The sequence below is a fragment of the Apus apus genome, chromosome 22, assembly GCF_020740795.1.
Source record: "Apus apus isolate bApuApu2 chromosome 22, bApuApu2.pri.cur, whole genome shotgun sequence".
Classification (NCBI taxonomy): Eukaryota; Metazoa; Chordata; class Aves; order Apodiformes; family Apodidae; genus Apus; species Apus apus.
The window spans coordinates 4,302,953-4,372,451 of record NC_067303.1 but is presented as its reverse complement, the minus strand read 5'-3'; the positions used below and the strand labels follow the sequence as shown (position 1 = coordinate 4,372,451).

The 69,499-nt window shown below is 52.6% G+C and overlaps 2 protein-coding genes across 5 annotated transcripts in view; both read left to right on the top strand.

The window, feature by feature from the left end:
* Positions 1 to 1,123, top strand: part of SC5D (sterol-C5-desaturase) — a 3,874-nt gene extending 2,751 nt beyond the window's left edge. For all 3 annotated transcript variants that reach the window (XM_051638671.1, XM_051638670.1, XM_051638672.1), the window contains exon 5: positions 1 to 1,123. This exon is cut by the window's left edge and continues 196 nt beyond it. In XM_051638671.1, the coding sequence (XP_051494631.1) occupies positions 1 to 230 (230 nt within the window). In that variant the 3' untranslated portion in view covers positions 231 to 1,123.
* An 8,436-nt stretch (positions 1,124 to 9,559) lies between these two features.
* SORL1 (sortilin related receptor 1) lies at positions 9,560 to 62,852 on the top strand. Of its 2 annotated transcripts, none has more exons than XM_051638640.1 (48): positions 9,560 to 9,675; positions 19,411 to 19,527; positions 19,839 to 19,964; positions 20,432 to 20,593; positions 21,914 to 21,981; positions 22,074 to 22,254; positions 24,358 to 24,459; positions 25,266 to 25,435; positions 25,613 to 25,805; positions 26,323 to 26,440; positions 26,965 to 27,038; positions 28,986 to 29,074; positions 29,160 to 29,338; positions 30,885 to 31,071; positions 32,149 to 32,277; positions 32,522 to 32,607; positions 34,007 to 34,179; positions 34,939 to 35,070; positions 35,592 to 35,683; positions 36,403 to 36,649; positions 36,835 to 36,973; positions 37,621 to 37,794; positions 37,963 to 38,076; positions 39,178 to 39,300; positions 39,995 to 40,114; positions 42,688 to 42,810; positions 43,083 to 43,190; positions 43,648 to 43,779; positions 44,032 to 44,163; positions 44,842 to 44,976; positions 45,376 to 45,531; positions 46,063 to 46,212; positions 46,555 to 46,683; positions 47,870 to 47,996; positions 48,658 to 48,827; positions 49,161 to 49,273; positions 49,625 to 49,729; positions 50,706 to 50,778; positions 51,967 to 52,049; positions 52,340 to 52,436; positions 53,011 to 53,195; positions 53,889 to 54,008; positions 54,269 to 54,433; positions 54,967 to 55,141; positions 55,664 to 55,770; positions 56,433 to 56,625; positions 57,293 to 57,505; positions 57,826 to 62,852. In XM_051638640.1, exons 2-48 carry the CDS (start codon positions 19,438 to 19,440, stop codon positions 57,891 to 57,893), a joined length of 6,327 nt encoding a protein of 2,108 aa, XP_051494600.1. In that variant the 5' UTR covers positions 9,560 to 9,675; positions 19,411 to 19,437; the 3' UTR covers positions 57,894 to 62,852. The 2 variants fall into 2 exon arrangements, with proteins under 2 accessions (XP_051494600.1, XP_051494601.1); XM_051638641.1 differs by having other exon boundaries at positions 9,590 to 9,675; positions 42,685 to 42,810.
* The last annotated feature ends 6,647 nt before the right edge of the window (positions 62,853 to 69,499 follow it).

Sequence of the window (69,499 nt, the reverse complement as noted above, 5' to 3'; positions counted from 1 at the left end):
GCGTCCCCCGCCTCCTGCGACACGTCATCAACGGATCAGCCCACCACACCGACCACCACTTGTACTTCGACTACAACTACGGGCAGTACTTCACCCTCTGGGACAAGATCGGTGGCTCCTACAAGAACCCCACGGCCTTTGAGGGCAAAGGCCCCCACGACTACTTGCGCAAGCTCCGAGAGAAAGGTCCAGAGGCATCTGATGGCCACCCAGACACCAAGACTGAGTAGGGTTCTCCCTGGCCTGGCCCCTCTCCTGGATGAGATTCCCTGGTTTCGTCCTGTTCCTCCCCAGCCTCCCGAGACTATTTCCCCACGGACAAAGAGCCCCCATCCCCTGATGGCACAACTGGCATGGAGTGATTCTTGGTGACACCTCTGGCCTGCCCCTGCTCCCAAACCAGTGGTGCCCAGCCTTGCTGCTGAGTTGTCACCTTGCTCTGTGCCGCAGACCTAGCCTGGTCCCCCTGTTGTTCCCCCTTCCCAGCTGCCTTTGGATCTCTGCTAAGGTCCCTGCTCCACTTGAGTACCGTGCTGTTGCTTTACAAAAAGAACAATAACATGGCACAACTACAAAAAGAACGTGGCTCGTGGCAGGGTCTCCCTCTGTCCATGCCATGTGCTGTCATCCTGGACTCGCTGTCGCAGAATCCATTGGGATGAGTCAAGTGGAATCGAGTCAAGAGGCTGATGAGGTTACTTTTTTTCTGGAAACAAAAGCTGCACCCACCTGCCTTTCAGAGATGGCACAGGTCCTTCTGACGGCTCCCTGGCGTGGCAAAGGCTTGGCCTTGAGATGCAGCGAGGCTCCTTGGTGCTCCACGTGCTCTCCTCCTTCCTCTCACCTGGAGATGCCCCGTGGGCCCTGAAGGGACATGTCCCAGAAACAGCATGACTGTAGGACAAAGATGTGCTTTGAGTCCCACGGGTCCCTCAAGCTCCCTGAGAACACTGAGGGTGGGAGGAGGAGGAACAGGCACCAGGAGGCACGGGGCAGGAGCTTCTCCTTGCTCAAGGATTCATGGCCAGCTTTCCCCCTTAACATCTGGCGTGTGTCCTGCTGAAACCTGGTCACCCTGCCTTGGGGTCTGACCTGCACTCAATAAATCTCATTTGCCAACTTGGTTGCTGTTTGGTCCCTTCTCCCTCTCTCCCGATGCCATGCAAAGCCCAGTGGCATTCCCTCTTTCACAGAATGGTTTGGGTTGGAAGGGACCTTCAAGATCATCTAGATCCAACCCCCCTGCATGGGCAGGGACACCTCCCACCAGCCCAGGTTGCTCAGAGCTCCATCTCTTTCACCCCTGTGCCACTGTCTGACCCAAACCCAGAGAACAGAATTACTCCCCTTCACCCTCCCACAGGCAAATTAAAGGGGATGAGAGATTTAAAGATTTGGAGGTAAAACTCAAACAAGTTCAACAGAACAGGGAAGGGAGAGTAACAGATGGGTTGATGTAAAGATACAGAAATGTATAAAAAACTTGATTTCAGTGGTTGCTGCCCCTGGATCCCTCAGGGACATAAGCAACCCCCTCTCTCTCCCTAGGGCTTCATATTGATACCATCAAATTACCCTGTGTCCCCTTCAAACCATAACACCTTGATTCCACACCATTTTGGCCCATCCACATTACAAACTGTCTTTTATACAATAACCTGTTAAGCCCAGCTCGCAGATCTTCATCCATCGTGCCAGTCCCTCTGGGTTTCTCATGACACAAAAACCCCCTGGAGTGCAGGATTTTGCTGCTCAGGACCCTGACAGAGCTGGTCATTGGGGCCTGCATGTCCCATCTGATTCCTGTCCCTTTTCACTGCTCCCTGGATCAGGTTGGATTGGTACCTTCCCCCAAAGTGCTGGCTGGTGCCAGCTCTTCCCCTTCCCCTGAGGGATGGGGGTGGGATCTCCTGTGCTGACTGCCCTGGGGGTCCCATTCTGCCACCACAGCCCCCTGCCCTGGGTCATGCTCTGCTTTTGCCTCCCCTTGGCAACTTCTGCCCCACGTGCACAGGAGCCCTGACCTGTGTTTGCAGATTAACTTGGAGCCCAGGGAACTGCCAAGGGTCAAGGTAAGGACAAGATCAAACACAGATGACAACGTCGCTGACCAGGGAGACAGTTCCCTGACATTAGTGCACGGTGATGGCTTGGCCTTGCTGACACCAAACCCCACAAAACCATCGGGACTAAAAGCCAGGGAGCTGGTCTGTATCCAGCTCAGGGCAGAGGGTCCCTGGGGAGACAATTGGAGAGTCAGAGGAAGCTGGAGAACCGGGAGATCAAGGACGTCCTGGTCACTCATGTGCCAAAGCCATTGGCGCGGGATGAGTCCTCCCGTGCAGCAGACACGGTTCTTCATCTGGAACCCTGGTGCTGGTGTTACCACAAGATGGAGGTGTTGCTCACAGCTCACCAGCGGCAGGAGCTGCACTCGGGAGGATCCGCCTCCCTTCTCCTCCTCCTCCTCCCTCCTCCTCCTCCTCGCCCTAAAAGCTGGCACTCAAGACAAAACTTCTCAGCCACCTGCCGGCTTTGTCCTAGACCCAGCTTCACCCCTGAAAGAATGGCCCCATCACCGGAGTGGGGAGCCAGGAGGAAATTCTGGAGTGTGAGGATGGGGAGACCCTGGCCCAGGCTGCCCAGGGAAGCTGTGGCTGCCCCATCCCTGGCAGTGTTGAAGGGCAGGTTGGATGGGGCTTGGAGCAACCTGGGCTGGTGGGAGGTGTCCCTGCCCGTGCAGGGGGTTGGATCTGGATGATCTTTCAGGTCCCTTCCAACCCAAACCATTCTCCTTATTACACAACTGCACCCTCCTGTATGGGAGAGGTGGGTGCAGGACAGCTGGCTACCTGTCCCATAGGAATCTTGCTCCTCCAGTGAAGCCTGAAAGCCATAACCCCTGAGATGGCCTCTACTCACGCAGCTTTTGTCACAAATGCCACTGTTTCTACCATCAAGCCAGGATGTCCATACCTGGCCCTTCACACAACAGCTCAGCACAGCCAAGAACACACAAGATGCTCATCGGGAGAGAGACAGTGACGAAGAGATGCTGCCCACCCCTTCCTGCTGGGTCACTTTTGTGACCCTGTGCCTGCCTGGGAACGGGGGGCAAAGCCACCTCTCTCCTTTCCCAGAAGCTACAGCAGAGATGTTGGCCACCCCACCCACCCCATGTCACCACACTGAGCCCTGAGCCTGGCAGCTGGGCTGGTTTGGAAGCGTGCTGCTGCATGATGATCTCCAGAGGCCCCTTCCAAGCCCTAACATCCTGTGACGATGCTCTACTGGCCTTTCATAACTCATCCCAGGCAGGCTCCTGACACAGAGATTTTATAGCCTGTTAGTGCTGAGCATGCCCAAAACGCCTCTGGGTGTTTGTCAAGCCAGACAGTCGGGGGCAGGCACAGGAAAAAACAAAAATGCAGTCAAGCAAGTTAATTACTTTTGCAAAAGAGCTCCCTGCAAACGCAGCTCCTTGTGCTCAGGCCTCCAGCACCGTTAGACCCGTTGGACAGCAGTGCTGGAGGCCCCTACATCACAATAATTCCCAGGCCTGAGGAGAAAACTTATCAACAGGATTCATAATTGTCAGTCTGACTGTGGGGCAGCCACACAAATACCCCAGGGGTGCTGGGGAGCAACTGATTTAACTAATTCCCTTCTTCCTGCAGCCTCCTCCCTACGTACAGCCACAGCTTCCACTTCGTGAGGATTAGGGTGCACATTTGGAGAAGTCCTTAGTCCCCAGAGAAGAGCCCACAGCACTTTGCAGTGGCCTCTCCCAGCCAGAAATGCCCACTGCAGCAGCACAGGGCTCCCCAGGTTCCCCCAGTATCACCCCATCATCTGCTCATCAGACTCTTCCTGTATTCACAGTGAGCACTGGCCTGGCACATGTGCCTAGAAATACACTTGAAATATCTATATATATTTAAATATATATTTAAAAGTTATCTATATATTAAACATATAATGTACACGTGTGTACATATGGTTCATGGATGAGGTTCTGCTGACTCCAGGTGGAGGAAGGTGCCATTTGAGGGCTCTGTGTTCTCCAAAGGACAGTGTGACTGGAGCCTGGAGGGACACATACTTCATCCAACACATAGGAAACCAATGATACTTAAACTCATCCATGCTGGCACGAAATGCAGATGCAGTATGGATTCTGTAACTGCTCCACTAGATGTATTGCTAATAAAAGGGGCTGCAGACACAGGAGAGGGATGTGGCTGCTGCATTAGGTGTGCCTGGCCCTGCAAAGCCTGTGGGTCCTGGAGGTACCTGGGCACCTCCCTGTCTGCTTCCACACCCTCCAGAAGTACCTTCTGCTATAGTTGGCAGGCCTCCTGCCCTTCAGAGTCACAGCAGCCTTGGGGCTAACCTTCCCACACGGTGCTACCTTCCTCTCCAGATAGCCACGCCTGATGTTTTGGGAGATTTGATTTATTTTGGGAACTGCCAAGAGGCCAATCTGCCTGGCCAACAGCTCCCCTGGAAAGGAGAACATGTTTCCAAGCCTCCGTCTCAAGCACGTGGCTTTTACCTCAGGCTGTGCACAGATTAATTAAAATCTCCATCCTCCTGCTCATCATCCCTGGGACCTGCATGGAAACCTCCTTGCTACACAAGGGGAATTTGAGCCCTGGTTTTTGACTCCAGCCCGTTTGCTTGGCATTTGAGCAGATCATCAGGGACGCAAACGTGCGGGGAGCCCGGCAGCAACCCCGGCTGTTGTGGTGCTGAGAAGCAAGAGCCACACGTTGGGGCTTTCCTCTCCTGCCACCAGGGTGATGCCACTCCAAAATCCCCCCCCCCAGCCTTGATCTTGGCCATGCTGCTTGCCAGGCAGGTGCTGGACACAGACCAGAGGGATGTATTGTGGCTTCTTGAGCACAAATACGTGGCACAATGTGACCTTGCCAGGCTCACGCTGCCGGGCTGTATTTTGCCCTAGTTTACATGGGCTTTCTTCCCAGTTTGTCTGTCATTTACCAGTCTGGGAGCACTGACAGACAGGGCAAAGCCATGAGCAGCAGGGGGTGACACAGTGCAGCAGGGCAGAGAGGTGTGGGGACCCTCTTTGGGTCCCTGGGGGCTGGTACCTGCATCTCTGTGTTACCCTGACTCCAGAATCCAGATTGCTCATTTTCACTGCTCTGGTTATTAAACCTGAGACACAGCCCTTCCCACTCACACCCCCCTAACACCCCTCAATCCAGCTAATAAGCCCTGTCCCAAAGGTGAGCGTCATCACCAAAGAACTTCACAGCCGTGACATGGGGCACAGCTTTCCCTGCCAAACTTCAGCCCTTCCTAGACATGGGTAGAGAGGGGGGGAAAAACCTGAGCCTGAGTGAGTCCTGCTAAGCCCAAAGCACCATCATGCCACAGGCTGCTGCTGGCCAGCAGTGCCAGGTAACAACAGGCAAGGATTTTGTCCCATCCAATCCCTTGCCCCACTTAGCCAGAGGTTCCATCCCTGCCCACATTCCCCACCCATTTAGCCTGTCCCCATTCTCTTCTTGGCTGTCCCAGGGGACCACTCACCTTTGCAGCACTGAGGGGCTTTGCTAGAGCTCTGTGACCAGCAAGATCTGAGAGCTGTAGGAAATGAATACTGCTCTGGATTTCAAGCCAGACATTCCTGGTTTGAGAGTGCAGAGAGGGGGAAGGAAAGGATTTGTGACCTGCGGACCTTGGTTTATGCCCCATTTAGAGATTGGGCTACTCTGGGAAAAAGGCTGCCAGTTGTTTCTATCAGAGCTAGAGGACCCACAGATCAACCACTTAGTGACTGCTCAGAATGGTAGGAGCTCCCCACCCATGCTGGACAGGATTGCTCCTCAGTGGAGCAGATGCTGGGTACTAAAAACATAATCCACGATGGTCCCCAGTGGGGTGGGAGGGCCAGGAGTTCCCATTCCCTGAGACCTGTGATTCAAAGGCAGGTTCTGCTGAAACCAAGATGCTTTCCTCTTTGAAAGCTCCCTGCATCCTACAACCCTGCCACTTTCCCAGGAGAGATGTGCTCTCTGGCTTCCCAGGTGAGCCAGAACAAAGGCAAACTGCCAGCCCTGCTCACAGACCTGCCAGCTCAACACACACCTAGAGAGGGACAGACACGTGGCCCTTCTTCTTGCAGCAGCAGCCTCTCATTCCTGGCACCCCCTTGCACCAAGCTCTGCCACAGAAGGGCTGAGATCAGGCTCTGATGGGGGAATGAGCTGTTTTACTCCCGGACTCAACTCCAGCAACATGCAATGCTTCCTTTAAACAACTCTACCCACTCTCCTGCTGAGGCTCTCAGAGGGTCAGCTGCTCTGACCCTGTGGTCCCTGAAGCCCTCTGGAATCTCTAGGACTGCAGCAGGGAAAAGCAAGGGGGAGTGGGGAAGGAAAACCAGGGGGCCAGGGGCTCCTCACTCTCAAGAGTTCATGGCGTTTGCTGCTGATGAAATCCAGATGTACCTTAAAACAAAACAAACCCTCTGCTCTTTTCCCCCTCCCCTTTACACCAGGAGACCGGTTCTTTTTTTTTCAAGAAACGGCAACAACAAGAACTACCTGGGCAAAGGAAACGTCTATTTCCCTCGGCAGAGAAAGAGCTGTCCATCCGTCAGCGTTTCCCAGCGCGGGGCTCCCCCCAGAGGTCCTCGGTTCCTCACCCCCATCGCAGCGACCTGGTGGGAAGGAGTCCCTCGAGGGTGACAAGGACCCTGCTCAGCCCCATGACAGTCACGTCCCTCAGGCCCCCTGCGAGGAGCACAAACCAGGGGCCAGGGGGAGGACGCCCAATGCTCAGTGCATCCATTTCCTCTATTTAGAAACTGCTACAAAGCTGCTTCCTCTTTTTTATTATTTTTTTTAATTATTATTATTTTTTAAATTCTATTCTCCCCCTATCCCTTATTTTCAGACAGATTTCCTAGGGCAGAGCAGGTCACGTTGTGGGCAATTGGGATGGACCCTGGGAGGTGGCAGTGCTTTTGGGAGACGTGGCTGCAGCCTTTTTGGGTCCCTGTGCCAGACAGTGACCAGCTCTAGGGATTCCTGCACAATAATAACACTCCCTGATTGACTCTGCCCTAACCCACGGTGACCTCTGGTCCTCTGGAGGGACATCACACTCAGTCAAGACCGCAAAAAGCTTCATTAGGAGGGCTTCTAATTGTATTGACTCGATAATTGAAATACACTAACTAGGTTTCTAGGTGAAAGCTCCTCAGGGAGAGCTCTGGACAACGTTTCTGCTATTAAAGCAAGCAAAGTAAGGGGGAGATGAGAGTCCCTCAGGGCTGTCCATGGGATTATCATCTCCCCTTCCTTCACGTCACATTTATTTTCCTTGAAGATTTCCTGACAGTGTTAGAAACGCTGGGTCAGTGCACGGGACACAAGGCTTACACAGACAGGTTGGTGCCATGCAATGGGCAGGGCTCGACTCTCCCATGGTCTCCCACAGTTGCTCCTCTTCCCCATCCCTCTTGGCATCCCCCCCGACATCCCCCCGTGGGTCCCCCCTACCCGTGGCTGTGCTGGGCAGAGGAATAGACAGGCCACCTACTCAGATGGGCTTGCCTGGTTAGACATGACAGCAAAAGGGGACTGTGCCAGTGGAAGGGGAAGAACAGGAGAGAGAAAGGGGTCATCCAGCATTTGTAAGTGAGACTCTTCTTTTCCTCACACTATCCAAGACTCCCAAGGCACGATCTCCATTGGACAAGTCACATAACACAGCTCTGCCCAGGCATGGGCTGCAGCTTCCTGGTGTGAGTGGAGCTGGGAGCAGGTGAACTCCTTGGATGTCAAGACCACATATCCACATTGACCCCCGGGAGCCTGGGCAGAGCTGGCTCTAGTCCTTCCCTGCCCCCCAGGCACAAACTTCCTGCTCTCCTTCTGCCTCAAACCCCTGCTGCCCCTTCCCACCTCTGCCCCATAACACCCGGGACACAGCACTGTCCACCCCCCCAAAAAGCCTGAGTGTTCCAAAGGCTGGACTAGGGGCAAGTCACTCATGGAGAGCTCTGAGAGCTACCAGAACCATTGTGGGGGGACAGGGTGTCAGCACAACAGGTGAAAACAGTCGCATCTTTTCTTCTCTCCTCTCAAATACCCATCCACACCTTCATCTTCCTGCCCAGAGGTGGCATTACCTCCTCAGCACACCCAACCCACCTTCTCGCTGCCTGCAGACCCACCCCCCACTGCTGAGCCCCTCACAAGCCTCTTCTTTTCACTCCCTGAGGAGTTTCCCTCCAATTGCAAGGAAAACTTCTTACCCCAAAACAGCCCCCCCAGCACCGTATCAGTGCTTGACAAAAACTAGACACGAAGCAGCACTGTTGGCCCACAGGATCATCTCCCCAGTGCACATAAGACTGCTCAGACCTTATAAATCTTTGGTTACAGGAAACCAAAGTTTTTAGCAGCTGCTCTTCTTTCCCATAAAACGTAAGACACAGCAAGGAGCCCCAAACCAATGCTCAGGAACACATCCCTGCAGAAGACTGGTGGGTGTTTAAGACTAATGGGGGCTTCCTGGGGATGGCCCCGTGCCAGTAACTGCCAGAGACACTGACTGGAAATTGACTCGGAGAAAGGAAAGGGACCAGGCACAGGACCCCAGGGAGTGGGCACCAGTGGCAGAGAGCATCCACAAGGCTGGAAAAGCTTGCAAACCAACACCCCATGCCCTGGTCCACCTTCCTGATGCTCAACCATGTCACCAACTGCCAGAGCTACCAGAGGCACCGGTTAGAAATCGACTTGGAAAAAGAAAAGGGAAAGGGGTGGGGGGGACCCCCGAGCACCCCAGGAGGGGAGCGAGGGTGGGATGCGGGGGGAGGGATGCGGAGCTGGGGGGGGTGCGGGGCTGGGGAGGGGTGCGGAGCTGGGGGAGGGGGTACGGAGCTGGGGAGGGATGCGGAGCTGCGGGGGGGATGCGGAGCTGGGGGGGAATGGGGGGCTGGGATGGGTGCGGAGCTGGGGGGGGGATTCGGGGCTGGGATGGGTGCGGAGCTGGGGGGGGATGCGGAGCTGGGGAGGGTGCGGAGCTGGGGACGGTGCGGAACTGGGGGAGGGGGTGCGGAACTGGGGGAGGGGTTGAGGAGCTGGGGGGGGTGCGGAGCTGGGGGAGGGGTGCGGGGCTGGGGAGGGGTGAGGAGCTGGGGGGGGGTGCGGAGCTGGGGGAGGGGTGCGGGGCTGGGGAGGGGTGAGGAGCTGGGGGGGGGTGCGGAGCGGCGCGGCTGGCCATTGCACATTCTCTCCGGGCGGCGGCGCGGCGATCCGCCCTGCCCGGCCCCGCTCCGCTCCGCCCGGCCCCGCACGCCTCGGCCCGGCCCCGCACGCCTCGGCCCGGCCCCGCACGCCTCGGCCCGGCCCCGGCCGCACGAAGATGGCGACGCCGAAGAGCGGCGGGGTTCGCCGGGCCGCCCCGCTCCCCCGTCGCCGCCTCCTCTTGCCCCTCCTGCCGCTGCTGCTGCTGCTGCTGCTGCTGGCGGCGGGGAGCCGGGGGGCTGCGGGGAGCCGGGGGGCTGCGGGGAGCCGGGGGGCTGCGGGCGGCCGCTCCGCGCTGCTCCTCCGCGCCCCTCCGCCCGCTGAGCCCCCCCGGAGCCTCCGCGCTGCGCCGCGCCCGCCGGAGCCCATCCAGGTGTACGGACAGGTGAGCCGAGGTTGCGGGGGGGGGGGGGTGGGCAGGGGGTGTCCGCTGTGGCCTCGGCACATCATCATCATCATCATCCCCCCCCCCAAAATACCGCGTTACATCACCCCGCGGAGCGCTCCCCTCCCCCCCGAGACCGGCAGTTGCGGCGAGCGCTTTGTGGGACACGCACACACACACACGCACACAGGGAAGGGGGTCCCGGGGGACGGCAGCGCTGCCCCCAGCCCCGCTCACAGCCGCTCATCCCCGGTGCTGGTGCCACGCGTGGGCCTCGGCGACAGCGCGACACGCTGCAGCCCCCGCGGGTCTGCTGCGATAGTGGGGGGGGGGGGGGGGTAGGGGTGGAATGGGGAGAAGAGGGGGGTCGTGGTGGTGGGGAGGGGGGGATGCTGCACACACTTGCTGCTCGGAAAAGAACTTCCGCGCCTGCTGGGGTTCGAGCGGCTCGGGTGGGCGCATCATCCCCGGGGCACCCGCATCATCCCCGGGGCACCCGCATCATCCCCTGGGCACTCGCATCATCCCCTGGGCACCCGCATCATCCCCTGGGCACCCGCATCATCCCCGGGGCACTCGCATCATCCCCTGGGCACTCGCATCATCCCCTGGGCACCCGCATCATCCCCTGGGCACTCGCATCATCCCCGGGGCACCCGCATCATCCCCTGGGCACTCGCATCATCCCCTGGGCACTCGCAGCGCCCGGCGGGAAAGGGTCGGTGGCGGCGGAGGGGGGTGCAAAAAACCAGGCGGTTTGGGGCAGGATGCAGGGGGGCTGGCTGGCCGAGCAGCCCCCCGCGACATCCAAAGATGTCTCGTTGGCTGCCGGCGACTTGCCCCGTTCCGAGCAGCAGGCGTCTCGCTGTGCGGTGCTGCTGGCCTCTGCCTGCAGCCCTTGCCTCCTCCCCCCCCGGTTCACCCCGAGCCATCTCGAGCGAGTGGCACCCTCGGGTTTGCGCTGGGTACTCGCGGGTTCCTTTCCAGCAGGAGGAGCGGCGGGGTGGCCGAGGACGTGCACTTAGTGAGCTGAGCCAGGTTGTCCTCTCCGCTGGTTCCCCAGCTCAGGCAGCAGCTCCATCACCTAGAGATGCCCGTGTGGAACGTTTCTGTGCTCGTGATGAACATTTCTAGGCTCAGCAGCGAGGCAGAGGAAGGTGACCCCTGGTACAAGGGATTGCCAGTTGTCCCCTTCTCCCAGAGAAAAGCTCATCTCTGCATTTCTGATCCAGCCCCCACTGCTCCTTGAAAGGAGTGGGAAGAGGAGTTCATCATTACAAAAAAAAACATAGAAGCTGCTGTTTCTGAAAGTATCCCTGCTTGGGCTCGACTGGCTGGCAAAACTTGCAGCCAGGACCAACAAGGCTCCCTCTCACCTCCCCTTCTTCAGACAACCATCACTTCAAGGGCTGGTGAGGAAATGCAGCCTGGGTGCCTGCTATGGAAAGCTTCAGCCTTCAGGAGTCTACTTCGTATTTTAACTATCCACAGGCTAGAATGCACCAAGTTGCTCACTTGACCCTCTTTGCTTATGCTGCCCGTGTCCCATCAGCTGCCCAAAGGGCCACTGGAGGAGTGAGGGAGGACCAGCCCACGGAGAGACAAGGCTCGAGGGGAGGCACCAAGGCTTCAGCAACATCTGCATTCAGAGCTGTGCCTTCTCAGTGCCCTGTTGTGTCCCCTTTTTGCCACTTGTAGGATGAGAAAGATGGAGCCACGAGGCAGAACTGCTGCTAGAGGGGCAGACGAGGGGCTGGTGCTGCTCCTAAACCCCAGCTCTCCTTCCTCCATTTAGAGGACAGGAAAAGCTGTTCCTACTCCCCTTGAAAATCTGCTTCGCCTCTACCTCCTCACCATTTGGCTGTTTTTAGCATAACGCAGCTACCCCATTTTAGAAAAAAAGAGAAAAGAAAAAAACACAACACACTTGTCTCTCATCTACAGGCAGACATTTGCAGCACTTTCCCTTTTGTCTCCCCATGGCTTTTATCTCAGCCACCTGCCCGGGTCAGGTAGAGCTGCTTTGGCAGGAGCAGCCTCTGTTGCCTGGACGTGCAGTGGCACATCTAAGAGGGTGTGGTAACCCTAGTGTGATCTGGAAGGGGAAGGAAGCAGGGCAAGTTCAACAATGTTTGCCACTGTTGGGTCTTTCCTCATTGCCTTCAGCTCTGCCAGGGGAATGGAGCCACTCTTGCTGGTGGATAGTTTCAGGCTAGGGTACAAAACCTGACCCTTCTGCTGCTTTGTGTCAGGACACACAAATTCTAAAGGCCAGGTTCTTCTTGTCACCACAGAATCAATCACAGAATGGTAGGGGTTGGAAAGGATCTCTGGAGATCATCGAGTCCAACCCCCCTGCCAGAGCACACGAGGAGGGTTTATTGACAGTAAATAGCAGTTCTGAGTTCTCCCAAGCACTCACTACTGTGCTTTAAATCAGGATCTGCCTTAATAAAAGGGATGAGAGGGAGCCCAGGTGTCCTCGGCTCCGTTACAGATACTGCACAGATTTATGAAGCCAGCAAGCTGTGTAACACGGTGCTTGTCACAAGCACCTAATCATCCCCATGTGTCCCCCTTCCCTGGGTCTCTGGTGCTCCTCCAATCCCAACAGAAAACAGTAGAGTGCAAAAAGCGACTCTCTCTCTCTCAGGGCCATCATCATAAGGGACTGCTTGGACCGAGCAGCCTAGTGCCATGTGGCTGCTGTCCCTTATCTGGGACACATCCTGCTCCCATGCCTTTGGCAGGTCACTCAGCCATATGCCACACACTGGCTGAGGCCCTGAAACTCCCTGCTTTTTCCCTGGCTTCCCAACACAGCCCTGTGGGACAGCAGAGAGCCCAGGCTCAGCTCAGAGGGGAAGGAAAGCGTGGCACAGGAGGTGGGTGCTGTCGCTGCCACAGGTGACGTGCCAGGGGACTGGAGCGAGAGGGAGGGATGTGTCATCCTGGCTGGAAGTGAGGAGGGAATAAAGTCCAAACCCCTTGTGGCTCCTTGGGAGCCAAACCCAGCTTAGTCGGCGCCATCACCAACAGGCTCAGAGCCCTCTTGCCACAGACACCAAAGACAGAAGCACAAAACATGGCTTGGGCTCCTCACCCGGATCCTCCCCACCTTGCACGTGTGGCTACAGCGAAACTTTTTAGGAACCTCAACAAAAAAAACACCATTAGCCTAAACCCCTGTGCTGTCATGGCTCTTTCCTGGCTTTTCTGGCTCCGAAGCACCAGCAACCTTGCAAGAGACCAAATGCATGACTGTGGAGACTGTCAGCTCCGAGACAGGGTGGGTTTTGTTCCCTTGCTTGGTTCCTCACCTCTCTGAGACTCCTGGTGAGCATGACAATGGGCAGACCATTCCCAAGCAGGCACTGACACGTGACAGGTCTTTTCTAGGACACCAGTGACGCAGAAAAGCATCCCCAGGGCAAGACAACTGCTGCCTGCACCCCCCGCCCCCGGGCTGGCAGCACTGCCTGAGCCCCTTCTGGCCATCACATCACTGCACCCTGCCCTCCTCTTCCAGCCTGAGCCCCTGGCTACCAAGGTGCTGGCTCATCTGCAGGTCACCCTCCTGTCCCTCGGCATCTCCCTGCTCTTCCCTACACATCCCTACTCAGACCTGGATGCAGGTGCTCAGCTCCAGGGTTCTACATTTCCAGAGGGCATCAGCACCATCCTACACAAATCCTGACCCCTCGTGGGGGAAAACCAGCCACAAACCACATCTCTTGCAAGGACTTTGCTTAGCACAATGAACAAGGAAAAGAAAAGGAGCCATTTTGGCCTCCTACCTGCTTGCTGGGACATAGTGTCTTCTGTCCCACGAGTGTCATGTTGTAGCTGTGGCAGACGGTGAGGAGAATCACAGAATTTTTCTGGTTGGAAGGGACCTTATAGGTTATCAAGTTCCAACTCCCCTGCATGGTCAGGGACACCTCCCACTGGAACAGGCTGCTGTTCTGGAGCAGGAGGCCGGGCTCTGCTGTCCTGAGAGGCAAGAGAGAGGGTCACAGTTATGGACAGCATTTACACTGCTGGGCTGCCAGCACTCACAGCCAGGTCTAACAGTTATCTGCGGGCATCCCTTTCCCTTCTTTGGAAAGGGCTTATCCAAAACCTCCCCCAGAAGCACACAACTCAGAAGAAACCTTTGCCTTAAGCCAAGACATCTTATCTACCCCGCTGGCAGCTCCCGTTTTCAAGACAGCCAAGAAGATTTTATCTCCCATTAACATAACACCACTGTGATGACTTTGTGCAGGAGGTGTTACCACCTCTATCTCTGGGGCACAGTGCACTTGCAGAGTACCAAGCAAGCAAAGCATTCCCTGACAGAAGAGCCCCCTCCCCTCACTAGAGTGGTGGCCACTGATGAACACCACCCTAAACCACTGCTAGTGCACGGTCAGTGTAGTGCCTGAGCTGAAGAGCTGAAGCCTTTCTTCTGCTGAAGCCATTAGCACATCCTGGGTAGGGAGCCCACCTTAGCTCCCTGCCCTCACAACCTGCAAACTGGCAAAGGGCCTTTCTTCCTTCAGAGAAGACAGGGAAGTGCTTCTCAGGGGAAATGCCATCCAGCCACACGAGCAGACACCTCAACCACGCTGTGTGGAATTGAACTGTACTTAATTTTGACCTAGTTTGCCAGCCTAGCAGAGACCTTCCCAGATTAGACTTCAGCCTTCTGGAGGTGCCCTGGGTGGTGGCAGCACATCCCAGCAGAGGGCTGGCTGTGGGATCCAGGAATCCTCATCCTTTTCTTCCTTCCTTGTGTTGGCAGATACCCCTCCTCGTCGCTGTGGCTGCCAGGGGATGGGTACCGTGCCCCTTTCCTGGCCTGAGGTGGTTCCCTGCTCCTGGGCACTTCCTTTTGCACCAGAGCTTGCCAGTCCCTGGAAGCCACACAGTTCCTGGCACCACAGTGGCTGGGAAGGGTATTTGTGTTTATATTTCTTGTTTCCCCTTCGGCACATTCCTCACAGGTCCTGCTGTTGGACTAAGCAAGCGTGGTGGTGTCCCAGGGGCATCCCTGGAGCTTTCTGTAGCTGTCATGGGATGCTTCACAGGCACTGCTTCACCAGCAGCACTTCAGACCTTCCCTGCAGCCCTCTCCATGCCTCACTTACAGGGGAGGTTCAGACTGGATATAAGGAAAAATTTCTTCACTGGAAGAGTGATGAGGCCTTGGAACAGGCTGCCCAGGGAGGTGGTGGAGGCAGCGTCCCTGGATGTGTTGAAAAAGTGTGTAGATGTGGTGTTTTGGGAGATGGTTTAGTGGTCACGGGGGTGTAGGGTTGATGGTTGGACTTGATGATCTTGAAGGTCTTTTCCAACCTTAATGATTCCATGATTGTCATCAGTGCTCATCCCAACTGGCCAGGGCAACGTCCATTCCCCATCAACCCTGTTCCCCTTCCATCAATTCAGAGACACCCTCACCAGGACCTTCTCGCTGAGACCCACTTATTTCTGGGGCAAACAGGGCTCTGTCTCAACCCTGGTCTTCCCCTTCCTCACCCTTTTCCTTTCTTCTAGAAACAACAGTCTAACAGAGAGCTCTGTTGGTGGTAGCAGAGAGCAAACAGCTCTGCAAGCAGATGATTTCAGCATTAACAGAATTAACACGGGCACGGCACTCTCTGAAATGAGTCACCCGTGTTTCATATCAATGATTTCAGACCCCAGCATTTTCAGTCCAAGCCACAAGCAGCGCTACAGCAGGCACAGGCTGTGTTTCAAAATATCATGGCAGGGCTACAAACAGATGCTGGGGAGCAGAGCAGAAGGTGCAGTAATGAAGCTTTAGTGGGAGAGCAGAGGGAACGCAGCGTGCCGGGAACGCAGTGGCTGCCCATGACACTCAGCCATGATGCTGGGCTCTTGCGTAAGCCTTGCCAGGGGGAGGCAGAGGAAATGCAGACAAGAGCCCAGCACTTGTCCACTGCAGCTTCCAGCAAGCTGGAAGGACGAGGAGAGCAGTGAGAGCACCTTTGCCTTAAGGCCCTGTGCTGACCGAGCATCAGCGTTGCTTCTGAACCCTTTTAGCTATAGCTCTCTTTAACCCCACTCCCATTCCCCCTGACTCACAGGTACAAAACATTTAGCCACTTCCTCTTCTGCAAACATCTGACAGCCTTCCAGCCAAGATCTGAGCTGCCAGCAAACCTCTGAGGGGTTTAGCAACCACTCAAAGCTGCACAGGCCTGTTTGCTCCCCAATACCCTCATTGATCGAGCCATGGTAATAACATGTTAACTGCTCAGAGATGTCTACATTTGTTTGGAGGCATCCCATCTTCAGTTCCCTAACCAGAGTGGGGAACACAAATGATCCCTACGAGCCTTTTTTTTCAGCACAGCCCCAGTTTGCCAGTGCTGAGCCTCAGCCCCCGAGCAGCTGCACCACATTGTCTCCTGGTCAGAGCTGAGGTCTGAGTCCTAGAGCCAGAGCATCGTGATTCCTGCCTGAGCAACCTCACCGATGCACACAGCTTGTTCCTAAGCTCCCTCAGCACCAAAATAGCCCCTAGAGCTGTCCCAACAGTTGCCACTGTGTGTGGGTGTTGTGCACTCTTGCAGCTCAGCAGGCACACAGGGTTTCTGCCTGCAGTTCCTCACCATGCGTGGTGTGATTTCTGCACGAGGAACTTACCCTTCCTATGCAGAGCAGCTCAGCCTCCCTGCTGGCTCAGCTGCTGGGATTTAGAGTCCTTCAGTGAGGAAAGGCCTGGGATAGGGCTGGCCAGCCTGCCTGCAGCCATATGAGGTGCCCACACCAGAGTCCCCCCATCTCCTGGCAAGCCTGCACCATTTTGGAGCCCAGGGCTTTTGCTGACGCTGCAGTTTGTCTCCTGTGCGGGCTGAGCTACCTCTGCTGAGCTTGGCAACCACAGCCCTGCCCCAGCCTCTCAGTTCTGGGCACAAGCAACCAAGAAGGATGTGATTGGAAAGTAGAGCTAGCACTTTGGTGTTGTGGGTGCTGAGGAATACAGGACCAGGGCCTTTTCCCCAGCCCCGGGAGCTGGAGGACCTCAGCACTGCACCTCGCACAGTGGGGTCTGCTCATCCCCACCCATCCTCACCTTGGGATGGGACACTTCACTCAGCACAGCACCATGCATCCCAACAACATTCCCCCCACCCAGGCTTCAGCTGCTCCCCTTGAGCCAGGTGGGAGCTCCTACCTTCTCTGGGACATTCTCCCACAGGACAGCAGCTCCCAGGGCTGTCTTCTTGCTCTGTTTCTGCAAGGGATTTGTTCCTTGGAAAGCCCTGTTAGCAAAAAAGAATATATAGTGTGAGCAAAGCTAGCAGCATTAACTACATCAACTAGAGCTACAAGCAGCCTCCACTATGTCTTGGCTCCAGTTCTCCCCTCCTGGACTTCATTTGGCACCTCGCATATTAGGAGGACAAATTAGAATTTCATGCATATTTCATATACACTTAATCACTTGGCAAAGACCAAAACACTTCCCCATTAAGTGGAATTTAAACTAAGTGCTGTTTCCATTAGGCACCAGGCATTGCCTGTTTAGATGTTAAACCTGGGGAAGGTTTCCCCTGTTGGGGGAGGTGGGAGATGCTGTGAAATCCTGCCAAAGGAGCCTTGTCCCAGCAAGCAGGAAAGGGTTACTTGTGTCAGGGATAATAAACAACCTTATTGCAAATCTATTTCATGGAAACATCCCAGTCCATGAGGTGCTGTTCACCTGGGGTCTATCTGGACAGCAAAGACTCAGAGTCCTGTTTGTTCCTCCCCTGAGCCATCCGGGTCCCACAAAACTCAGAGGGGCTGGAGCAGGGCTGCTCAGACACAGGTTGTGCCCTCCCACACCTGGAACTGGCAGGGACAAACCTGTGGGGCTCCTGAAGCTGAGATGCTGCTGCAGGAGGAGCCAGGCTCAGCTGGCTCCCCCAAACCCAGCCATGGTGCCCCTAGTCTTCGGGCATCACTCCTTGTCCCCAGGCCTCCCTACCCTGAGGAGGGTCTCTTTGGGGCTCACAGTCACTTTTGGCCCACGGGAGAAAAAGCTGTAGTAGAGCCCTCTTGGCTGAGGGAACCTGGGGAGGAGGGTGCACAGGGCAGGTCTGGCCCAGCTAGACTTCAGCTTTCCTTGGGGGGAGCAGGCAGATCTCCCTCTGGAAGAGCCTTTCCAGGGAAGGGAGGCAGAGCCTTCTGGCTCTGCATGCACAGCTCCAGCCTGCCTCTCACTGTCCCCCTCCCCTCCAAACAGCAGCAGAACCCCAGCCAGGCTGATAAACCCGACCCTTTGAAACCAGCCACCTCAGCCCGGCACAGCTGGCAGCCCCAGAAACCTGCACTCAAAACAACTAGTATAGATGCAGGAGACTTAGATGGGGTTATTCTGATTTTAAAGGAAGGGAGGGCAGAGCTGCTCTGGATTTCAGACCTGAGGCTGTCTGGGGACTGTCTCAGCGGGCATCAGCAATTCCTCCTTCTCCGCCCTGTTTCCCTGCATCCTCAAACAGCGCCGCTTCCTTTTTTTTTTCCCAGCGGGTTCACAAGGCTGCTCCTGCCTTGCTCTGTAGCTGCTGCCTGACCTAAATCTCTGCTGTCTTTGCTCTCTGGGTGCTCCAGCATGGTCTGCTTGGCTTGGAGGGGGGTCTCTGGCCAGGCAGGCAGGGTTGCAGCTGGAGATACTGGCCCCAGGGGCTTGTTCACTAACCTCCCCTCCACCCCCGGCAGGTTTTCAATGTATTTTTTTTACTCCTTGCATGAGCCTATTGCATAAGAGGGATTTGAGGGCTTCTGTTTCACTTGCCCTCCCCCTTTCCAGAGTAAAGACCTTGTTTTTCCTAGCATTTCATTTGGCAGTCACGGGTGGAGGCTAAACCAGCCCCCTAACCCCAGGTAATGCTCCTCACTGATCCTGGGGAGCTCCAGCACTGCCAGGTACAGCACACACCCAGGGGATAGTGGCATTGCCTACAACTGCATTTAATTTGGAAAGCAGAGCATCTTTTTGGGCACAGAACAAACTGTTTGTAGACAGGTGACTCCTTCCCTCTAGCCCTTTGCCTGGTCAGCCTGGATTTGAAATCACTTCTCAGTCCTTGGTTTTACTTTTCGTTCTCACCATCCCCCGAATCCTGTTTCTCCGAGGAGGAATAAAAGGAACACTAACCCCTTCAGGCACAGACAATTTGTCAACATGTTCAGGAGAGATGCTGCCTTGTGTGGGGTCATGCTTGAACATCACCCCCCAGGGAAGCCTTGTCTTTAACTGTTTGGTGGCTTGCAGAGAGGGATCGAATTCCTCGCCGTGGTGGCCTCAGTACACGGTGGCACTGACTGCGTAACCCGTCATGCTGAGCAGGCACTGGTTTCTTGGCTGTGCTTTAAATGGGGAGGGGGCTTTAAATGAGACTGCAGGAGAGGTGGGAGCTGGATGAAGGCACAGGAACCTTGGAAAATGCTGGTGGGAAGATGAAAGCCCTCAGCACACCCAAGAACTGTGGGCTGCCCCGCTGCATTTTAGCACTCTGAGCTGGAGCTGAGCTTGCTCCAAGCACGCCCACCAGCCCCCTCGGAGGGCTCAAGACCCTGAGACACAGTGGCCCTCTGCTCTTTGCCTTCTGGGCTGCTTACCTTCTGCCCCTGGTTTGGATGAGTTTCCTCACACTGGAGGGGTGGAAGGAGTGGGTGTTTGCTCCCTGACTGTCCCGGCGGCGAGGCTGTGGCTCAGGGTCTTCCTTGGCATTGCAGGTCAGCCTCAACGATTCCCACAATCAGATGGTTGTTCACTGGGCAGGAGAGAAGAGCAACGTGATCGTGGCCTTGGCCAGAGACAGCCTGTCTTTGCTGGGTCCCAAGAGCAGTGATGTAAGTACTGCAGACTGGCGTTGTCCTGGGGTGCCTTTGGTGGCCAGCGAGGTGGTGGTGGCTGCTGAGCTACAGCCTGTCTTGCTCTCCTGGGCTGGGAAGATGAAAGAAAAGCCCATGAGTCTTGAGAACAAAGGCACAAAACCCAGTATTTGCTACTCCCTGTGCTGTCCCACAGCTTCCAGCCCTGGGAAGGCTGCATTGGGCAATCTGCAAGGCTTTCCCCCCTGCAGTTTTCTGAGTTGTGACTAAATCTGTCAGAAGGGAAAGCAGAGCTTTGTGCTCCTCACACTGAGGCTTCTCCTTTGCAGGTGTACGTTTCATATGACTATGGGAAGAGTTTTAAGAAGATTTCAGAGAAGTTCAGCTTTGGTGCAGGGAACAGCAGTGAGGTGGCCATTGCCCAGTTCTACCACAGCCCGGCTGACAACAAGAGGGTGAGGATGGAGCAACCAGCCCCAGCAGGGCTCCTGTGTGGACCTGGGGACCTGGACAGGGGACCTGGGTGTGTGGCCACCCCAGCCCACATCTGTGGGCCACACTGAGTACCTGCCTTTGCACAGGGCAAGCTCTCATATGGGAGATGCTGCTGCAGCAGGAAGGGACAGGGCAGTTTTTGCCCAGACCTCTCTCTTCCTGGCAGAGCCCCTTGGACCATCCTGGGGGTCCCTGGGCAGAGGTGGGACATGAGGACATGCTGCACTTAACTCCTGTACAGCTCTGCAGTGCTCGGGAGCATCAGTGTAGCAGGAGAGGAGGCAGCTGGGACAAGAAAAGTCCTCTTCTCCAGAGTTTGCCCTCCCAAAGGCTCCCCTGAGATGTGCGCCCTACTTACTGCCAGCCTGAGACTCCTGGGCTCTGACTGCCTGCTTTTCTTCTTCCTTCTTGGTCCCTGTCTTCCCAGTATATCTTTGTGGATGCCTTCGTCCCATACCTCTGGATCACCACCGACTTCTGCAACAGTATCCAGGGCTTCTCAATTCCCTTCAGAGCAGCAGATCTCCTCCTGCACAGCAGGAACCCCAACCTCCTCTTGGGTTTCGACAGGTCACATCCTAAAAAACAGGTGAGTGCTTCTGCTTAGACAGAAGGACCAGATTCCTGTCTCCAGATTCCTGCCTCTCCCCTGCTGTGGCATTTCCCTGGTGGTGTTAGGTGCCCCACAGCCCTCCCAGCATGTCCAGAGCCACCCTGCCTCCTTCCATCACCACATGGGCTTGTGCTTGGACCAGCCAGGGTGTCTGCTCTCAGATTGCTGCATGTCGAACTGTCCTAAAGTGCCCAGGACACCCCTTTCCCTACAGGTCCATCTGGTTTCTGACCTCTGGGGTGGTGAGGATATAGTACCTGAAGGATGACCACCTTAAATACCTTTTCCTTTTCCTTCATTTATACTGGTCCTTCATCCCTGCTGCTCCTGGATCGTATCGATCTCCCCGGCGGTTGCGGTCGTAACTGGCCGCAGAGCTCTGGCAGGACTGACCTCTGCAGCATTTCATGCAGGCTTGTGGTTTGGCTTTGGGTCTTGAATAATAAATTGCTTCTGGAAAACAAATTATTGTCTATTTCTGACCCCTCCCCCCTCCCTTGGAGCTACTGGGTGAAGATTGTAAATACTTACAGCACCTTCAGGTAGGGTGGTACCTTCCCCGGGAGGGCTGCTGTGTCTGTGTAGCTGCAAAGAAAAGAATCACAGAATGTTTTGGGTTGGAAAGGATCTTAAAGATCATCTAGATCCAACCCCCCTGCATGGGCAGGGACACCTCCCACGAGACCAGGGTGCTCCAAGCCCCATCCAACCTGCCCTTTTATTTTTCCAAGCATTATGGTGGCACCTGAGCTGTGTGTTTTGCCTCTTGAAGAGGGGAGATTGAGGTGAGACATGAGGAGGAAATTCTGGAGTGTGAGGGTGGTGAGAGCCTGGCCCAGGTTGCCCAGGGAAGCTGTGGCTGCCCCATCCCTGGCAGTGTTGAAGGGCAGGTTGGATGGGGCTTGGAGCAGCCTGGGCTGGTGGGAGGTGTCCCTGCCCATGCAGGGGGGTTGGATCTAGGTGATCTTTCAGGTCCCTTCCAACCCAAACCATTCTCTGATTCTATTATTCTGATTATGATAATTCTGAGTTAGCATAAAAGCAGGTGGATCAACAGACAGTGGAAAATCCTTCTGGTAGGAGACTAAAGGACAAGTTTTTTCCTGTTTGGGTTATTCTCCTGCAGCTGGGAAGGTTGCTGCTGCTGCTCCAGGCAGCTGCCAGAAGAAGAGAAATCATCAAAACACTTCACAGCTTTGTCTGTCCTGCCTTTGCTGCCTGAGTTTGGGCATCTTGTAGGACTGGGTCTGTGTGGTTGCCCAGTTCCACTGGCAGCTCTTCCCTTTCTCGTTGCAGCTCTGGAAATCAGATGATTTCGGCCAGACCTGGATAATGATTCAGGAACACGTGAAGTCCTTTTCTTGGTACGTATCACACCTGGGTGTTGTGCTGCCTTCTGCCTTGCCCTGCGAGTGCAGAGATAACACCATCACCTCCTCTTTTCTGTCCTTCCCAGGGGAGTTGAGCCCTATGACAAACCAGACACCGTGTACATCGAGCGGCACGAGCCTTCGGGGGCTTCCACTGTCATTCGCAGCACCGACTTCTTTCAGAGCAGAGAAAACAAAGAAATAATCCTGGAAGACGTTGAAGACTTCCAGCTGAGGGACAAATACATGTTTGCAACCAAGTCGGTGGTGAGTATCACAGGAGCTGTGCACCACTGGGCTGCGCAGAAGTAGGTCAGTCAGCCTGGGAAGTGCTGGGACTCGGGGGGGAAAAAACCACAGGATGGCTGGGAAGGCTGGCGGGGTGGGGGTGGCAGGGGAAGGGGGATGTGGCTCAGCAGCTCGCTGGTTAGGAGGCTGCTTGTCAGAGAGGATTACCATCAACCATGGACTAGGTCCAAGTAGCCTAATGGGCTCCAGCCTGGAAAGAAAACTGGGCTTTCTGTTTGCCTCCCTGAGAAAAGAGGGAGCGGTGAGTGAAAAGCAGCTTGTTGGTCCCTCTGCACCTGTACTTCTGGCAGCTCTTGGCTAGTTTCAGACAAACCTGAGAGGAGGCTGGAAAGCATCTGTGCTTCCTCTGAGGACAAGTCCTTTCCTAACAATCAGAGACACACCACCAGAGCGGTCGCGTCCTGTTCCTTCCAGGATTTAAGGAGCAATTTTCTTTTTAGAAGATGCTTTCCTCCCCCGCCACTGCTGCCATCAAGTCTGTTTCATCAAGCAACCTTTGCCATTTAGGGGTGACTCCGTGCAAAGCCTTGCAGGGCTTCCTAAGAAGCAAGTGGTGAGCATGTCCCCTCCGGCCACCCAAGTGGCTGCAGTGGTGTCCGGTGCTGGCAGGGGACATGTTTGCAGAGCACTTTCAGTTTCTCAGAAGTCTTCTTTCGCAGGTAGCACAGCTTGGAAGTCTTAGGGCCCATCCCCTTGGCACTAGGCCTGATCTGAAGCCAGCTGTGGTTCGCAGGAGATTTTATCTAGGCTTGTCTGTTGGTGTTGGGTGAAACACAAGGGGGGGATCTGTGTCCCTGCTGAGCAGCCACCAGGCTTGGGGGGCAGATTCCTGAAAGCATGAGGCGGGGTTGAGTCGGGATCTTTCCGAGCGTGACCTTAAGCTGGGGGTTCTTCCGAGTTGTTTCTTCTTCTGGAGGGCTTAGAGGTCACAGGAGCCACCACCACCCCTTCTCCTGCAGCTCTACTGGCTGCTGTTACACCAAACAGCATTAAAATCACCTCAGTTCCACACTGAGGCAAAGACCAATGGGAAACACACAGACTGGGAAAGCGACTGGCCTGGCTGCAAACCCCTGATTTGGGAATTATATCCCCAGCTCTGGATTGGGGCACTTCCATCAAACCTTGGCCACAACAGGAGCAGCACTAGGAGGGGACAGGTTGGGTGGCAGAGGCAGCCAGGACTCCAGCTCGGTTCTGGGGGAGGAATGGTTGCTTAGTGATACAGAGCCTTGGGAAAAACCAGGACGCTTATTTTTGGAGCCTAAATCTGGGTTTAGGTTCTTCCCGTTGGCATCCCAGATGGAATAGGTTGCCCCCAGCTTTTCTGGGCTTTATTTTGCTATTTTGGCTTCGTGCTAGTGGCTTTCATTTTGTACAAATTGTCAAAAATAGGAAGGAAAGGACAGACTGCTGCGGAAAGAGGAATTAAAACCAGCCTTCTTGCCCCTACCTTCCAGTCTGTGTCCGTTTCCTCTTGTCCTATCCCAGGGCACCACTGAAAAGAGACTGGGTCACTTTTCTTGACACCCATCCTTCCACGTCTCTCAGCCTTTCCTCATCAGAGAGGTGTTCCAGTCCCTTACTCATCCCTGTAGCCCACCATTGGGCTTTCTCTAGTATATCTCAGTCACTCTTGAACTGGGGAACCCAGAACTGGTCACAGTACTCTAGATGTGGTCTCACCAGGGCAGAGGAGAGGAGATGATGACCTCCCTCGACCTGCTGGACACATTCTTCTTATTACACTCCAGGATACCACTGTCCTTCTTGGCCAAAAGGGCACATTGTCGTCCCAAGGATGACTTGTTGTCCGTCAGGACTCCAAGGTCCTTCTTCACAGAGCTCCTTTCAGGCAGGTCAACCCCTAATCTGTGCTGGGGAATGGATGTACACCAGTCCTGGGCAGCTTCCACGCTTTGCCTGCACACAGGGAGGCTCAAGTCCCAGGCACATGGTTCCTGGTCTTGCCCCAGTCTGCCTTTCTGCCACAGCTGGAGATGAAGGTGATTCTGGGGGTGAGAGCTGCTCCTCACTCTGTGTCCCTCTGCTCTGCCGCAGCGTTTGCAAGGCAGCTCTGAGCCACCTTCAGCCCAGCTCTGGGTGTCCTTCAACCGCAAGCCGATGCGCGTGGCACAGTTCGTCACCAAGCATCCAATTAAGGTAAGTGGTGCTTTCTGACAAGACCTCCTCTCTCTCCCTGCTTTGCCAAGGACGCCTTCAGATGTCAACAGCAGTTCCCTCTGTTCCACCAGACACTGTGGGAGTTGGAGCTGGGAAGGGACCTCGTATGACCCTGCTCGGGGGGATTTGGCTGAGGAAAAGTTCACATTAGGATGATCTCGTGGTTTCCACTTTGTTCTGCTGATTCTTGCCTCTGGAATCATAGAGTCATAAAATCATTAAGATTCGAAGGGACCTTAAAGATCATCTAGTTCCAACCCCCCTGCCATGAGCGGGGAACCCTCCCACTAAACCAGGAGCCCTGTGCAGGCCAGCAGGGTCCTGAGGACAAGGCTGTCTGGAAAGAGACAGTCACTGACTTCCTCCAGCACAGGTGATGGAGCCTGGCAGCAGAGCCCAGACACCCAGAGAGGGGCTGATCTCAGTGCTCACTGCTTTGCCTCTGCTTTTGGGGACCTTACCCCTTCTCGTGGCATGGGGTGCTTGGTTGCTGATCACTTGCTGGGTCCACCAGCATGGCCTGGAGCATCCATCTTCTCTGCAGGCAGAGGAGGTCCAGGGGGACAGGCAGGGTTGGCACAGGGTGGAGGGGAGTGATTGCTGGAGGAGAAACACAAAAGAGAAAAAGCGATGGGAAGATACTTGCCAAGTGGAAAAAATACAAACAGGTGGAGGGAAGAATGAGCTTCAGCTAGGTCAGGGAAACCATGACACCAGCCTGTCCATAAACCCTGCCTGTATGTCCACGTTGTGAAGCCAGCTCTCCTGTCACTTACATCCCAAAGGAATATTATGTTGCCGATGCCTCGGAGGACCAGGTGTTTGTGTGTGTCAGCCACGATAACAACCGCACCAACCTCTACATCTCAGAGGCAGAAGGCCTCAAGTTCTCCCTCTCTTTAGAAAACGTGCTCTACTACAGTCCGGGCGGAGCTGGAAGTGACACCTTAGTCAGGTAATATGGGATGTGCCCTTATTCTGGGCTGCAGAACGTGAGAACATCAGCCAAACTGCTGGAGTCTTTGGCTGTGTGAGATCAAAGCGTTGCTCCCATCCCCTGACTTGCCTGTCCCCCCAGCCCCAGGGAGGCGGTGACTGACTGATCCCCCTGCATTTCCAACTTTCCCCCCAGGTATTTTGCCAACGAGCCCTTTGCTGACTTCCACCGGGTGGAGGGCGTGCGGGGGGTCTACATCGCCACGCTGATCAACGGCTCCTTCAGCGAGGAGAACATGCGCTCGGTCATCACCTTCGACAAGGGGGGCACCTGGGAGCTGCTGCAGCCCCCGGCCCAGACACGCTACGGGGAGCAGATCGACTGCCAGGTAGGATGGGCTGGGAAGGGGCAGGGGGAAGCCCCCCTGTGAAAGAGGCTGATGTGGCACAGGCGAGCACAGGATGCAGCTCTGGAGGCAGGCTGGGAGAGTTGGGGTGTTCAGCCTGGAGAAGAGAAGGCTCCAGGGAGACCTTAGAGCACCTTCCAGTGCCTGAAGGGGCTCCAGGAAAGCTGGGGAGGGACTTGGGACAAGGGCAGGGAGGGAGAAGACAAGGGGGAAGGGATGAAAACTGGAAGAGGGAGCTTGAGGTGAGACATGAGGAGGGAATTCTGGAGTGTGAGGGTGGTGAGAGCCTGGCCCAGGTTGCCCAGGGAAGCTGTGGCTGCCCCATCCCTGGCAGTGTTGAAGGGCAGGTTGGATGGGGCTTGGAGCAACCTGGGCTGGTGGGAGGTGTCCCTGCCCATGCAGGGGGGTCAGAACCTGATAATCTTGAAGGTCCCTTCCAACCTTAACCATTCTGTGATTGTAGGATGGAGGGTTAATGCTGCTCTGGTTGCTCTTCCAGCTCTCCCAGGGCTGCTCTCTCCACCTGGCCCAGCGCCTGAGCCAGCTGCTCAACTTCCAGCTGCGCAGGATGCCCATCCTCTCCAAGGAGTCGGCGCCGGGACTGATCATCGCCACCGGTACCCACCTTCCTTCTCACAGATGGTTGTTGTCAGGACAGGAGGAACTTGGCAGCCTCTAGTTTGCACGTGCAGGTTACAAAGATGCAACTCACTGGTGCATTTTGCTGTCCTTTCTCTGCTGCCGTCCCCCCGCAGCAATTCCCACGTGTGCCTTTCGCTGCAGCACAGGGATGTGAGAAACCTTCACCTGCTTCATTCTCTTCCTCTTTCCTGCCACTGTCCTCGTGGAGGGTGTCTTGAACATGCAGAAATTCCTGTTTGCCTTGGTCTTTTACTGAAGACAACACTTTACACGTGTTGTTTGATCATGTTTGTAGCCATAGGTTTGTTTTTTTTTTCCCCCCAGCTGCTTTCAAAACTTGTAATAGTCTTTAAAATATTTGCTTCTGAAGGGATTGGTGAAAAATCAACTCCTCAGTCATCATTTTGTTCACAGGCAAAAATAGTTTAGAGGTGTCTGGCTTAATTTTAAGCAGTTGCTTTGCATTCCTCAAGAAAAATGGTGACTCCTGTTCTCCTAGGGTCTGTTGGCAAGAACATGGCAAGGAAAACCAACGTCTATGTCTCGAGCAGTGCTGGAGCAAGGTGGAGAGAGGTGAGGCTGCTCTTCTGCTTGCTGGCTTGGCCGGGGTGGTTGGTGGTGCAGCAGGTAGAACGTTGGCAGGGATACAGATAAGCAGTGTGCAGGTCCTAGGAATTAAAGGTGAGCTCCACATGCACCAGAGCTGTTGGAAGGTGCTGAATGTCACTTGAGACCAGGGCAAAAAGGTCTTTAGGTGAAGGACCAGGTGTGGTTTGGCACGGAGGTGAACCTCTCAGTCCTCTTGGTGCAGGTGGTGGCTTCAAACAGAGGAGACGTCCCTCCTCTATTTCTTCTTTTCACCTGGCAGGAGTTGCTCTCAGCACAGGTCATCTGGCCCCTTTTAGCTGGGAATGCCAACCAGGGCTGTGCATGTGAGTGTCTGGAGAAGCTCTGGCATCTTCCAGAAAAAAAAAACGGGATGTTGCCTTGGGTTTATGGGGAGTTTGATGGTGTTTACTAAGTGGGTGATCTGGTCTGCGGCAGCATTTGTGGTCTGCCTGTGCATTCTGCAGCCAGTGTAATATGGGATTCCAACATCTGCAAGTGATTTAATCCTGGGAATTAAGCAGCCTCCTTTTCCTCCCACAAGTGCTGCGCGGTCTGGGCTGATGCCTGGGCAGCTGCAGTGGGGCTGCAGCACGGGGCTGGTTGCCACCACAACCAGCCATGGTTGGGAGGGCATGCAAAAGCCAAGGCTCTCAGGTGCCATCCTCCTCTGGCTGGCAGGTGGGTTTGCCTTGAGGTGCAATTGAAACATGCCTGAGCCATGGCTAATGGGGGGCCTGGAGGAAAGCTTGGGACGGACTTTGGACAAGGGCAGGGAGGGAGAGGACAAGGGGGGATGGATGAAAACTGGAGGAGGGAGATTGAGGTGAGACATGAGGAGGGAATTCTGGAGTGTGAGGGTGGGGAGAGCCTGGCCCAGGTTGCCCAGGGAAGCTGTGGCTGCCCCATCCCTGGCAGTGTTGAAGGGCAGGTTGGATGGGGCTTGGAGCAGCCTGGGCTGGTGGGAGGTGTCCCTGCCCATGCAGGGAGGTCAGAACCTGATAATCTTGAAGGTCCCTTCCAACCTTAACCATTCTGTGATTCTATGACTCTAACAACACCCAGTCCTGCATCACTTGGACCCTTTGTGTCAGGAGCAGAGGTGCAGAATGACCCAGCACTGCAGCTCCTCAGCTGAGAACAGGAGCACAACTCCTTCTTCTTGGCTTTGGCCAACCAGCAGGCTGGAAGGCTTGTCGCTCTCCAAATCACTGGTACAGTCTGACAGTGCAGAAAATAAAGAAACAATACATTCAGTGCCCTGTGCTGGAACGTCCCTGAGCACGTTGGCACGCCCTGTGAGCAGAGTCAGGCATGGGCACACTCTGTGTTTTCATCCTGAGCTGTGCTGAGCTCCCCAGATAGGGAAGCAAAGGCGCTTTTGTGCTGGTGGTCTCTAAATAGAGCTGGACGTGTGAAATACTAGAAGTTTCTTGCTGTGAGATGGATGTATGAAACGTCTCTGTGGATTTTTTCTGCCCACCATGGACCCGCTTCTCTTTAAGCATTCACAAAACCTGACAGCCTGAGAAAAGCCACTAACCTGCTGAGTGTGGGGAAAGCCTCACAGACAGGACAAAGAGCTGCAGACTGAGAGGGGCAGTGATGAACTCTGGTTTCATATAATCCCACATTTTCCCCTTCATTCTCTCTCTGGGCAGGAGGAGCAGGTTCCAGAGCTGCTCTGAAGCACAGCTGCACACTGAGGGAAATTGGCCTGGCTGCTCTTGGCAGCAGGTGTTGGCCCATAAACACTTGGATCTCTGGTGCCTCCAGATACTTGGCTTGGCCCAGATGAACCAAAAACATTAGCTCGGGTCAGGCTGAGTTCGTGACAAAGCAAGCTATCCACCCAAGCTTTTCCCTTCATTCAGGGCAGCTCTGATCCACCCCTGGGCCCAATTTCTTTTCCAGGCACTGTCTGGACCCCACTATTACACCTGGGGTGACCACGGTGGCATTCTGGTGGCCATTGCTCAAGGCACTGAGACTGACCAGCTCAAGTAAGTGGCAGGGCAAGTGCAAAGGAGAGTTCCCTGGGGTGGGCAGGACCTGCCCCTGGCAGCTCTCCCAATGTTTTTCCTCCAGGTACAGCACCAACGAAGGGGAAACCTGGAAAACTTTCACTTTCTCAGAGAAGCCCGTGTTTGTGTACGGCCTGCTCACCGAGCCCGGGGAGAAAAGCACCATTTTCACCATCTTTGGCTCCTATAAGGAGAATGGCCACAGCTGGCTGATACTGCAGATCAACACTACTGACGTGCTGGGTAAGGGGACGGGGGGGGCTGGAGGTGTCACTGGTGCTGGGTTGTGCAGGTGGCAGAGCTGTCCTGTCTCCACCCCACAGCTCTGCAGGTTACACTTGCTGGTAAAGCCCTTACCTGAAACCAGCTGGTCCCCTTGCCTGCCCCATGCAGCCCTGGAGGTGCAAGTCAGATCTTGCCATGTCACCTCTGGAGGGCTGAGAGTGAGGAGGGGACATGGGAGAGGAAGCCCAAAGTGACCTAGAGACCTCAGGCTACAAACCAAACTGTTGAGCCCCCCAAGGCTCTTAGAGTCTCACTGATGAGCACGGGAAGTTGGGCTCCTAAATACTAACTGGGCACGGAGAAAACCTTTGCTGCTCTTGCCCTCCATCCTGTTTCCCAAGAGACCCTGAGTGATGCCCTCAAGTCCCATTAGCAGCAGAACCTGCTGCCCGGGCTGTGGTGCCACCACTGCCTTTGGGTGGTGTCCCTTTGTCCCCACGGACATGGCTGCTGTTGGCACCTGTGTCCCCTGCACTCTCCCTGTCACCCCTTCTCCCTGCACACTGAAGGATTTGTTGGAAAAGGGGAAAAAAAAAATTAAAAAGAGCCTTCTGAAGGCTTGTGCCTATGAATGTTTTATAACCCGTTTCAGCTTTGACTGCGAGGCGGCTTTTTAATCAAAGAGCAGTTAAACCCAACAGAGGAATTTGCTTGACTAAAATTCATAACCAATTCCCTTGACGTTTTGTTAGAAACGGATCTGTTTGGTAACCAGCACGACTTCATTTAAATGAGGCATTGCAAATTCCCTGTCACCACAACAGGGCTGCTTGTTGCCTCCTGTCACCGAGTGCCACTGCACGCTCTGAGCTGAAATGCTTTCTGCTCTGCCTGTTCTTTTAAGCCAGGGCTAGAGCCTTGACATCAGGAGGAAACTGCTGGTTTTGTGCCTGAGGAGGGTGGGGAGAGGGAAGGGACAATGGGTTTTATCATGGTGCATGGGTGGGTGCCAGTGCACCCGCCCTCCCTGAGCATCCTGGGTCTGGGTGCCACCAGCCATGGCAAGAAGCTGAGGTTTGTGAAGCCTCCTGGGAGGCTGTGATGGCAACTTGGAGCTTGCAGCTCCTCCTGAGAGGCCTGGAGCAGCTCCTCTGAGAGGCCTGGAGCAGCTCCTCTGAGAGGAAGGCTCTGCACGTCCCCAGAGCTCAGTGCTGATGCAGGATGTGGCACCACGCTCTGCACAGCCTCACCAGCAGCAACCAAGGGACACCTGGGGCTGCTTTGAAACCTGAATAGAAGGGAGTACTTCTGGACTCTGAGGGTAGCAGAGCCCTGGGACAGGCTGCCTAGGGAGGCTGTGGAGTCTCCATCCCTGGAGACATTCCAAACCTGGATGTGTTCCTGTGGGATCTGCTCTAGGGGATCCTGCTCTGGCAGGGGGGTTGGACTAGATGATCTGCGGAGCTCCCTTCCAACCCCCACCACTCTCTGACTCTAAACCCTTGCTGTGGGGGGGCCACCAGCACTGTACCATTCCTTACCCCAACCTTGTCCCTTCTCTTAGGGGTCCCTTGCACAGACAATGACTACAAGCTGTGGTCACCCTCCGACGAGCGAGGCAATGAATGCTTACTGGGGCATAAAACTGTCTTCAAAAGGAGGACTCCTCATGCGACCTGTTTCAATGGGGAAGATTTTGACAGGCCTGTCATGGTCTCCAACTGCTCTTGTACAAGGGAGGACTTTGAATGGTAAATACCAATTAATTTCTTTTAGTCTGGATTGCAAGTCTGAGATAGATATCTGTGACCAATCGCTCAGAGGACACAAACATCCCATTTGCTGAGCTCTTTGCATCGCTGCTTGGTTTTATAGCAAAGAGGAAACTAAATAGACTGAAACATCCTTTCATAAATAATGGGGCTTGAGGCTTAATTAATGTCTTCAGAGCCTTTCGGGAGCCTCTGAGAGGTTCTATAGAAGAGGAAAGTATTGTTAATCCACCGCTTTCTTTTAAATGATAGTGGACAATTTCCCATCACATATAGAGCTCCTCCACTGAAAGGCTTAGTGACCCTTTAGCAGCAGGGATGCAACTGGTCCTGCTGGAGGACTTTATCTGGAATTTGCACATGACTGACACTGCACAGCTCTTAAGATTAAAAAGCTCCCTGGCACTGGGATGCAAAGGTTTGGGGTTAGTAAGTGATCTGCTTTTCAGGGACTGGACTTTGAGCAGTGCTCAGGGCCAGGCCACTCGGGTGCCTGGTACATGCAGTTAAGAAGAAGGGTCCAGACCTGCCAGTCTGATGCCAAGGCAGACTGGAAAGGGGTCTGGCTCACCATGAGCAGCCTGGAAATAGGGCTGGCGGGATCTGATTCCTGCCTCAGAATCACAGCCCTGGGCCCCCCGCAAAATCAGACAGACATAACCTCTTCCACAGTGTTTTCCAAGGAATAGACACTCTGGTAACTCCCATTTTAGCAACAGCAAAAGCCAAGACATGCACCAGTGACCTAAACCAGCAGGAAAGCTGGGGCTGGCAGCCAGATTTTGAGGGTGCTCTGGCTCTGCTGCTATGCCTTGCTGCCTCACCTGCCCTAGTGTGCTGAGCCACTGGCAGGCTTATTTCCAAAATGCTCTTGAAACACCCTGAGGACAGAAGCTGTCTGGCTGTAAAATATTATTACACAGCTAAATACTGATAATAAATGAACCTCTGAGATCCTTTGGCTTCTTAAAAATTCTGTGAAGAGAGAAATAATATAGCATGGATGCATTTTTCCCTTCTCTCCCTTCCCTCCTTACATCTCCCTTCTCCTTGCAGTGATTTTGGCTTTAAACTGAGTGATGACTTATCATTAGAAGTGTGTGTCCCTGACCCTGAATTTGCTGGGAAACTCTACGACCCACCAGTCCCTTGCCCTGTTGGCTCAACTTACAGGAAGACTCGAGGGTATGTGTTGAACTCGGGAGGGGAACCTGCTCTTCCAAATGCTGCCATTGATGCTATTGGTGATAAAAACTACAACCAACCACAAAACCCACACGCAAACGCCCCATGAGTGGCAGTAAACGAACGGCATGTTTGGACAGACATTGCAAAAAAGCACTGCTGCTTCTCCTGGCTGCACGTGGGGAGGGGGTGGGGGAGGGATATTAAGAGTTTCCATGAAATAAACTGGCTGGATATGTTGCAGCTACCGAAAGATCTCTGGGGACACTTGCACAGGTGGAGACATCGAGTCGCGGCTGGAAGGGGAGCTGGTACCGTGCCCACTCGCTGGTGAGTACACACAGGATTGCTTCAGGCACAAAGGTTTCATTCATAAAACCCTTGGCCGGTGCTTGAGGGGCCAGGCACAAATTCCCAGAGGGCAGGAACCCTCTTCCCCCTGTCTTGTCCTCACTCTAGCGGGCTTGAACCCAAGCAGAAAGACAACAGTTGGACCAAAGGTTCCCCCACCCCCAAATCCTGGACAGACCCTTGTGAAGGTACCACCCTGAGACAGGCCACTGTACAGGGTTGAACAGTGGTTATTTGGGGCCAGACTGGGGCAGATGCTGCCCTTTAGTCCTGCCAGACTTCTCCTCTGTCCTTGTTTTCTCCTCTCAAACATCCAAGGCACTGAAAGGGTCTCGTGCCCCGGTGCTGCCAAAGTTATTTGCATTCTGCTCATTAGAGCTTTAATTTAATCTGCCGTCATCAGCTGCGTGATTAGCATGCTGCTGCACTGAGTGCCTGAGACAGGGAGGAGGCTGGAGCAAGGCTTAGGAGCACAGCCCCCAGCCCCACCAGATATTCCAGGTGCAAAACAGCCTGGTGGGTACCTGGGGAAGTATTCCCTCTGCTGGGATTCACACCAGTTCCCCTCCCAGTTCAGAGCCCAACATCTTATTCACCCCTCGGAGCCCTCTGGAGCTATTTGGAGAGCAGTGTTAGTCATGCTGAGAAGGGCCCTGCTGATTGAAAAAATAAACCTGCAGTCCCCACTGGGCTGGGCTTTGAAGTGCTGTGTTCCCAGAGTATTTGCTGATCCTCTTCAGATACGTGTTGGCTCGCACCATGGTAACACTTTCACGTACAGGATCTGCTTCCTATCTCCCTATAATCTCATTAGGGATGCACAGCCAGGGTTACTTACTGACATTAGCTTTGCTCATTAATTGCATTATTGGACTCAACCGGTAGTGTGCTAATGCCTGGGAGACTCTGTCCCAGACCAGGATCCCATTACACTCGATTCTGTGTAAATTAGAACCAAAACCCACTCGGGGAGGTTTACTGCAGGTCCAGTATCCCCTCAGACTCATGGATTTACATCACTCCCACCTTTTTTATGAGGTTTTTGAGGAGCAGGAGATCAGTATTTTGTTTCCCATTGGCAGCACACTAACTGGGGCAGGAAGGTGGTTTTTGCTGTCCTCACCTCCTCCTCCAGCCCCCGGGGTAACAAGGGGCACAGTGTGTTGGGGCACGAGGACCCACGTAAGGCTCTTAGTGTGTTCTCATTAACCTAATCCCACGGAGACAAAGGGCCTTTGCCTCCCCTTTTGCTGGGGTGCTAAAACCTGCAGCAAGAGGTAAGGGAAAAAACAACCACCAGCCTGGTCATTTCTTTTTGCCCCTGGAGTAGCCTAAAGCAGGCAGAGGTGTCTAAAGAAGGTGCTCCCTGTTGTTGCAGAGGAGAACGAGTTCATTCTCTACGCCACCCGTTACTCCATCCACCGCTACGACCTGGCCTCTGGTGTCAGTGAGGAGCTGCCCCTGGCTGGGCTGAGAGGGGCTGTTGCCCTGGACTTTGACTATGACCACAACTGCCTGTACTGGGCCGACGTCACTCTTGACATCATCCAGGTGAGGTGGGGAGAACCACGGAATCATCAGAGAATGGCTGGGGTTGGAAGGGGCATTTAAAAGTCACCTGGGCCAGCCCCCTCTGCAGGGCACAGGGACCTTTTGAAGTAGGTCAGGCTGCTCAGAGACTGGTCAAGCCTGACCTTGAATGTTTCCAGGGATGGGGCCTCCACCACATCTCTGGGTAACCTGTTCCAGTGCTTCACCACCCTCATTGTTAAGAACTTCTTCCTGATACCCAGTTTGAATCTACCCTGCTGTAGTTTAAAACCATTGCCCTTGTCCTCTCCCTCCCTGCCCTTGTCCCAAGCCCCTCCCCAGCTTTCCTGGAGCCCCTTCAGGCCCTGGAAGGTGCTCTAAGGTCTCCCTGGAGCCTTCTCTTCTCCAGGCTGAACACCCCAACTCTCCCCGCCTGTCTCCAGAGCACAGCTGCTCCAGCCCTCTGATCATTTTTAGGGGCCCTTCTCTGGACTTGTTCCAACAGGTCCATGTCCCTCTTGTGTTGAGGACTCCAGAGCTGAACACAATGCTCCAGGTGGGGTGTTACGAGAGCAGAGCAAAGGGCTGAGGCTGCCATGGTGCCAGCTGGCCACGCATTGCCTCCTTGCAGTGTTGGATACACACCCTGATGTACAAATGTTTGTCTTGCCTGTTCCTCCCCTCCAAGCTGTCTGTCCTGGCTTGCCTTGCACGCCTGACCCTGCTCACCTTGGGGCTGTGGAAGTTCCTCATTTTTTTACTTCTGATTCTTTATTTCAGCGTCTTTGTCTCAACGGCAGCTCTGGGCAGGAAATAATCATAAGCACCGGGCTGGAAACAGTGGAAGCTTTGGCCTTTGAACCTCTCAGTCAGTTGCTGTACTGGGTCAATGCTGGGATTCCCAAAATAGAGGTACAGCTACATCCACCCATGCTGCACAAGAGGTGAATGTGTCCCTGCATTCTTCAGGCAGCTGGGCCCTAAGTTGAGTGCTGCCCTGAAGTCCCATTGCTGGTGGGGAATGACTCAAGCCTGGCCTTTGTCCCACGTGCCACTTTATAGGGTCTGAATGCAAACAGGGTGTGATGCCACTCAGCCCCGTGTCCTTCAGCAAGGTCAGCTTGTGAGGCTGAGGTGTGCAGCAGAAATGGGGGGAAGAAAGCAACATCCTGGTGCAGAATGCACAGCCACACAGGGCATGGACACAGCACTGTGGGTGGCCCTGCTGGCTCAGTCACACCCAGTCTCAATAAATACACCCACCAAGCCTCTTAATGTCACCTGCTTTTACAATAGCTGCTCCCTGTGCCCACGGGAGTATTTTAGGGAGCAGTTATCACCTGCCACAGATTCCACGCCAGTTTAACCAGAGCAGTTGCCTCCTGTGTTGCCCACACTAAACACAGCCCTCCTGTTTTTGGTTACAACTCCAGGTTGCCAACCCAGATGGAGACCTACGACTCACTGTCCTCAATTCCTCCATCCTTGAACGACCCAGAGCCCTCACCCTGGTTCCCCAAGACGGGTAAGAAAAAGACCATCACAAGTAGTTGGGTGCCTTGGTGTTCCCTAGGGAACCAGGCTAGTAGAGCACCCCCTCCCCCCCTGCATCACTACACTCATAAGAGGCAGACACAAGGGTAAAGCTGTGGGAGCTGTGGTCCCAAAGGACACGCTGTGGGGACAGGAGTGGTGGAACACAGCAAGGCAGGCACAGCTCACAGTCCTGCCCTGTGGCACCCGCTCTTGCCACCATGTACCTAACCAAGGCACCAGCCACCTCAGAGCAGAGATCAGAGGCTGGTTTTGCTTTCAATTCAACTGCTGCTTCCCTGCCCATACGTATCTGCTAGTAAAGAGCTTTTCCTGCCTGTAGAACAGGTCTTACCATGAGGAGAGCTGCAGGGAGGAGCTGAGCTCTGCTCTAATTCAAGAGCCAAATGCAAGTCCCATCGTTCTGAGGATGGTTTTGTGGCAGCTGCAAATGTAGCCCTGACAAACCTGAGCTGCCTTTAGCCATATGCACTAAAGAAAAACAGTGCAACACCAGGTAACCTCCAGCTAGATAAACCTCTCTGCTGCTTGTAGATCTGCCAGGGGTGTTCACTACCAGTGCAAGGAGCTCCCTTTCCAATGCCATGTCTTGCAAGACACGTGGAACGGAAAATATTGAAGCCTCTAACCTGTTCCCTTCGGATGAGTTGTTTTGGTATTATTTCAAGTCACCTCTCTGCCTCTTGCCAGGTTGATGTTCTGGACAGACTGGGGAGACTCCAGAGCTGGCATTTACAGAAGTGACATGGATGGCTCATCAGCCAGGTGCATCGTTTCGGAGGGCGTGCGGTGGCCAAACGGCATTTCCGTGGATGACAGCTGGATCTACTGGACTGAAGCCTACATGGACAGGATTGAGAGGGTGGATTTCAACGGGCTGCAGAGATCTGTCATCCTGGACAGCCTCCCTCACCCCTACGCTATTGCTGTATTTAAGGTATGGACATGTGCTTAATGCATGCTTAAGGTGTGCTCAGAGGTTGTTGTGCCCGTGGGGCGGGCGGTGGAAGAGCATGGACCACTCTGGATTTGGAGAGTAGAAGCAGGCATGATGCTTGCTTTATATCTCTGCTCCTGGCACCTTCTCATGCACCCCCCCTAAGAGCAAAGCTTGTGTTTCAGAATGAAATCTACTGGAATGACTGGTCACAGCTGAGTATTTTCAGAGCATCCAAAACCAGCGGCTCCAGAATGGAGATCTTGGTTGGCCGATTAAATGGGATCATGGATATGAAAATCTTTTACAGAGGAAAGACAACAGGTAATGGCATGAGTGTGCAGATGATCTTTCCTGTGATTTAGGAATGTGTTCATCCCCCATTTCCACAGGTCCCCAGGCCACCGGGCTGTCCTGGCTGACATGTTTTGAGCCTGAATATATCCCCATCCCTGCAGGGTTTAAAGCAGTCAGGTGCTGCCGTAAGGAGTGTGTTTCATGAGAGGTGCACCCAGCACCTCTGCCAGGAGAGATGTTCCCCATCAGGGAGAGAGCCCCTAGGGCACTTGGCTGTGGTGGCACCTCATAGTTTAGGTCACAAACCATGACCTTTCCATGCAAGGCCAGACAAATAGAGGGTTTCAGAACAGCACCAACTTTATCATCCATCTGGGCTGCAGGGAGGTAGTGGTGGCCACAGTGTGATGGATGTGCTGAGGAGATTGGCTTCATTTTCAGATGGGTGTAGGACCATCAAAGAACTTTGCCAGCCTGCAAGAGCCTGGGAGGACCCTTAATGCCCTCAGTGTCCCTGGAGCAGATGGCTCTGTGCGTTTCTAAGGCCCACCTCAGTGCTGAGGAGCTTGCTCCTAACGGGGGTCTGACCCCAAAGCCTGGGATGGTAGGTGAAGTGGGGCTTCCTGCAGTGTCTCCAGCCCTCTGTCCTGACAGTGTCCCCTTCCTCGTGCCAGGGAAGAATGCCTGCATTGCCAAGCCCTGCAGCCTGCTCTGCCTGCCCAAGTCAAACAACGGCAGGAGCTGCAAGTGCCCTGAAGGGGTGTCCAGCACCGTGCTGCCCACAGGGGACGTGAAGTGTGACTGTCCTCATGGCTACATCATGAAGAACAACACTTGCATAAAGGAAGGTAAAAACCACACTTGGTCCTTTGTGCTCCTTTGAGGAGCTCTCTGCTGGTGGTGGAGGCTGGCGTGACTTCCTGCTGCTTTTTGTGTGAGGAGGAGCACGGCCTGTCTCCTGAAAGAGCAGTGTCAGGCCTCCTGCCAGCTCGGTTTTGTTTTCCCTTTTGCACCAGAAAACACGTGTCTCCCGAACCAGTACAGATGCTCCAATGGGAACTGCATAAACAGCATCTGGCAGTGTGACAATGACAACGACTGCGGGGACATGAGCGATGAGAAGAACTGCCGTAAGTGTCCTGCAGGGACATTCCCACCTCCAGATTTAGATGCTGGCATGGCACCTGAGCTGATGGGCTGCACTCCCTTCCTAGTCATGGGGAACAAGAGGCTAAATGTCTACCATCCAGTGAGACTGATGCCAGCTCTCATCTGAGAGCATGTGTTTGTCTCTTGCAGTAATTCTCTTCTGAGGCTAATTGAGGGCACGGCCAATGCCAAGAAAAAGAGTGGAGCTAGCAAGTGACTTTCTGTCTTCAGAGGGCTGGAGCAGCTCTGCTCTGGAGACAGGCTGGGAGAGTTGGGGTGCTCAGCCTGGAGAAGAGAAGGCTCCAGGGAGACCTGAGAGCACCTTCCAGTGCCTGGAGGGGCTCCAGGAAAGCTGGGGAGGGACTTGGGACAAGGGCAGGGAGGGAGAGGACGAGGGGGAAGGGATTAAAACTGGGAGAGGGAGATTGAAGTGAGACATGAGGAGGGAATTCTGGAGTGTGAGGGTGGTGAGAGCCTGGCCCAGGTTGCCCAGGGAAGCTGTGGCTGCCCCATCCCTGGCAGTGTTGAAGGGCAGGTTGGATGGGGCTTGGAGTAACCTGGTCTAGTGCAAGTTGTTGGATCTATTTGATCTTTAAGGTCCCTTCCAACTCAAACCATTCTATGATTCTATGATCTTCACTGTGTGAGCGTGGGCCTCTTGCTCAGCTAATAAATGAAGTTCACACATTAAAGATGGATGTCACCCTTTCAAGTAAAACCAGGGACCAACGTGTGCAGGAGGGGTAGATGTTCCAGGACTTTGCAAAGCCTGAAGAGTTTGGACTAGTGCACTGTGGAAAAAGGGCTGGGTTTAAAGTCAGGAATCAGTGGAGATCCCTGGCTTGTGAGTGGACATGGTGGGTTGCAGTCCTGATCCCTCCTGGGCAGAGCTGACACCTCCCTGCTCTGCTTTAGACATTGTACCTAATCATGACAATAAAATGCAGGGAGGGACTCAGGCTGCACTGAGCCAAGTGGGCAGGATGCTGGCCCTGTCCCCTCAATTCCCTCTACTAGGCTCAGGTGGCAGGAACTGTCGTCCAACCGTAACCTCCTCCTTCTCCTCCTCTCCACCACCTCAGCCACCACCGTGTGTGACGCCGACACCCAGTTCCGCTGCCAGGGCTCAGGGACCTGCATCCCACTGTCCTACAAGTGTGACCTGGAGGATGACTGTGGGGATAACAGTGATGAGAGTCACTGCGGTGAGTGGCCTCCCTCTGGATGCCTTTCTGAGTCACCCGCCCCAGAAGTGGTCCTGCTCTGGCAGGGGGTTTGGACTCCATGATCTCCAGAGGTCCCTTCCAACCTCTTAACATTCTGTGACCTCCTTCCCTGTCCCTGGGCAAGGGTGGGAAGCCCAGCAGAGCTGCAGGGCAGGGCACTGCTCCTAGATGATCCCCCTGTTTCTCCAGGCTGACAACTGCCTTCTCCCATCATTTACTGGGACATGAGGGACAGGAGAGGCAAACAGGGCCACGTGCTGGTTCTCCCCCTCGCTGACTTTTGTGCCCTCATCATCCCAGGGGTCTCCTTGGGCACTCCTGTGACCCACAGCCAAATACTGAGCAGAGATTACAAGCTGACCTTGGGCAGCTGCCCAGCAAGCACACAAGAGGGTGGGTTCCTCAGTGGGGTCTTGTTTGTGGCTATCCAGTGCCAGCTTAGCAACTGGGAATGGTGGGGTGCTGAGCTGAAGGAGAGAAGGGGCTGGGAGACAGCAAGGTGGCAGCTCTTGGTCATTCCTGAGACACAAACCCATGCTTTCAAAGCCTGCTTTGTGTGTTTCATCTGTTGTCTCTGAGATATTGACCTCCTCTCCTCAGCCAATAGCCCATGTGGAGCTTTCCTCCTCTCCCTGGATCCACCAGCTTCTGATCTGCCTGTGCTTGTTTGCAGAGGCTCACCAGTGCAGGAGTGATGAATTCAGCTGCAGCTCAGGGATGTGCATTCGTCTCTCCTGGATGTGTGATGGTGACAACGACTGCAGGGACTGGTCCGATGAAGCCAACTGTACTGGTAAGCACTGGGATGTGATCAGTCACCTTCTGTTGCAAACACTCATGCCTTAGAGCCCGAGGTGCTGTAAGACAGTGGCCAACACCTTGTGCCTCAGTTTCCTTGCTGTTCCCAGCAGGACAGCCAGGCAGGCTGCAGCTCAGCTCAGGACCATGCAATGCTCCAGAAATGAAAGGTTTCTTTCTTCCAGGGCCTTCAAAAGGCCTCAGGGCTCGCTGGGAATTTGCTGACCACCTTGCTCTGCTCACACAGTGATCCAGCCTTGCCTTTTACTTGCAAGATGGCACCAACAGACGTGCCTTGGTGATGGCCAAGGGGCCATCTACCTTCTGTCTACCAGCCAGTGGTGGCCATGCCTTTGAAACACCTTCTGGGGAGGTGGGTCTGTGGCTGCTGGGCAGCCAAAGGATGCTTCTGCACAAAAAAAAAAGGCTCCCCTGTTGGATGGAGAGAGCAAACAGGCCAATGAGCAATGATCACCTTTCACAGCTTGAATGCTGACCACTTCCTTGCCATTAAATCCATTGCAGGAAACAGGCATGTTCTTGGCAGCTTCTCCCCAGTTAATTGATCTGAAGGAAAGGCAGATTTATTTTGGGGAAGTGGCTTCTCTTCTGAGCAGCCACACTTTGCTCCATGGGTTTGGGAATCTAACAAAAGGGTGTCACGGGTGTGGAGTCACATGTGGAAGATCCGTCCTTGTTTTCACTTGCAACTCATATTGGTGCAACCTAGTTGCCAGAAATGGTATTGTCCCTAGTCTGCACCTCTCCTGCTGCAAGTCCCACACCCGTGAGCTTCGTCCTCTATTTGCAGTTGAAAGTCACAACACTTAACTGTCCTCAGCACCACTGATGTCCCTGAGCAGCCTCCTGAAGTTCACACACAGGCAGAGCCTTTTCCTCCATAGAAAAGCCAACACTGTGCTGGGTTTTTCCATTACAAAAAAAGCCAAACCAACAAAAAAAACCCCAAAAACCAACCAAGCCAAAAAACTTAAGTGTTTACAAGAAAAAGGAGTTCTAAGAATAGGCAGTGCTTCAGTCCATCAGTGAAAGGCACAAGACCATACTGAAGACATGGGGTGTTACAAGTGGTTTCCATAATCAGCCCCTCAGAGCACACAGGGGGCTGGGGGAGCCACGAGAGCCCCCTGGGGAGATGGTCTCAGCAGCAGGTTTGCTCTGGGGGCAGCCCCTCTGGAGGCAGGAGGATCTAGGAGATCCTCTTCAGGCCTCCAAGCCCCTGTGTGCTCAGCCCAAGTGGCATTTGCTGTCCCTGGGAACACACATGCTCTAAACCATGGCACTGGGGATCCTGGTCTTTAGCATTCCACGTGCATGGCTACAGAAGAAGGTTCAATTTATATTGGTATCACTTATCTCTCATATGAGTTTCTCCAGAGAGAATTACTACAGGAAAGGAACCTACTTCAAAAAGCATATCGGGCTTGTAGAGCCTGGAATTGAAATTATCTAAGAGGATCACAGTTATTTGAGAAACATTTCATCTGACTCCACCAGCTGCAATTATTGCTCTTATCTGAAATAATTACATTTCACACTGAATACCTAATAGAATATTACTGCCACAAGTTGTAGTATTTTGAAATATCTGCAAGTGCATGTCACTCACTAGCCTCAAATTCAGTAACATGCAGTTTAATTAAGTTGAATATTGCTTTTCTTCTCAATAATGACGAGTGCTCTCCTGGTTGAAGAGCAGTATGTGTCTCTAAAGTGACAGCACAGCCCAGGCTTCAACCGAGATACCCCACAGGCAGATTTTGTCATGACAGGAACCTGAGGAAAGCCAGGGCTCTGCTCCCTTGGAAGCCCGAGGAGAATTGTATTTCCAATTTGCTTTGGCAGCACGGAAAAGCTTTGCCTGCCTTAATTAAAAGCTGTCTCTAAGTCTGCCCTGCCTTGCATGGGGGACCACCAAGGCTTGCTCGCTCACTGGGATGTTTCTCACCATGAAAAAATAAAAATCATCAAGGTTGGAAGGGACCTTAAAGATCATCACGTTCCAACCCCCCTGCCATGAGCAGGGAACCCTCCCACTAGACCAGGTTGCACAAAACCTTGTCCAACCTGGCCTTAAAAACCTCCAGGGATGGGGCAAAAACCTCCAGGGATGGGGCAACATTGTGAAATAGGTGCTGAGCCATCTCATAAAAACTACAGTAGTACCTAGAAAGGTTGGACCAGATGAACCTGGAGGTCCCTTCCAGCCTGGCATGCTAGCATGCTACGATCTCTGGCAAGATGCCACCGTGGTCACCATTGCCCACACACACTGAGGACCAAGATCAAAGGGAAAGAGGCTCCTGGCTTGGGGAGAGCTCTAGGGGGTCTCACTGGCCTCCAAAAGCCACCCCTGAGGCACAGAGAGGAAGGGACCACAGCGAGCACCCGGACTGCTGGCAGTCGCTTGCTTGGGACCCACGAGGGGGTCTCTTGTGCTCTGTGCTGGGACCTGCCGTGGTGTCAGGTGCTGGTGCAGAGAGAGGGAGCAGGGATGTGGCAGCAGCCCCCACTCAGGCTGTGTTCCCCACCCCCTGGTTTCAGCAGTATATCACACCTGTGAGGCCTCCAGCTTCCAGTGCCAGAACGGCCACTGCATCCCGCAGCGCTGGGCCTGCGACGGCGACGCCGACTGCCAGGATGGCTCTGATGAGGACCCTGCCAACTGTGGTAAGGCCACCATGTGCCCAGGGGCTCTGCCACGGGGTGGGAGGGATTGCTACAAACTCAACTTTATCTCACAAGTTTACCACCCAAGATAAACCCACAGCAAATGCAGGGGGACGGTTCCCATCTCTCCCAGAGCAGGTTGATGCGGGGAGAAGGCGCTCAGGGCTGTGCGCTCATGGGTTTCTGTAGCTAACTAAAGGCAGCTTTAAAAAATAAAACAAAACAACACACAAAACAAACCCACACAACGTCCAACCACTTCTGAATTTCAGAAAAGAAGTGCAATGGCTTCCAGTGCCCCAATGGCACCTGCATCCCAACCAGCAAACACTGCGACGGCGTCAACGACTGCGCCGACACCTCGGATGAGCAGCACTGTGGTGAGGAGCAGGGGGGTGGGGAGCTGGAGGGGCCCTGGCCAGGAGGGCTGGCAGCCTTCATGGTCTGCCCAAAGCCTGGCTGGCTGGGAGAAAAACCCTGGTGAGATAATGGGAAAACCTCACGAGCACAAGCCCCCTGGGAAATCAGCCAGACTGGGGGTGTTGATGGAAGGCACCACAGGGAGGGCTGTGGCTGGAAGGGGGGGGGTGCTCTCAGGGAGGTGACCAGACACTTCCTGGTGCCTCTGCCAACCCACTTGCACCCCAACATGTTCTCTGGCAATGGCAGCCTGTGCAGGGACAGGGATGGAGCAATTTGTCTTGGAAAGTTTCTGTTAACTTCCTGAAATCCAGCCGCTGCACTCAGGTCTGTGCAAACACGAACCGGGTGGCTTTCCTGCTGCCAAGGACAGCAGAGGTGCCATCCCCCTCTCCTCTTGCCCTCCTGTTTCTCCAGAACCCCTGTGCACCCACTACATGGATTTTGTGTGCAAGAACAGGCAGCAGTGCTTGTTTCACTCCATGGTGTGTGATGGCATCATCCAGTGTCGGGATGGATCAGATGAAGATGCCAACTATGCTGGCTGCTGTAAGTGTGATTCTGTGCATCTCTGCACCAGGAGGGTTGGATAGAGGATGCACCAGAGGCATGGAGAGGAGAGTGCTACTCCCCAGGTACCTGAAAGCTGCCAGACCTCCTAAGAAGTGGCTCTGGATTGTAATACTCTGCTCTGATTGCCTCTGAGTGTGCTCCTTCCTTCCTCCTCAATGATGAAGTTTCCTCATGAGGTTCCCTGGGTCTTTACACTAAACCTGATGTCCCTCCATGCTGCCCCTGCAGCCCAGGACCCCGAGTTCCACCGGACCTGTGACCAGTTCAGCTTCCAGTGCCAGAATGGTGTGTGCATCAGCCTGGTGTGGAAGTGTGATGGGATGGATGACTGTGGTGATCACTCCGACGAAGCAAACTGTGGTGAGCAGTACCTCAGGGCTCCTCCCACCAGAGCTCCAGCCTCCTTTGAATTTCTTGGTATTTTCCATAGGCACTGATGTGAAGGTACACATCTGTGTCTGTGCACTGTTCCACTTGCACATGGCAGTGTCTCACATGCAGATCAGTATCATTTTCCTCCTGTTGCAGGTAGGTCAAGTGAAGCTCGCTGAAAATCCAACACGGGTGGCACATCCTGGGCTTGACTAAGTCATATGTGACCATATTTACTCCACAGATTTCCAGCCCAAAGCAGACAGGCAGTTTTCAGCCAAGCTCAATATTTACCACTGTTCCCTGGGTGGCTGCAGGAGCTGCACCCAGCCAGATGAAGCAGCTGTGTCTTCATTTCAGAGTTGCAGTGTTTGCTTCTCCATTTCTGCCATGCTCTGTCTGAATTTGGCTGTCAGCTCTGGTTCTCAGATCAGAGGTGGTGTCTGGTCATGAAGCACCCAGCACACAAACATAAATAGTGGTGGCAACAGGCTAGTGAGGGCTGTGAGGAATGGGGATGCTGGAGATGAAGGACTCTGCGTGTTCTGCTCAGGGGGATTCTCTCTGGACGAGCTGTAGCCTGGCCTGAGATGCTCCCACACCTCAGCTGTGCTCAACACTGATGAGATAACGTTGGAGCTCACAGAACTCTCCTCTCCTTGTCAGAAAACCCAACAGAGGCTCCAGACTGCTCCCGGTACTACCAGTTCCAGTGTGGGAATGGGCACTGCATCCCCAAGTGGTGGAAATGTGACGAGGAGAATGACTGTGGGGACTGGTCTGATGAGAAGGACTGCGAGGGTAAGGACACACACACACTGCTCTGCTCATGGGCCCCAGCCAAGGCTGGGCTGTGACATCCTGAAGGACCACCCTCAGCACCAGCTGCCTTCCCCCAGGACTGCTTGGGACAGGGCCCGTGGCTCCAAAAATTCCCAATGAATGGGCTGCGTGTGCACACTCTCGTGCATCTTTCCACTCTGGTTTTGGGGTGTTTTGTTTTGGTTTTTTTGGGGGGAAATCCTGACCAGGAGCTGTGCAGACCCACAGCAGATGAAAACCTTGGGCTTGTAACCCCTGAACTGCTCCCCCCTTTTCCCTCAGCTGCCAGTGGGAACAGGCACAGCTCCCAGCCCGCGGGCGGCAGCGGGTCTGCAGCTCAGCCCAGCTCAGCTCAGCTCCTGCTGGTGTGTTTTCCAGGTGCTCCAGTTCACCCCCTGACCACCCTGCTCCCCCCGACCTGTTTACCCAATCACTTCCGCTGCAACAGCGGCGCCTGCATCACCAACGCCTGGGTCTGCGACGGGTACCGGGACTGCCCCGACGGCTCCGACGAGGAAGCCTGCCCGACCTCACGTGAGCCTCTCTCTTCCTTCCTCACCCCTTTCCTTCACCCTGGAGGGTCACATCTGCAAGGGCCGCCGGCCTTTCAGTCCCGGATCCTTGCCTGACCACAGGGTTAAGATTCCACCGCGGTGTGAAATCCCCTCGCTCCCTGGGGTCACAAGCCCTGCCACCCGCTGGGACGCTGCTCCAGCCCCGTAGGAGGCACAAATTACTGCCTCAAGTGCCTCTGAGATTGTGTGAGATCACGGAGAGCAGGGCTGCGGGGGGCTTTTCAGCTCCTAACCCTGGCTGAAGGTAAAAGGAGGGATTTTCTTCTGGCCGTTGTCCTTGCTGAGCTTTGTCGAGCTCTGAGCATCCCCGGCAAACCAGCTGCTTTCCCAGCCCTCTGCAGTCAGGAGAGAGGATGGCCCAGGATTAATCTCTGCTAGATGGGAAGAGATTGCCATCTAGTGGAGTCGGGACCAGGGGACAGGTTTCGGTAGCTCCTGGTGGCAGCTGCAGCTTGGCTGAGCCTCTTGGGGTGGTTTCCTGACTCTGCAGGACCCAACGCGACGAGCCCCTCGCCGGCGCTCCCGGGACGTTGCAGCCGGTTCGAGTTCGAGTGCCAGCAGCTGCACAAGTGCATTCCCAACTGGAAGCGATGTGACGGCCTGAGGGACTGCCAGGATGGCACGGACGAGAGGAACTGCCGTGAGTGTGTGGGGAGGGTCCCTCACCCGGCTTATTCCCTCGGGAAGCCCTTTGTGAGGGCGGAGGAGCCACTGAGGAGCTGGATTGCTAAGGAAATCCTGGCAGTTAATGCAGCATTGCAGTCCAAAAGGAATAAAAAGCCCCATCAACCAGTGCCATTCCCATTAGATGCCCAGCTGTTTTTCTGTGGGATCAGCTCCAGGTTCTTCTGATGCCACCATGCCAGAAGATGCAGTAGAATGATGCTCCATGCCTGGGCTCCATCCCTGGCACTGCAAACAGCCCAGTGCTGGTGTGGGAACTTCCCTGCCTTGAGTCCTGAGACTGTTCTGCCTCTTTCAGCTACTCACAGCACCCTGCTGTGCCCCAATGGTTACAGATGTGAGGATGGAGAGGCCTGCATTATGGTGACCGAGCGGTGTGACGGGTACCTGGACTGCTCAGACAGCAGTGATGAGAGGAACTGTACTGGTAAGCACCAGCCCTCTGTTTTTCCTCATGCCCTGCCCAGGGTGCTCTCCTGGATACTATTCACAGTTGCCCAAGCCACCTCCTCACCCCACCACCAACTGGGACAAACTTTCCAGCCAGCTTCTAACACTGACAACTTGCCCTCTGGCAGACACAGCAAAACAACTTCAGGATGGGTTAGGAGCAAAGCAGTCTATTTTTCATGGCTTGCAGGTGAAGCAGTAGCCTCTGGCTCTGTCCCCCTTTGCAAGGTGACTCAGGGAGCTGTGGCACGTGCCCTGCTGCCATCACTGGTCCTCCCAGTGGTGGCCCTGCAGAAGCAGGCAGGACACACACCACAGCTGCCCTGGGCAGATGACAGCCGTGAGATTTAGCTGCTTTCCTACTGCCCTGCTTATGCAGGGGCTGAACATCAATCAGGTTTTAGTCCTTTAATTAAATATTGATTAGGAGAGGCTAGCAGGTTCTGGGGAGGGAGACAGAGCTGCTGGGATTCATGGCTTGGCTGCTATGCTAAGGGGAAAGCACTGTTTTCCCTTGGATAGCTTGTCTGGCTGTGGACCCCCAAGTCTGCTGGGCTTCATTTCCAGTTGGTGAGGGAAAGGAAGCAGCAGCTGTTTGGGTCCCAGCCCCTCAGTTCCTGCACAGCACTGGGAATGTAGCCGAGCACCTGAGCAGGGCCACCACATTTGGATGTGGGCTCCCCCAGGCTTGGGTCCTCCTACTGAAGGTGGGATGTGATAAAACCACACCAAGAAGGGCCCTGGGTGGCTTACAGTGACAGCACAGATTGGTGACACGAGTAAAAAGAGTGACTTAGCTTGCACTGATCAGTTTGCACTCCTACACTTCCAAAATTATGGTGAAGAGTCAACAGCCACGCTTTACCTTTCCTGGGGGGAAAGGGGATGCTTGCACGATGCAGCATAAAGGCAACCAAGACATTTTGGGGAGAAATAAGAGCACCAGGGATGTTATTTCTGCTCTGAACTGCCTTCTGAACAGCCCCACACTTCCCCACTGGTAACACCCACCTAAATTACACACCTAATTGGAATGGTGCAGAGACTCCCTTCAGCCACACGACTCTTCCTGCCTCCACATTTTATTTCTGCTACAAACATAACTCCACTATCAGAGGCTTCTTTCCCTCTGAGAGACTTAACTTTCCCCATTGCCTGCTTAGATGACACAATCGTGTACAAAGTCCAGAACCTGCAGTGGACAGCTGACTTCTCGGGGGATGTCACTCTGACCTGGGCTCGGCCAAAAAGAATGTCCTCCACCTCCTGTGTCTACAACATCTATTACAGGTACACCACACGTGCTCATCTCAAGTGAAGGCTGGGAGAAGCACAAGCACAGCAATGTTTACAGCAAAATACCTTACAGAATCAGGCCAGAAAGCTGCACAGTTCAGTTCTGGTTGGAAAATCTGTTTTGTTGCAAAGACAACCCAAATCAGGTGGAACTAGGGGGCATTTGTGAAGAGCTGTATTTGTTGCCACCAGATTATTTACTCAGACAGTAATGTGGCTCTGTTTGGGGGTTTTTTTTCCCTCCCTGGGTCTTGTCTTTGTGGGACTGCTAGAGAACAATTCAAGGAATTAGAGCACAGCAGTTACAGAAAACCTCAGGTGATGGTGCTTGTAAGTAATAGAATCATAGACTGGTTTGGGTTGGAAAGGACCTTCAAGATCACCTAGATCCAACCCCCTGCATGGGCAGGGACACCTCCCACCAGCCCAGGTTGCTCCAAGCCCCATCCAGCCTGCCCTTCAACACTGCCAGGGATGGGGCAGCCACAGCTTCCCGTCACTAAGCTGTTTAGTTCAGGCTTTAGAACATCTTAAACTAGTGGTCTGGCTGTACTGGAAAAGGAACTGAGCAGCAAGCTCCTGATGTACAGATGTGTGGTGTCAGCCTTGGTGTCTGAACACCTCCTGACTGGAAGTGTGTGACTCTCTCGTGCAGGACGGTTGGTGAAAGCATTTGGAAGATTCTGGAAACCCACAGCAACAAAACCAATGGCGTTTTGAAGGTCCTCAAGCCTGACTGTACCTATCAGGTGAAGGTCCAAGTGCAGTGCCTCAGCAGAGTCTACAACACCAATGACTTCATCACCCTCCGGGCACCCGAAGGACGTAAGCAGCCCTGCACCATCGCACCAGGGACCTGATAGTAGATACCATGGAGGTATCCCTGTTATGAGCAAAAGGAGACTTTATGTAGGTCTGGGAGTTGGGCTGGACTGGGAAAGAGGGCTTGAGGGTTCCCTGCCCAGAGTCACCAACCTGCCCTCTTTCTCCCCCATGACTTAGTGGTTTTAATATCATTGGGAAGTTCACGAGTGCAGAAATGAGACACCTCCCCTGAGCCAGGGCTGCTTGGCTGACCCTCTTTTGTCCCAGCCTTTCAGGGACTTTTCCCTGGGTGATCCAGACAGACAACTGCAACAGCTCTGTTTCTCTCCCTAGTACCAGATGCTCCCTTCAACCTCCAGCTGACCCTGAAGCAAGAAGCTGAGGGGGTGGTGACAAGCTGCTGGAGCCCCCCCGTGAACGCCCACGGCCTCATCCGGGAATTCATCGTGAGTCCTGCTGCCCGGTGGGGCTGAGTCTGGATCAGCAGTGGGATGGGGGAGGCTGCTGGGGGCTCAGAGCAGCTCAGAGCAGGGCTGGCCTGTCTGAACTCACCTATCTCTGCAGGGTGAGGGGCTGCCAGCAACAGCTCATTTTGTAGGGGAAATCTGAGAGCATCAGGCCACTGGGGAGAAGAAATGCTGCAGGGACTGACACAGCCCTCAAGTTCATGATTTCATTTCTTGCTCCATTGCTAAGCTTTCCTACTTCTTTCTGCTGAGATTTGGACAGAGACACCTGTTATCTCCACAGTACTGTAGAGACTGTACAGCCCTCATCCCTATTTTTGCTGCTCCTAGGTGGAATACAGCAGGAGTGGCTCCAAGGAGTGGTCGTCCCTTAGGACCACCAAGAACTACACGGAGATCAAGAACTTAGAGGTCAACACATTATACACAGTTCGAGTGAGTATTTTCCAAGCTCTGTATATTCATGCTCTTAGGACTTCTCACTAGATGATCCCAGTGCTGCACAGTCAAGCACTTGCTAAAAAAAGATGTTCCTAAAATCCTGCCCTTTGATGTCAGCCCAGAATGGGGGCTTGGCTTTTGCCCTGCCAGGGGATGTAGTTTCAAGGCCTGAATGAAGGCCCTTGATTTGCTCCTTCTCTCAGAAGTCCAGGCTGTGTTCTGAAACCTGCTCATTGGCCATTCCAGAGTCACTGCAAAAGCCCTGATCTGGGCCAGGGATAAATTTGGTCCTGGCTGGATCACTGTGAAACAAACAAAAAAGCAGATCTGCCTGTGGGGAATGTATGGCACGTGGGAGAATTATAGACTGGGTCATTATAGACAGAACTAATAAGAATGGGAAATGAAAGTCTGCACAGTGGGAAACGTGTACCTGTCATTGTCCATCCTGCCTGTGCTGGATGAGCAGGGGTTCTCAGAGGAGTTCACTGGGAGGTGGGATAAAGCCCTCTCCCCACCCATGACCTGGTGTTATTCTCACTGTTGGTTGGAGCAAGTTTTTCCTTCCATGGTCTTCTTTCCCATACTAATCTGTTCCTAAGGAAATCTCTGGAAGTGGGTTGAGCACTCGCGTGGACTTCCCTGGTGTGGTTGTTGCTGACATTATGGCTGAGAGAGTCCAAAGCTCCTTACCTTGATGGACTCCTCAAAGATCTCATAAGAGAGCAGTTATCTGCAAAGAGGATGCACCTCCTCCTCTTAGATCCCTTCAACTGACTTAAAGTAGTCTGCTTTATCTCTGTAATAAGCATTTTATTGCCAAGTAACTAAGCTATTGTTTGCTTCAAAGTCCTTTTCCCATGAGCTCCACCACGTCCATAACCTTGCTCTAACCTCGTTCTCTGTTTGCCTTTAGACAGTGTTGGTGGCACCTATCTGTCCATATTAACTAACCCTCTTATTTGCAAAGGTTGCTGCAGTAACTAGTCGAGGAGTGGGAAATTGGAGTGATTCCAAATCCATAACCACCACAAAAGGCAAAGGTAAATGTTGTTGTTTCAGTCAAACTCGGACAACGTAGCAGAAAAGATGAAACGTAGGCCTGAAGGGTTAGCATCAGCATGCTTAACCACCTCCTGGTTCTCTGTTCTTCCCTGTCGAGCATTGTACACTATTTAACAACTTGGCTGCACCATTTTGCTTAACTTGAGCTGCCTCAAAGTTCAGTGGCAGGTCTGGACAGGTTGCTGACTCTTCCTCTGAACTCTGGGGCATGTAGGATGGATGGACTGGCCTGGAAACAGGCTAGAAGCCTGTTCAGAGGGTGCCCCTCTCTCCTGGACTGCAGATGAGTTCCCTCTGACTTGTGTAGGCCAGATCCTACCTCCAGATAGACAAGACATTGCCACTAACTCCTTCCCTGTCACTGGCTGAAAGGATCCTTGCTCATTCTTCTCCCTCTTAGGTTATGATTATGATGGTTTCTGCATCTTGTGTAGGTTGGACCACTGAAAGACCACTAAGATTCCCAGGAACTATCCCAGCTTTACAGTCTGACAGTTGATAAATTCCAACAACACAGTAAATCATTTTCCTCTGAAATACTGGGGGTTTTTTTAAAGCCTTTTGAAATCCCTTGTATTCATGCCAAGTTTTTCTTCCAAACCTGTATTCTGATGTCAAAATTGTCTGCTCATTTGTTACATAAAAGAGCATCCTCATTATCCTGACAAAGAAAGGAAACACCATGCTACTAAAATGGCAGGAGTCAGATATTATGAGTACCTGAGAGTTAGAAAACCAGAGGTAGGAAGAACTGTAATAAGTTTCACTTCAGGTTTTCCATCAGTGTTTGGCAGCTGCCCCCACCGATGGTTCCTGATCTCCCTCCCCAGTTCCTCAGAAGGCCAGAAGCTGTTAACTGAGATATCAGCTTCTCCCACTGAGCTCAGAAGTGAAATATCTGTATCCAGACCCCTCTGCTTCCAGCCTGTGCCGAGCAAGGCACAGATAAGGCAGCTTTTAGATGGTTGACTGGAAAAAACATGATGGAGGTTCAGCATGTTGGTGCCTTCTCTTACAGCCAGACAAGGTTGGGGCTGGAAGGGCAGGGGATTCCTGGTCTGAGAGCTGATTGTCAAAATGAAAGTCTATATTTTACCTGGGCCTTCTTGACAAGTATTTGTATTTCTTTGTGCTGCACTAACAGCTGGTTTTCCCTTTCATTCCAGTCATTCCTCCTCCTCTCATACACATTGAGAGCTACAACGAGGACTCCATAAGTTTCAGCCTAAAAATGACAACTAATATTAAGGTAAAACTTCTACCTTTACTTCTGAAACTAGAATTAGGGAAAAGGGGAAAAAAAAACCAGGCCTGCTTTAAATGGTAAATACTGGCTGGGATAAGCTGTGCCCTGATTCAGTACTGCAATTAATTTTTTGAAACTGGTTCTTTCATGCCCAATTATTTCTTACTGCTCGTGAAACGTACTCGCTGTCTTACTTGGGATGGGAAATACAATGCAAAGACTTTCAGTGGTGACTCTTCCACTGCATGTAAAACCAGGTGAGCTGACAGTTCCTACTCCTTGCTGCTTGACAGGTCAGTGGGTATGTTGTGAACATCTACTGGACATTTGATGCCCACAAGCAGGAGAAAAGGACTCTGATCATCGAAGGAGAAAAGTCCCTTCAGAAAGGTAAATTCTGTACAGAAGTGTAGAATTCTGCTTTAGTCAACTTCAAATAGCAGGTTTGACAGAAGGCTGTAGGATTTTTTATATTTTTTTTGCAACTGAGTGGTTTCTGTTTAGGGAAGAATAAAAATCTTGAGAGGACAAGCCAGCAAATCCTTGGCCCCTCTTCTTAGGGCTCGGAGATTTCAAGCAGATTTGGGATTTATGCCCCAGAGCTGCACTCACCTTTTCTCATCACATGGGGTTTTGGTTGTGGTTCCTAATCTACCCTACAAAAGGTCAGAAATGTCTGTGGGACACAGGGTATGTCCCCATTTCATCAGATTACTTCTTGGTTTGGAAAAATCCCTGGTGTGCAAGCCTAGACATGGGGAAGCATCTTGATGCAGAGAAACACAGGTTAGATACTGGAGTCCCAGGTGCTTCTGTCTACAGGAAATTACTCAAAAACACAAACCAAGCCATTCAGGCTCTTGTCTAAGCGAGTTTGAAGCTTCTGAACATTTCCTTCTGCTCCCACCCTGCTACTGCAGGGCTCTGCCTCCCCTAACAGCATCCCTTTCTCTCCTTCCTCCAGTGGCCAATTTGACAGCACATACCCCCTATGAAATTTCTGCGTGGGCTAAAACAGAGCTGGGTGACAGCCCCCTGTCTTTTGCACACGTGGTGACCAGTGGGACCAGACCTGCATCTCCGAGTCTGAAAGCCAAGGCCATCAACCAGACTGCAGTGGAATGCAGCTGGACAGGACCCAGGAATGTCGTAAGGGCACCGACTCTCTTTGCTCACCAGGCAGGGCAAGGTCCAGCTCAGAGCCTCAAAACACAAGCAGGAGCTGAAAGTGGGGTTATTTCTGGGGGTCGGGTTGCCAGGCACTGAAAATTTGATGCTCAAAATGTAGCTTGAGGTGAGGCATGAGGAGGAAATTCTGGAGTGTGAGGGTGGGGAGACCCTGGCCCAGGTTGCCCAGGGAAGCTGTGGCTGCCCCATCCCTGGCAGTGTTGAAGGGCAGGTTGGATGGGGCTTGGAGCAGCCTGGGCTGGTGGGAGGTGTCCCTGCCCATGCAGGGGGTTGGGTCTAGATGATCTTGAAGGTCCCTTCCAGCCCCAACCATTCTATGATTCTATGAAAAAACAAAGGGAAGCACCTGCTGCCCCTTAAGCAGAAGCAAGGAAAGACTTCTTGTCTGGTTGTTCAGCCACTCACCCAGAGTTATCTGTGTAACAGCGTGATGCTCCAGTGGTCTTTCAACTGACTGCTGTGTTACAGGATTTTAGGGTGGGCAAGGCAGTAGAGGGTGGGCAGACTGAACATGAACTTGGGCAGGAGGGAGTGCACAGAGGAAAACAGGTCTTGGTGTCATGTCCCTAAAAAGCAACAGCCAGTGTAGGTTTGGGTGGGAGCTCTGGCCCTTGCCAAAATCTGTACCATCCCTATTGTGCTTTTCCTCTGCAGGTCTATGGCATCTTCTATGCCACATCCTTCCTGGAGCTGTACAGAAGCCCTCACAACACCAACACAACCTCCCACAACATGACTGTGATCGTGCAGAGGGACGAGCAGTACCTGTTTCTGGTAGGCTCCTTTTCTGCTCCCCCTCCTACCTGTACTACCAAAGGGTGCAGGCACAACATTGACCACTGTGTCATCTTCAAGGAAGAAATTCTTGCCCAGGGAAGCTGTGGCTGCCCCATCCCTGGCAGTGTTGAAGGGCAGGTTGGATGGGGCTCTGAGCACCTTGGTCTGGTGGGAGGTGCCCCTGCCCATGCAGGGGGTTGGATCTAGATGATCTTGAAGGTCCCTTCCAACCCAAACCATTCTATGGTCCCTTCAAGGTCCGTGTGATGTCTCCCTACCAAGGGCCACCATCTGACTACGTCGTGGTGAAGATGATCCCAGACAACTGGCTTCCCCCTCGGCACCTCCACTCGGTGCACACCGGGAAGACCTTCGCTGTCATTAAGTGGGAGTCACCCTACGACTCGCCCGACCAGGACATGGTAACATCTCACAGCACCTTTTGTCCCTTTGCATGCAAACCTCCACCTCAGAGACAGATCCCTGCCCTGCTGCTGGTGGGGAACTGAGGCTGGGATCAGGCCCATCCTGCAGCCCCAACAAAGCCCAGGTCTCGCTCCACTGAAGGCGAGTCATTTTCTCAGCAAACTTTCCTCTCCTATTCTGGCCCAGAGACATCAACAGCAAAGGTTTAAAGGTATAAATCTTGCTGGCCAAACTGGAAACTTTGACAGGGGCTTGCATTGCACCCTTGTGATTCATTAAGAAAGGCATCCTGATGTTTTCCTCCTGCCCTGGTCTGTTCCAGTAACTGCAGTTTCTCGATCTGTAAAGGCTGATCTTGGGCAGGGTCCAGGCTTGAAACCTCCCTTCCCAGGCTTTCTGTAGGCTGGTTAAATTTAAATGTTGTCCCCTCCCTTCCCCACATCTCATCTCCTACCATTGTACAAGATTTCTAGTGAGTAGTCTGCAGGAAAATAAGCCCCTTCACCATGTGCCTCTCCACCCCCTCCAGTTATACGCTGTCGCAGTTAAAGATTTAGTAAGAAAAACAGATAAAATCTACAAAGTGAAAACCCGGAACAGCACGGTGGAGTACACCATTAAGAGACTTGAACCAGGAGGCAAATACCATGTGATTGTTCAACTGGGAAATATGAGCAAAGAATCCAGCATGAAGATCAACACAGGTAAAGGAAAGAGGCCTCTGGGGTGGGTGCCAGGGTGAGGCCACTGGAAGGAATCCAGCCTCTGTCCTACACACCATCCATCCCACCCCCTGAGCTCCCTGGGAGCTGCAGTGAGCTTCTGCATCCCTTAGCCCTCTCCCACAGCCAAAGCCTGACCCTGAGAGACCTTCCTGCAGCCCCCAGGGAAGGCAATTCAACCCTCAAACAGCAGCAGCAGAGAGGAAGCCTCTCAAATGACAACCAAATGACAATTTTTCTCCTGTCTGGGTGGAGATGGGAAAGACCTGTTTGGTTTTGTAGACACAATTAAGGTCCTACCATATAAAGCCACTGAAAAAGTCCTACCAGATGACATGCCACAGTATCCTCTCCTCCAGTACAGCCCCTTTTTAAGCAGAATATTGTGCTTATCCTTAAATCCTAAGTTTCAGAAGTGACCCCCGTGGCTGCTTCTCAGCCAAAAGCACCATCAGTGTTAAGACCTAACCCACCTGCCCTTTTTCTCTCCCCCCTCATTTGCAGTTCCACTGTCTGCACCAGATGCCTTAAAAATCATAACAGAAAATGACCACATTCTGCTTTTCTGGAAGAGTTTGGCATTAAAGGAAAGTAATTTCAACGAAAGCCGGGTAAGTTGCCCTTGTCCCTCCCATCCTGCAGTGGTTCAGAAGAACCCAGAGCAGAGTCACTGCAAGGTTCCCTTTCACAGACTCTTTGAAACACACCTGTACCCTCTGCTCCCCAAAGGGTCTTTGATGGTGCTCTCCTCAGAGCTCTCTCCAATCCATATCATGACCAAGGCACTACAGCTGACAGAGCCAAATGGTCACACTTTTTAGGATCATAATTCTCCTCCACTGTCAAGTGTCACACGTGTGAAAGGACTGGGAATAGGGCACTGCCCTGCCGTGCTGGGAAGCACCTGAGAATTGTCATTCTTTAGACTTTGATGGAAAATCTGTGACACGTTCTCTGTCAGGGCCCAGGCAGGTGGCAAACTCTGCTACAAAACCCATCCCTGTTACTGGAGCCCCTGGTTTTGGTGGTCTCAGGCAGGTGCTAAGAACAGGGTGAACCACACAGACTGAAATCTTTTCTCCTCCCTGAGCTGGCCAAGGTCAAGGAACACTGATGGATGCCTGGAGGAGGCTCCACATTGCTCAGCCCAACACATCTCATCAAATCTAGCTTCAGGAGGAAAAACAAGTTACAAAGCCCTGGCAGCAGGAGCAAACCTGAGCTCTGCAGCCAAGTGATTGGGGCTTTCTGTCTTTGTTTTCCCAACTCCCAGGGTTATGAGATTCACATGTTTGACAGCCTGATGAACAGCACAGCTTATCTTGGGAATACCACAGAAAACTTCTTCAAAGTTTCCAACCTGAAGATAGGTCACAACTATTCCTTCAGTGTCCAGGCCAGCTGCCTGTACAGCGGGCAGATGTGTGGGGAGCCAGCCACGCTGCTCTATGATGAGCTGGGAACTGGTAAGTCCCTGGCATTTTTACACAATCACAGAATTATCACCGTTGGAAGAGACCTCTAAGTTCACCAAGTCCAACTGTCCACACCCCACAAAACCAGCAGCAACACATAACCTTGAACAACCCCCCCATGCCCACTAGAGCAAGCCCAGAAGTGCCACATCTGCACATTTCTTGGATGCATCCAGGGATGGTGACTCCACCACCTCCCTGGGCAGCCTGTGCCAGGGCCTGACTGCTCTTTCAGTCAAGAAATTCTTCCTCATATCCAGTGTAAACCTCCCCGGGTGCAGCTTCAGGCCAGTATCTCCAGGGGGTGTCAGGAGGATGGGGCCAGACTCTTCCCAGTGGTGCCCAGGGACAGGACAAGGGGCAATGGGCACAAACTGGAGCACAGGAGGTTTAACCTAAAGATAAGAAAGTGCTTCTTGACTCTGAGGGTGACAGAGCCCTGGGACAGGCTGCCCAGGGAGGCTGTGGAGTCTCCATCCCTGGGGACATTCCAAACCTGGACGTGTTCCTGTGGGATCTGCTCTAGGGAATCCTGCTCTGGCAGGGGGGTTGGACTAGATGATCTCCAAAGGTCTTTTTGCAACCCCTTCCATCCTGCGAAAGCCTCACCAGAGCAACGTGCTGCCGGTGGCTGATGACACTTCTCTCCCTCCCTTAGGTGCAGACTCCTCTGCATCAAAAACCAGCCCATCCACAGACGTGGCTGCCGTCGTGGTCCCGGTGCTGTTCCTGCTGCTGGTGACCCTGGGGATTGGTTTTGTGGTGCTGTACATGAGGCACAGGAGGCTGCAGAACAGCTTCACAGCCTTCGCAAACAGCCACTACAGCTCCCGCCTGGGCTCGGCCATCTTCTCCTCAGGAGATGATTTAGGTATGTACCCTTTCGTGCCTCAAGGGCATGAAATCAGTGCCAGGCCTTCTCCAGCCTGCTGAGGGGCCCAACTCGGGCATAAAAATCTCTCTGGATCTCTCCCTTTTCTAAGCTAGTCAGTGTTTTGAGTAGCTTCACTTCAACCCTTCCCTGGAACGCAAACCACCTAAACCCAAACACAACAGGTAGAGCGACCAGTTCAAGAGCACGATCGATGCCATAACATACTGGTTTTGAGGGCAACTTCAAGTAGCCCCTTCCCCTGTGTCACCCAAGAAGCCCTGAGGGCAGAGTAACAGAGCTCTGGGTTTGTTTTTCAGGAGATGAGGATGACGAAGCCCCAATGATAACTGGATTTTCAGATGATGTCCCCATGGTCATCGCATGAAGCTCATTCCTGACTGTAAAAACCAAATGGTGTAAATATTTAATTTGATAAAGATAGTTGATTGTTTATTTTAAAAAAAAAATGCACTTTGAGTTGCAATATGTTATTTTTATATGGGCCAAAAATAATAATTAATAATAATAATAATAATTTTAAAAACACACTTTGTAGTAATCAACTGTGAATTGCAGACTAAGTTGGTTTAGTAAGAAATTGCTTTGATTTAACATTAATTTAGTCTTACAAGGCTATGCTTGCTGGGCATGCTTTTAAGTCTGTGAGATACTTTCCGTTAACTAAATTGGCTACTGGTTTTATTTTTCTAAGACAAGAAAATAAATTTATTTTAAAAAAAATAATTCAGGAGATTATATATGGAGAGAGAGAGAGAGAGAAGTAATATAATCCCTGAAGGTTTTGCTTTTACTTAAGAAAAAAACAAAACAAAAACAAATATCCTTTGGACTTTGTTTTGTATGAAAGTATTTTTGTTGTGTTAATTTATTGGGAAGTCTGCTTGAGAACAGATTTCCAAAGTCATCAGACATTGTACACATTGTTGTGTAGAACATGTGCCACTTTATCTAGCAAGGCAGTAGTATCTTGGCATCCCCATCATTGTTCTTGCCATGATAATAAAACAATCCTTATTTTTTACTTATTTCCCTCCCCCCCTTAATAAAAGACAGAATCTTTCAGGAATCTCAGAGCCCAAGTCAAGATTCTGCAGCATGTATTTTATAGGTGAGTTCAGCCTCTGGCTGCCCTACCAAGCTGTGCTGCCAAGAGTCATGCAGACCCTCGTGTGTGGGTTCCATGTGCCACAGGTCATTGGCAGGTGGATTTCTGGGGTTCTGCCTGCAGGAGAGAGGTGACCCCTAGGCAGCAGCACTGCAGGATCTTTCTGCAGCAGTGTGCTAGACCCAGGCTTTGCAGTTTTCACCCTCACTTTCAGGTCAGAGAATCATCCTAGAATAGTTTGAGTTGGAAGATCCAACCCCTTGCACGGGCAGGGACACCTCCCACCAGCCCAGGCTGCTCCAAGCCCCATCCAACCTGCCCTTCAACACTGCCAGGGATGGGGCAGCCACAGCTTCCCTGGGCAGCCTGTCCCAGGGTCTCACCACCCTCACACTCCAGAATTCCCTCCTCATGTCTCACCTCAATCTCCCTCCTCCAGTTTTCATCCCTTCCCCCTTGTCCTCTCCCTCCCTGCCCTTGTCCCAAGTCCCTCCCCATCTTTCCTGGAGCCCCTTCAGGCACTGGAAGGTGCTCTAAGGTCTCCCTGGAGCCTTCTCTTCTCCAGGCTGAACACCCCAACTCTCAGCCTGTAGCAGTAATCACCGTGTGCAGGAACAACCCACTGTGCCCTCACAACCTGCTGCCCACACCCGCGCCCATCACGAGTGGCCAAATTTAATCTGTAGTTTCCATCAGTAAAAAAACAAACAACCCACAACCTGAAGTGAAAGCACACCCCTTAAGACACAGTTCCCACTAATCAGGACCTTTCCTTCGTGGAGCTTCTCCAAGATGCTCCTATGTTGGTGGGACAGAAGGGGGAGCCTCCACTGTGAGCAGCCAGGGAGCAGCTTTGCATACAGATTTTCCATGCTCACACAGGGCAGTGATTACTAAACATCTAAATTCATTTGGTTTACAGCAGGGATTCGATCCCCCCTTCATTAGCATTTCCTAAAAGCAGCTGTACTTTTACCATCAGCTTGAGAAGGAACGCATTATATACATGCATATATATTATTTTCCCATCACCACTCATCTCACGTTTCCACTAGACATAATGCTGGCTGCAGAGCTAAGCAGCAGACATGTCTGGTTGCCACTGTCAAGCCTTTTTTTTTGTGCTAGAAAAATGTGAATCTCACCACAAATCCCACCACTTGCCAACCCATGAGCCAATGTTCCCGGGTCAGGCCTGTCCTTGCTCTATATATGCAAACCCTCCCCCCAGTAAAATACAGCACACTGTCTTCTCACACTGTTTCCTTTGTTTAAACCAAAAGTATTTTTGCTGTGTAAACCAAGTTCTAACAGAAGTCTTCCTACAGATGAGAGAGGCCAGCTATGTTTTGATACACAACTGATCCCTTTCATTTCACATACTGAAAATGTATAAAAAAAAAGTTGAAGTTCTCTATGGTTTGATACTCTATAGAAATACTAACTCTATTTTCAATTACTGGTGGTGTCCTTTCCCAGAGACAGGTTTTCTTTTTGCCCCCCAAAGCTGGGACCAAACTAGAATCAGATTTTTATAAGTAGCAGCAGAGTTGCAGTATTTTTACCTTGTTAGGGGGTCAGGTGATGTTCAGGAGTCAAAATGTTGAGTAAATCAACCCAGCCTCTACAGCTCAATTTTGAGTAAATCAACCCAGCCTCTACAGCTCAATTTTGAGTAAATCAACCCAGCCTCTACAGCTCAATTTTGAGTAAATCAAGCCAGCTTGTATAGCTCAGTTTGCCTAAACTTACAGCTACGCAGGGAGACCAGAATCTGACTCAGAGCCTAAGATGGAAATCAAAGCATTTTCTACAGGAAAAAAAGCCTAAGAGCAGAGAGAAAAGAGTGCTGAGCCCCTTCCTAATTAAGCAAGTATTTCTGGCACAGGTAACTGAAAACTACAGGATAGTATCCCAGAAGCTGGTACCTCTCTGGTGATAATTACTGTGTTTTAAATACTGCTGCTTTATATCCCCCACTCCAGTAAGGCCAGCAGAATGTAGCCCATCTCTAACTGGAAGAGAGATGCCAAGGGGCACCCTTGTAACTGCAGCAACCCCGGGGTTGGATGCTTTCAAGGGGGGACAGGTCACTTCTGGCCACTCTGAAAGGCTCCTTTGTGCTCCTGGCTCAGCCAGGCTGGGATGGAGTTCAGCCAAGCCTTGGGTTGTGATACTGCCCTCAAAAACTGCCCTCAAAAGCAGCACTCTTGGCTCCCTGTGCCTTGCCTGGACACTCCTGGGTTGCCCTGCCCTCCCAGACCTCCCCTTCATTGCAGAAATCACCCCTGTGCTCTCAGCAAAGCAACTTCCCAGGGCTAGGGTATTTTATATGGAGATAGAGAAGTCTAAGCCCCAGGCTGGGAGGGAGCAGGACAGATGCAGTTCTGGGTAAATTGTATATTTTTATGAACTTTTGAAGCACGGAATCGTGTTCACAGAGACATATAGGGGGTGGGAGGGTTCTGGTGTAAATAGATGTGGATGCATATTTTGTTCTGGTTTTGTTTCAGTAGCCTTTTGCATTGTGACAGGAATGACTGCCCTGACTTTTGGGAGGTGACCTGGGTTTACCTCAGAGCAGCCCGGGAAAATGTTTGGATCCATAAGGAAAAAAAAGAAGAAAAGGGGGTATGGGAAGTACCCTGGTTAGGAGGAACTTCTTCCAGTTCATTTGTGTTTGCACCCATTTCAGGTTTCACTGCAGATGCCTGCTAGTAACTCTTAAGTCCATTTGAACAAAAGACTAAAGTCCAACACTAACATCTGGAGGGGTCTGGGAGCTTCATTTTGCTTTGGCTGGGGTTTGTTTTTGAGGGTTTCTTCTGCATTTTTTGGTGGGGTTGGAGTTTTAGTTTTTCACAAGAGAAGAACAAGGAGGTGCCATTTCCCAGGCTTGGGATGTGAACACCTGTTCAAGGTCCAAAGAAGCCATCCTTTCAAATCACATTGCTCCTCCTGCCTCTTCCATGACACAGTTGTGTCTTGCTGCCCACCCCAGCTCCCACAGCCACCTGCAGATGCCACCAGCTTGGGAGCCAGCAGAGCAGAATCCCGTGCCCCAGGGAAAGGTCAGTTTCAGAGAGGGGTGTCACACTGAGCAAAGGGGGACACTGTGCATGCAGATGTTTATTTCATCTGCAGAGTAGTTGCCACCCTGTAAGTCTGCACCCCAGCTAACCCTGCCCACAACCTGTTCCACGTGCTCCTACCTTGACACAGCCTCAGCTGCAGGTTTAGCTTTGGGAAAAGACTGTTTTCCTTGGACAGAGATCAGGCTACACAGAGATGTACAGGAGCACATACCCAGCCAGAAAGGGAGGAGCAAGAACACATGTGCACGTGCCATGGTAGTGCTGGCTGCCAACAGCCACACCATCATCTTTTGGCCTCATCAACGAGGCACCTTTGTGCTTGCAGGTGGCCTTGGTAGTCCCAGAATGGTATTACTGCTTCCTGCTGGTTTCTGAAAACCCTGGGAGAAGTGTCTTGAAAGCTCCTGTCTGGGTGGAGAGGGATGTGCCTCTCCCAGACAACCAGCAGGGCAGGGTTATTTTACTAATCCTGATTCTGGAGTCACCAAGCCCAGCCCCAAACTCACATCAGCCACCAGGGAACCCTCACCTGAGCCAGCAGCTCTCCCTGAGCAGCACAGCCTTTCCTCACAGGGCAGGTTTAGGATCTGCATATCCTTGAGATCTCTTTGTAGGGACAGAGGAGTATTTCATGACATAAAACTCGTATGACCAAAATAACATTTTCTGAAACAATTTAAAGTCTCTTTCAAATGGACTTCAGAGGGGAAACGGTGCAATTGAGGTAGCTACTGGTGGACCCAGAGAGCATCTCCATGACTGGAACTAGCTCTATCATTTATAATTAATCTTTGAAAAGGTACAGCAGTCTACAAGCAGCCAGTCTATAATGAGTTTTTGAGAGCTAGTGTCAACTTCTAATCTGGTTCCTTAAGTGAAGTTTAATACTGTACCATTTGAATTGCTACTCTGTCTCTTTTGGTTTATTCATCCACTGATTTCTGCTGTTATAATTGCACAATTTTGAAGGATTTTTTGTCTGTCAATTTATTATTTTTTTTTTCCACTTAATGGTAATAATAAAAATGGACTGGGTAAACAAAACAATTTCTGGTTTCCAAAATGATTATCTAGCCTCTGTGTGTCTAGTGCAATAAAAAGGAGACTTGTTTTTTTGTTGGTTTTGGTGGTTTTTTTCCTGAACTGTATTTGATTTTTGATTTGACACATGGTATAACTGAGCAGGATGATCAGAAGCAGAAAAACGGAGCTTTCTGCAGCAGGAGCAGCAGAGTCCTGCTAGAAACATTGATAATTCAATCACGTATCTGGCTGGTCCTCGATCCCTTCTTTCAAGGTCAGCACCAGGCAGTGAAGCAGCACCCTCAGACACCAGACAACATTCCCAAGCTTTCCCGAGCTTCACCTCCATGTTTGCTGAACAACAGCCCTGGCTCTAAGCCTGCTGCTCTCCCCTCACATCCCACCTTATCTCCCTGCTTCAAAATCCATTTCCTCAGCAACCCTGTCCCCCCACCCCCCGACCCCTGTGTTGGTTTTTGCACCGTCGCTGCTTGCAAGGCTGTGGGTACAAGCACACCTGACACCCCAGCAGCTGAAGGGAAGCAGGATGACTGCTGGCAGAGAGAGGTAATGAGCAGGCACCAATCTCTTCACACGTACCTCATTTTTTAGCCTACCTAATTGGAAAAGCAACTTGTGAGCTTGGTGGACATAATTGAGCCACGCAGGCATCTCAAGTGTTGCACTTCATTAATGTTTAGCTTAAGGCAACATTAACAAATAGCAATTCCTTCCTCTCTGTTGCCCCCTTTTTCGTGAATGAAGCTGATTTTTTTTTTCCCCTATTGTTGCTGAAATAGATTGCTCCCCCCAGGAGGCACAAGAAGTTACACCTCGTTCCCATGCACCTACTTTCTTTTCAAGTAGTCAACGTGCCTGAAGCTTCAGTGCTGTCACTGAGAAAACCTTGAGAGGGAAGAAATGTGTTCATGCCTCCCCTCCTAACGGAACCTGTAGATTTTTATAGATAGGGAAGATTTCTACCCCCCCTCCATCTCCTTTACCACCTTCACCAGAACTGTATTGATCAGGTTACCTTGTGATGAACTGAAGAAATGCTGTTCTGAGTGACCCAGCCTCTCCTGCCCTCTGTTCTACTCACAGATCTTTCCCTGGGCTTTTTATATCCAAGCCCCCATGGCCATCACCTGCTCCTCATCTTCAGACCCAATACCTGGAGAGCAGCCACAGAGTCACAGGTGCAGACTAAACCCATCTGCCCTGGAAGTCTGTGCTGGAATTTTTTTCCCTGGCTCTTTTCTTTGTATCTTCTCCCTTTTTCTTGCTTTGATGACCTTTGCTTATTGTCTGGCCTCTAAATGCAACCAGCTCTTCTAAGAGGAGAGAGTTTCTCACAGGGTCTCTGCAGTACCCTGCTCTCAGACACTTCAGGTAACAGGCAATGACTCCTAATGAATGATGATCCCTTCAATATTGCTGAGCACGTTTGGCACTTCCCAAAGACATCTCCCAGCTTTGCTCATTACATGACATCATTTTCTCTTTGAGACTCCAGTCGTCTCTTGTTTTACACCTGAACCTGAGCACACCATGGGAAGCATCCAGCTCTTTTTTCCCTGCTGCTTTTCAGGCTGGAGAGTCAAGAGTTTCATGAAGAAACACAGCTGGACGTGACTGCACTCACTGCTCACGTGTGTTCCTCCAAACCCCCCCTTCCTCACAGCACCCTCTGGATCGAGCACACCTGACAAAGGGGGAGAGAAGTCTCAGAAGATGCCACTATCCTGTGGGTTCCTTGAAAGTCAGCGGCTACACAGGGAAAAGAGACCCAAGCCAGCATTCCCACTGCAAAACATTTTCCCCCACTATGATACACAGATACTCATCAAAGAGGAAGATTCCAACCACTGGAAGAGCTTTTGGTTGGAGCACAGGGCACAGACCCAGCTGGGAGGCCTTGGATCCAGGCTCCCTTCACTCTGCTGCTCCTGAAACTACCTCTTTCTTTCCCACAACCTCTTTCTTTCCCACAACTAACATCAGGAGCTGCTTCCAGCAGCTGGGCCACAACCACAGGGAGGATGTGGATCCACTGATTTAGGACTTAGCAAGCTGCCTGCAGGAGTGAGAAAGCCAGGTGGAAATATAGCAAGGCCAAGACTCCCAAAGCACTTCCCAGCATGGGTTAAGCGTTTTCACAAAATAGATGTGCTCTGATCTTGAGAGAGAGCAGCTGAAGTTCTGGCTCGCTGCTCCTCTTTTGAGTAAGCGATCCCAGTTGCTTGTGCCAGACTCCTGAACCTTGGTGTTCAGCAGGAAAGATGAAATAACTGAGGATATTTTGCAAGAGAATTCAAGCTGGAATTCGGGGTGGAGAAGCCAAGAGCTCCCAGACAGCCCAGCCCCTGCTTGAAGGAAGAGGGGGTCTGTAGGAAGGAAAGATTCATGCTAACCAGTAACGCCTTGGCTCCTGCCACGCATCTCTCAACCTGCCAAATGAGGGACACAAGAAAAATGGCAGCCCAGGGCTCTTCCAGGATGTGGGGTTCAATTTTTCCCCCATAAATTATAGGTATCCAGAAGCCCACATCCCCCATAGCTGGGCTCACATGGTGCCTGGAAGATTTGCTCTCCCCAGGCCTTGCAAAGTGAAGAGGGGAGCAGACCTGACCTCTTATTCAGCAACAGCACCTGTGTAGGGTTGGGCTGGAAAAAAATCCTGCTTTGGAGGACAATGGAGGGTGATGGAAAAGGATGTAGACAGTGACTTGGGACAGAGAGCCAGGAAGACAATCAGTGAATGGGGAATGGGGCCGTGAGCTGAGCAGAAGTTAATTAAATACATCCTGACACTTCCTACAACCTGATCCTGGCTGTACAGGAGGAGAACGTATTTTAGACAGAGAGGATCTGAGGCAGAGATGGACAAAATGTGGTGTTCATGTCACCAAGCCTCACATCTCCACTGGGCTTTGGCCAAACAAGAAAGCTTTTTTTTTCCCCTGGGTCTTTCTGTAGCCAGCAAAGGGAAGGAGACACCCTCCAAGGAGGAGTTCAGAACCTGAACGAGCCATTCTCCAACATTTTTCTACACTTTTGCATTCACCTTCCACTGCAAGAATGACCGCCTGTGCATTTTCTATTTCCCCAAGCCTGAGATTTCAAAGGGCAATGACAAGAAAACAGAGAAGTCAGAGGTTCCTCCTGCCCTGAGCTCTATGTAACTTCGGGGAGGAATGAGAGGGTCACTCCAGGCCCCTCCTCTAGCTAAGGATGAGACACAGCACTTCAGAGAGTGCTTCCCCCTGTCTTAAAAGAGGTCAGACCCTCTTTGCTGTAAAGGGAACTCAAGGTGACCACCTCACACTGAGGCTTGTCACTCTAAGACACCAGAGCCTATGTGAAACAACCCCCCAAAGCCCTTGGTTCAGGTAGAACATTCCCCTGCCCAGGGGCTGCCTGGATGCAGCTCCTTTCTGCTCCTGAAGCACTTACTCCTTCCATCCTATGGGCAACCAGAGCCTTAGATCACCAACCCATGCTGACCTGCATGGTACCTGCTGCTGCTTCAGTGGGTGGGAGCTGAGCGTGGATCCTCTGAGGAGCCACTAAGTCACCTCTCTGGGCCTGGTTCCACAGGCTGCAGAAGGAGACCCCACAACAAATAACTCCATCTTTTTAGCACCCCTTCCCTGAGCAGCTTCCTGAGGCTCCTGACACCCTCCTAACACCATCCTGACACCCTCCAAGGGCTGCTGGCTCTCCACTGGGGTTAGGCTGCCTTCCTGGAAGTACTCAGCTTTCCCCTCCCCTTCCCATGGCTTTCTCGAGATCCCTTGGAAAGCCAGAAACAGAAGCCCAGAGGCCAATTCCCGGCTGTGTGCTCAGTCACAAGATCAGCTTCATTCTGAACCCAGTCCCACTTTGCAGGCACTATCTGTAACTCAGAGCTGACATGCCTACATACCCAGAAAACCACCCTGGTGGACTCGGAGCCGGCGAAGACAACAGCGCGCTTGGCTCCTTTCTTTGGATCAGCACCATTTCAAAGGCACTTTTCCTCCTCAACTTACTGAACCTGGCAACCAAGAGCCACCAGGATGGTGGAGATGTTTGTTGCAAGCCCAGCTCTCCTGGGAGAAGAGGCACAAAGAACAGAAAGCAGCCAGGAGAGATGGAAGAGAGAAAAAAAAACTGAGAGAGGGATTCGAATGCATTGCCCTTGGAGACCATGCCAGAGACCTGCTAAGAGTCCAGCCATCATAAATAAATAGACTCCGTTTATTGTCTGGCCAGCACGGTAATGCTTGAGCTGGTTCCAGCGGGTGGGGCTACCGAGCAGCATCTCTCTTTGGAGCGGGGTTTGCTGAGACAAAACAGATGCCGGGTCACCCAGAGCTGGGTTTTGCTCGCGTGGTTTGTGATGCAGCCCCTCGCGTGTCGTTGAGGGCTTTTCTTAACAACCCCAAACCCACGTACACCCTCCAAAGTAATAATAAAATAAGAAAATAGCCGAGCCCCCCCCCAAAAAAAGCTTCTCCCGTGGTGGTGAATCCCAGGCAAGGGGTAACAATGCCAAGCGAGGGCGGCTCCAAACCTGCCGCAAGGAAAGCATCGTGTTCTTGCTCCCTTTTGGGACAGCCCCGCCAGATGCTGCACAGCGGCTCCAGAGCCCGAGCCAACCCCCAGGCAGGCCCACGCCAGGGGCTGAGCTGCTGCCCAACCCTCTCCCACCACCCCAGCCTCCAGCATCCCCTCTCTAACCTGTTTTCTGGCCGATTCAGCCCAAAACGAGCCCTTCCCGGCTGGCCCCGCTGCCCCCCACGCGCAGTAGATGGCAGCAGCAGCTTTAGTCACCGGCCACCAAACTCACAGGATTCCTCCCCCCCTTTCCCTTCCCTTTTCTTTTTTTTTTTTTCTCTTTTTACTTTTTACTTTTGGTGGCCTCAAAAATTATTAGTTCCAGATGAGCTCCTGCCATTGTAATAGTCCGTTTAACCCGATCCACTCTCGAGCAGAGTCAGTGCAAGTTCAAATGCAGCATTTTCACGTGTAAACTCTACAGCAGAGACATTCTTTCTGCCCGGCTCTGGGCATTCCTTGTGCAGCCAAGAAAAGGGGAAATGCAGAAGGTTAAAACCTCACACACACACGGCCCAGGCCCTGGGCAACAATGGCAACTTTGTGAGGGCAGAGCTGCCAGAACGGAGCTGAACTTCAGAATTGAAGCAGGAACCTCAGGACTGCCTCTCCCTTTGAAGATTAACACTAATAAGCCAAACCAGTGGGTATTTTGTTTTATAAGTAAAGAGCATTTCAAGTCACGTAGGCTGCTATTGTTGGACACAAAACATGTCCTGTCTCTGCCTGGGGTGACTCCAGTAACTGCTCCATGCTTGTCTTTTGCTGGGATTACCTTTATTTTTGTACTATATTAAATTTACCTCCCACCATCTTGCAGGCCTATGAAAACTGACCACGTTTCCCATGGTTAATTGCAAGAGTTGTTGGGGTTTGTTTTTTTTTAAAAAATAAATCTATTTGTACTGTTTTCTCATCCTATTCAAATTTTATGCCTTCTCTGGATTACGTATTCAGAAACCATAAGCAAAATTCCTAGTGGAATAATAAGCACATCCTATATATAAACAAGTTACATACAAGAGCTACATTAAATTATTTGTTTCTGGTAAATGAAGACAGCTAGAGCACAACACACAGAAAAATTCATGTTGTTTGCTTTTGTAATTCACTGTACACCCAGCCTCTATAGTCTGAGGATCTCTGAGCACTCTGCACAGTTTAATTAAGCCCCACAACTGCCATGTTGGGGAAGTGTATTAAGTGTTGTTATGCTGATTCTTTACAGATGGGTAGACTCAGGGACTGAGCTGTGCACGCCAAACTCCCCTCTCCCCAGTCAGGATCAGGCTTTAAAGCTCTTCCATGTGGCTTTCCCAGTGACAGCCAGAGGAAATAGATGAGCTTAAAACCCAACCAAACACGAAATCTCTGCCTTCATTGAATGCTGAGCCTTCCAACGGCACCTTGTACCTGCAGAACATCTGACTGTGTGTTCCTGACTGGTGGAAACTGGTGCTGGTGTCATGCAGATCAGCACAGCTCTGAAGTGGGATATCTTCTCCCAAGTAAATAACCAGAGGGAATGGCCTGAAGTTGCAGCAGGGGAGGTTTAGATTGGATATCAGGAAGAATTTCTATACTGAAAGAGTGGTCAGGCCCTGGGACGGGCTGCCTGGGGAGGTGGTGGGGCCACCATCCCTGGAGGTGTTCAAAAGTCACGTGTATTTCGTACTTCAGGACGTGTTTTAGTGACCGAGGCCTTTTTGTTTTATTTTTTGGGGTGGACAGTTGGGCTCGGTGATCTCAGAGATCCTTTCCAACCATGACAACTCTGCCACTCTCTGATTCTCTGATCTGAAACGACCCTTTCACCAGCTAAAGGTTAAACCCCAAACCCAGGCATCAACATGACCTCAGCGTGGGGTCAGGAGCCGCACCCTGTCCCAAACTGAAACCTTCCAGCCCCCAGCTCTGCTCTTTCACTGCAGGGCTGGGAAGAAGAAGGTCTTGGCTCCCAAACCCCCATTTTTCCACGGGATCCTCTCCTGCGGGATCTCGCCTGGAAACCACTCGCGCTGCAGAAGCCACAGGACAAATGAATGGGAATTCACCCTGCCAGTGATATCCATCACCAGACACAGTTCTTTGCAGGGGAGGGGCACACTCAGCCCTAACCAGCTGCACATGTCCAGAGTCTGCCTC

Coding starts and splice junctions, on each gene's coding strand:
- SORL1 (XM_051638641.1), top strand. CDS start 19,438: ATGGTTGTTCACTGGGCAGGAGAGAAGAGCAACGTGATCGTGGCCTTG. Junction 36,650..36,834: donor ACGCTATTGCTGTATTTAAG/GTATGGACATGT, acceptor CTTGTGTTTCAG/AATGAAATCTACTGGAATGA. Junction 57,506..57,825: donor CTCCTCAGGAGATGATTTAG/GTATGTACCCTT, acceptor TTTGTTTTTCAG/GAGATGAGGATGACGAAGCC.